Genomic DNA, 72089 nt, shown 5'->3' on the forward strand with positions numbered 1-72089 from the left:
TTGTGTATCCAAGTCTGTCCTTTGCTTGAAGACCATGTCAATGCTATCTCGAAGCATGTCTGTGGTACTCCAATTTTCAACAAGAACATTTGAAGCCCAATGCTAAATGTTTCTTGCTCAATTATCCAAACACCGTTGCATGGGTAATGTCGTGGAATTCCTCTACCCTTACCTAAAGGGTTTTCTACTTTATACCATGTCATGGGTATCATTCTCTACTTGTCCTTGGGAAGGATATACCCCTGAATTATGTGTTTAAACACATTTTCCTTCCCATTGTTTTGTTTAAACTGATAATCACACTTTCCTTTCCGTTGTCTTATTTAACCTTACTGGTGATCTATATGATCTAAGCAGTAATATTCTCCTGCTTATGTAAACACCTTGGTGTACAATTCTGTTAGAAAGACCCTGATATTTTTGTTGATGACATTCCGGTAACCACCGATGGACGAGAACTTTGCCTACTGGTCTACCTCGTTCAACGAGCAGGAAAATGGTTCTCTTCGTCCCTCGCCCTTGGTACCGATGTGGTTGTCGACATAACTGACAGGCTATTTCTCTGACATGCCTTGCTATCATGATCGTGCAAGATGTCAGCGCTCTTTCTACCTTTGACCCACATGGTGGGCCCATAACCCACCATTCCACAGGATCGAAACCTGAATCTCCTATACACCCCCTGTTCTTAAGGTTGTTCCTCGCACTTGGCCTCGTATGTGATTCATGAGCCACCTTCCGAGAGATCATCAATTCTGGTATCAAACACAAAACTTACCCCCCCCCATTGCTCTGGACCCCCTTTTACACTTTGTTTCGGGCTTCGAATGATTGCCTACCCGCTTGAAACTTCTCATGGTACTTTCTTACTTTGTTCTCGATATTTCGTTAAGTTTCAGCTCGAGAGCTACTTTCTGCCACCTTCCCCGATGTTAGCTACCAGATAGTCAACCGTGCAGAGTTCCATTCTTCCGGTATACCCCCTTATTCTTTAGTAAGTACGATGGAGTTCCCGAAGAAAGGATGCCAACTTCATCACGATGACCTGAAGAAGAGAAATGAAGACATCAGCGTAATGGATTGACCTCTTCGAAGAGCAACCAAGACCGAGAAGATCCGTTAGAATTTCGTAACCAGAACTTTCCCCCTTACTCCACCTCTTAAATCTCGGGACGAGATTTCTTGTAGTGGAGGAGAATTGTGACGCCCGGATAACTAAGCGACAGTAACCCTCTACTAATGATGCCACGTCACCTCGATTACTGTTGCTAATCTCGCGTTAGTTCGAAACCGATTCAAATTCAAATTCAAAATCAAGCAAACAATAAAAGTTTTCAACTGTCAAATCTAAAATGTTCAAATTGTAGCAAATAAATCATAGTTGGTTATGGTGGTGAAACCACATTGTTATGAAATGTTTAAATACTCCAAATTAAATAGAACATCAGCCAAAACCAATAATTACATGCCTTTTATAAAGTATAAAATATAAAACTAATTCTTTTGGGTGCCCAACATATAGTGGCATTAGAATAAGTAGTGATACTATTTTAGGAACTAAGGTCATAATTATAAAAACTAAAATAGAGAGAAACTAAAAATAAAACAGAAAAGAAAAAATTAAGAAAAACAAAAAGCAAAAAAAGAGATAAAAGGAACCCCCCCCACTGGGCTTCGGCCCAGCAAGCCGTCCCAGCCGCGCCAGCTCGTCGCCCGCGTCGCTACAGGTGCGGCGGGGTGGATAAGAATGCCAGCGTCGACGCGTTGGATACTTCCGAGATCTTTTTCCCCTCCCCCACGAGTTGTTCATCTTGTCCCGCCATGGACGCTTCTGCCGTCGTCGCCGCCATGCCGCACGTGTAGCCACAGAGCACCCCGCACCAAGCCACCGCGTCCGCCGGCTCCGCCGTTGACTGGTTCGTCATCCACATCAACCAATTGGAGCTGGGAGCCCCTGCATCAAGCTCTGTGATGTCGTCTTCTTCCTCGGCCCCAACGAACTTCGTCATCGATTCCGACAACGTCGAGCCCTCCCCGAGCCCACCTTGCTCATCTACAGGCTCAATGTGAGCCCCTCTTCCTTTCCCCTTTGCTTCCCTCTCGGATTCATGTCGAATCACCGCGTCCGCGAGCATCGAACTCCGCTGTCCGCCATGGCCGACGGGGGTCGAGCACCCCATGCTCCTCTGCCCGAACCAGTGTTCGCGTGTGCTCCTGGCACTGCCAGGAGGCCGACGAGCCCATCCGCTCGCCTTGCCGCGCCCTCTAGCCCCGGGTCCACCCTTGCCGTCACTCTGACCGTCGCCTCGCTCATCTCCTGCACCTCGCCGCACGCATCCGTGCACGCCCCGACTGCCCCCTGCTCGCCGGCCGCGTCGTGCCGGCGCCCCGCGCCCGCGCTACCCACTCGTCGGCCCCTACCCGCGTCCGCGCCCCCGCATCCGCCGTCGCGCGCCCGCCTCGCCCCGCAGCTGCTGCTGCTCCTCCACCACCACGCTCGCCCGCCTGCAGCGCCACCGCTGTCGTCTCGCAAGCTCTCCGGAACCGCATCCGGGGCTTCGCCCGACTGCAGCTGCTCGCCGCCCCGCACCCCACCGCCTGACCGCGCGGCCGACGCCCTGCCATGCCTCCCCGCTCACGCACCAGCCTGCTCCTCTACCGTGCTGCTCTGCTGCGCCGGGCCGCCCGCTTGCGCCCCACTTCCCCCCCGGCGCTACTGCTCCTCTCCTGCGTCGCCGCTCGCCCTCGCCGGCTCTGTCCGCCGCTGGCCGCGCTGCCGCCGCGCGCTCCTCCGCTGCCCACCGCGCACACCGCCGCGGCCAGCAACCCCTCCTATTCCGCTTCCGCCCTCCGCCGTGGCCTCTATCCAGAGGCCACCGGAAATAAACCGCCGGCCTAATTGGCCATTAAGGCCGTAACCCCCTACTAACCCCCACTAACATACGGGCCCCACGTGTTTAATTAAAATAAGTAACCATGTCAGTTTAGTCACTGTGTATGACATGTGGGACACCCCCATGTTAATTAAATCCTTTTAATTAAAAGCTATTAACTAATGGTCAATGACAGGCGGGCCTAGGCACCCCTTTGACTATGCAACGTGGACCAGTCAACTGCTGACTGTGAAGTTGACTGGCCCTACCATACAACCCCTCTATACACTGCCGGGTGCACTGCACCGGGTGCACTGCACCGGGTGCACCTAGCCTTTTCCTTTTATTTTCCGAAATTAAATAAATTCCAGAATTTTAGAATATCTATCAAAACTTTGAAAAATAATATAAATTAAACCGTACCTCGGATGAAAATACTTTGTACATGAAAGTTGCTCAGAACGACGAGACGAATCCGGATACGCAGCCCGTTCGTCCGCCACACATCCCTAGCATAGCAAACACGCAACTTTCCCCCTCTGGTTCATCTGTCCGAAAACGCGAAACACCGGGAATACTTTCCCGGATGGTTTTCCCCTTCGCCGGTATCACCTCCTACCGCGTTAGGGCACACTTGGCACCGCTACTTGTTATGTCATGCATCGATATGCATCTGTTTGCATTGTATTCATTGTTTCTTCCCCCTCTTCTCTCCGGTAGACTACGAGACCGACGCCGCTGCTGGTGCCCCGACCGACTACGCTGTTGACGACCCCTCCTTCTTGCCAGAGCAACCAGGCAAGCCCCCCCCTTGATCACCAGATATCGCCTATTCTTCTCTATACTCTTGCATTAGAGTAGTGTAGCATGTTACTGCTTTCCGTTAATCCTATTCTGCTGCATAGCCTGTCTTTGCCACTACTGTTGTTACCTTTACCTGCAATCCTACATGCTTAGTATAGGATGCTAGTTTTCCATCAGTGGCCCTACATTCTTGTCCGTCTGCTGTGCTATACTATCGGGCCGTGATCACTCGGGAGGTGATCACGGGTATATACTATATACTTTATACATGATACATGTGGTGACTAAAGTCGGGTCGGGTCGTGGAGCACCCGCGAGTGATTCACGGATTGGGGGCTGAAAGGACCTTTGTCCTGACGGCCCTCTGGGTGGATCTTTGTGGCAGAGCGACAGGGCAGGTTGAGACCGCCTAGGTGAGAGGTGGGCCTGGCCCTGGTCGGTGTCCGTGGTTACATCAATTAACACGCTTAACGAGATCTTGGTATTTGATCTGAGTCTGGCCATGTGGTCTATACACACTAACCAACTACGCGGGAACAGTTATGGGCACTCGACGTCGTGGTATCAGCCGAAGCCTTCGTGACGTCAGCGACTGAGCGGCGCGCGCCGGGTTGGACCGCATAATGTGACTTCCTTTGAAATGGAGGTTGCTAGGTCTGCTCTCCGGCCGCGTACGCAACGTGCAGGTGTGCAATGGGCGATGGGCCCAGACCCCTGCGCGCATAGGATTTAGACCGGCGTGCTGACCTCTCTGTTGTGCCTAGGTAGGGTTGCGACGTGTTGATCTTCCGCGGCCGGGCATGACCTAGAAAAGTGTGTCCGGCCAAATGGGATAGAGCGTGTTGGGTTATGTGGTGCACCCCTGCAGGGAAGTTTATCTATTCGAATAGCCGTGTCCCTCGGTAAAAGGACGACCCGGAGTTGTACCTTGACCTTATGACAACTAGAACTGGATACTTAATAAAACACACCCTTCCAAGTGCCAGATATAACCCGGTGATCGCTCTCTAACAGGGCGACGAGGAGGGGATCGCCGGGTAGGATTATGCTATACGATGCTACTTGGTGAACTTACCATCTACTCTCTCCTACATGCTGCAAGATGGAGGTGGCCAGAAGCGTAGTCTTCGACAGGATTAGCTATCCTCCTCTTATTCTGGCATTCTGCAGTTCAGTCCACCGATATGGCCCTTTACACATATACCCATGCATATGTAGTGTAGCTCCTTGCTTGCAAGTACTTTGGATGAGTACTCACGGTTGCTTTTCTCCCTCTTTTCCCCCTTTCCCTTCTACCTGGTTGTCGCAACCAGATGCCGGAGCCCAGGAGCCAGACGCCACCGTCGACGACGACTCCTACTACACCGGAGGTGCCTACTACTACGTGCAGCCCGCTGACGACGACCAGGAGTAGTTAGGAGGATCCCAGGCAGGAGGCCTGCGCCTCTTTCGATCTGTATCCCAGTTTGTGCTAGCCTTCTTAAGGCAAACTTGTTTAACTTATGTCTGTACTCAGATATTGTTGCTTCCGCTGACTCGTCTATGATCGAGCACATGTATTCGAGCCCTCGAGGTCCCTGGCTTGTATTATGATGCTTGTATGACTTATTTTATTTTTAGAGTTGTGTTGTGATATCTTCCCGTGAGTCCCTGATCTTGATCGTACACGTTTGCGTGTATGATTAGTGTACGATTGAATCGGGGGTGTCACAGCGGCTATCCTGCTAATACTGGCAACCAAAGACATGAGGTTCTTCATACCAACATAATCATTCTCCCAATATTGGAAACATACTTTTGTAATAACATGAATGTCTTAAATCTCTGTGTACCTTCCTATTTGCTCTGTCAGCTCATTAGCTGCTGCAAATATTTCTTAGCTATTAGATCCTCTTTCTTCATGGTAGAACTCCAAGACAGATGATAGCTCTTGCTTGTCTTCATGAAAAAGTGCAGAAGCCTGTATCAATGAAGAGTAGGCCGGTACCAGCAGAAGATAGTAAATAGTGTTTTTGTTAGCCACTGCACTCACACTGTTCGTTCGGAAAGTAAGTCCTCCTAAAGATTGTTCTCCCCAACCCAAGTTCAAGACGACCTACCTAAGAGTACAAAAGATGGACAACCAAAAAGTGAGTAACGAGTAAGAGAGCAGCGGGTGACTAGCCCTACCCTCCGTCTTCCTTAGAAAGATAGGTTGGTACCTCTGCCTATGAAAAGAAGAGAGAGACCACTTTAAGAAAGGTTGTCCACAAAAGAAGTTGCTCAAGCAAAGACTGTTCGTAAGTTCGTTACCAAAAGCAGAGTGAAAGGGGTTAGTAGCTAAGGGATAATAAAGAACTTTCGAAGGAAAGCGAGACAAAGGCGTATACTGTGTTCCGATAGCTGGTAACCAATACGCGGCCCCTATTGACTCTTATAGAAATCCTGTGAAAAGAAGTGTTCTCTTTCTCCAGCGAAAAGAACAGTCTCGCAGGAAGATCAAAATACTTACTATATGTGCGTTTATGTATCAACTCTTATATAGTCTAGTTTTCCCGCCCTATCTAGAGAAGGAATCAATTCCCCTTTTTGAATGTACAAAAATTGGTAGAGCTCAGCATGTCTGGAAGCACGGGAGAACGCTCTTCTGCTTATATTATTACCAGTATTCGATACTGGGTTATTCATAGCATTACTATACCTTCCTTATTCATTGCGGGTTGGGTATTCCTCAGCCCGGCTTTCACTTGGAACAATAGGAGATTTAGTTCCATGCTTTTATTGGTAGCAGAAGGGAGGGCGCGTTGCCAGCCTTCATTTTTCTTGGATATTCAACACTAAATGAAATGCAAATGCATATGAGAGAACTTCAAACTACTTTACTTATTTGCAACAGCAAGCTGAATAATAGAATAATAAGCAAGGAAGGAAAGAAAGAATAGGGTTGTCGCTGATATGCTGTTTGGATTAGATGTCGCAATATCGTTTGTAGTATTTCCGCTCTTTCTATAAGCTAAGAGAGATGTCGCATAATCGGTTGTTCATGATCTTATAATTCATGGACCAAAGTCGCAAATCGCTTGTTCTCATTCAAGCATGAGTTCGTTCAAAGTCGGCAAGGGGAATCAGAGAAAGGGCTATTTAGTCAACAATCATGACCATGGGAACATTTGTTCGCTTTCTAGGTACCCCTGGATCTACTAGTCATCGCCTTTGAGTTGGGAAAAGCATTTACCCTGAGTCGGCTATTCCTGATTCAGAAAGGAAAGGTATGTGGGTAGACATTGAGTTAGATATTGAATGAAGGGGCACGCTAGAGAAAAGCAAGGACAAGTAGCTAGTTGACTAACGCTTTCGAGCACGTACGCTGCGCTCTTTGATAGAGCATTATCTACAACCCTGAAGCGAACTATGAAAAAGAAATCTAGCAGTCTCTTCCAGCAATGAATTGTAGCAGGGCTTGGTCTCGAAAGGTATAGATACCACCAGAAGCTTGGAAAGAAGGAGGAATGTCGACCTACCGCTCCGTGGGCTTTGAACCTTGCTTTTCTGTAAAATTCTCAGACGCTATAGCTGTGTAAAAACAGTACTCAATTTCTCACTAGAAAAAACAACAGTCTTTATTGTTGTGTGCATATTAGTCACTGATTATAGCTTTGAATAGGACAAACTACTTTAGTAACTCTTGACTATTGCTTGAAACAAGCGTTGAAGCAATGGAAAGAAGCGAACGGTTAAGCTAATGCAGCAAGAAAAGGGATGCAGCAAGTGTCCAAAAGTCGGATATGCCCGGTGAAAATTATAAACAAGGCTGAGGAAGGATTTCGTACTGCCACAGTGCTCTTGATAGAAGGAAGCATGAATAACCAAGGCCTACCTAGTTGAAATAGGAACAACTATGGAAGTCCTCGGCCAAACGAATATTTCACGGAAAGCCGACAAGGGATTTTCTTAATAACTGGGCGCTTTGATTCTTTGGAACAACTCGATGAATTTGGTAGATCTTTTTAGGAGGCCTTCCATGACCATAGATCGAACCTATCCCATTTTGACAGTACGATGGTTAGCTGTTCACGGATTAGCTGTACTGGAATGACAACGCATATGAGAATCTGTACACGATATAGAATAACGACACGACACACAATCTTATGACTATAGTATGGCCTTCATCTTTGACAGCAATCATGACAGGCCGCGGTATTAGCGTTAGAGAAAGGAAAGGACTTGAGGTCCGTCCACCTACAACTAATAAAGCTCCGCCTTTGGGGACTACTACAACAGATAGGCATTTGAAGGACCAAACCACCTACTGAGGACTTTGACACCCAGCCCTTAAGAAGCAGAATCTACAACTTTGGGATACGTATTTACAGACTTCAAAAGATAGATACAATGTTGTTACCCACCATGCATGAAAATCTTAGTTCTATGGACTACTAGTACCAGGAACATCATCTACTACTGCGAAACTCTCGGGGGACGCTTTTCTAACTGGTTTAGCCTCTAGAGTGGGGAGGAAGAACACCCTCTAGACTAGGATAACTTACTAATTCAATTGACAAAGCGTCCTATTTGCTAGATTTCTAGTCGTTAGCTCTTAGTGAAGACGAATTGCTATCATCTGCGGGCGGCCCTGATTATTGAATTTATCCGCCTTCGATGCAACCAAATTCACTATTGACTTACGAGTTTATGCATGCTTCATTCCTATATCGGCATGTATTATCCGTAGGCTGGTTGTGAGACATCTTCCTCATAGTGCTACAAATGGCTTCTTCCTTAGTTCTTTATAGCTCTTTCACCTCTTTTAGACTCTTTGCCATGTTTAGTGTGGGGAACTCTACACTATTGTACTCAGATGCTATTCCTTCAAGAAAGCATCGGAAAGCAAAAAGGGACTCGTTCACCGTATCGCGTCCAATACAGCTATGCCACAAGTTGACCTAACCAACTGGTAAACAAAACCCAAGTTAATGGATCGACCTAGGAATTGGATGAATAGAACCATTGAATCGTCACCCAATGGAGCAGAGGGCCTTCCTTTAAGAAAGAAATAACTCCCTACAACAACAGTGTTTCGAAACTCGATTCATTATCATACAATAAATTGCATGAAAAGAACCTTCATTCCTACAGAGAGGTTGAAGCTAAGTTTCAAGACCTAGTACGGGCAAAGCGCAGTTCAAAACCGAAAGGATCAAAGAAAAGGGAATATCACGAAGGTAAGCACATTCTATTTTTCTTAATTGACAAAGCAAAGGGAGTTATCAACCTTTTTTTCCGAAACCTATAACGGCTAGTTCTCAATGCTTGGCTTCCTACCTCCTCTAACAAAATCAAAGGTAATATCCTCCGTTTTCCAAGAACATAAGTTCTACGACAAAGGATGTCAACGGAACAGTTTCGGCAAAGGCAAAGCCCGGGAGAATCCAATAGCGTATGGCGATAATGTCATCCCCACCGAATCCTCATCTTCAAAGCATTTTCTTGCAAGGGCCTATCGCGAAAGAACTCAAGCCAATACTTTTTCATTTTCATGTAGTAGATCCTAGGAAACATACGTACGAGATATTTACAGCCCTTCTTCGGCAAGGGTATCAGGTAAAAGGAGGACGGTTCCTAATCTTTTGATCAGCAAAGGGTTCGATGCATTAGTTTTCGATTATGAACGAGTCAATCAGGTAGATCTACTTGCGGAAAACGTCACCTTCCTTTCCCAGCCAATGGTACGTAAGGCAATGGTTGTTATTGAAGTTCAGGTCAGGGAATACCCTAGGTTTCGGCTTTTTCCACGGTTCCGTAACGGTAGGTTTCGGCTCCTCGCTACATCCCTTCCGCTCCTACTAAGGACGCTGCTGAACCGATAGAATTTGCCGAGGGAGCACTACAATAACTTATGGTATCTGGCCAGTGTGAAGCATTAGCCATCCAGGGAATGAAACTATGCGACTACTGCGCTGTCACACGGCTCCATTTATCGAAGAAAGGGATAAGACTGCTGCCATTAAGGCAATGAAATTGACGAGGAAGAGTCAGGAAATTGGCTGCGCCAAAGCAGAGGAACGGAGGGAAGCAGCCGCCGCTACACGGGTCCTGCACATTATCAAAACCAGGCAATGTAGTCAATGAAGAAAAGTTTCGTTTACCACTGGGGTTCTTCATATGCACAGTCAGCTCAGGTAACGTCCAGAGGTGTTAATACAAAGCAAGAATTGGACTCTAAGTATTGCCATTTCGTGTTCAGAAGTCTGAAGCACATCATTTGCGGGAAGCAGCGAGGAAGAAAAGCGTACCGTATTGACGGTAGTGCAGAATGATCTCCGTCACGATATCGTACGTATCTCCAGAGCACGAACGTATGGTATACAATCGAGGTGCCCGACGTCGGACACAACAAACTTTCGAGCACCCTGTTCATTTAGCCTCTTAATTCGTGGAAAGAAAATAGAGGTCTGCAGCAAACAAGAGCAAGCGACACTAAAGTACAGTAGTGATAAATTGGCGGAACCTTCTGATAAAATGACAGATTGGAAACCAACACCAACACGTCCAGAAAGTCTGAAGGATAAGGCTTCTCTCGTCCAAAGAACGGTACTGAAGGCGAAAGATACTCCAAAATATGTCATTGGATCCAGCTGCAACAATGAAGAGCGCCGTCTTGAAGAAATCACTTGCTGCTTCCTCCACCATGTTCTCCAGTATCTGGTCTTTTCGAAGTAGCTTATTAGCTGATAAGCACTAGCTGAGGCATCTAGCTGATGAGGTAATCTCTGAATATAATACCAACCAAGTTGGTTGTTGTTACTACATGCTGCGAGCATTTGGGAAAAGGACAGAAACAGAAAATGGGTTTCTAGCTGCATAAGCACAATTATACAGAAAGCAGTCTCCTTTATTCGTATCTGGGGAAAGGGTTGGTTCTCCAAATTCTCTTTAAAGAATGTTAAAGCAGTACTGTAATTTTCTGGTGAAATGGAAAGTGGTTGCTACCATATTGTTTGTAGTGATTACATCATAATCCTCATCTTCAAAGCAAGGCTATCCACCAGGGCTTCCAATGCTAGGCTAGCCTCGGCAAAGAACCCAAGGGATTTGCAAATTCTTGAATCGATAGACTTTCGTACAACGGAAAACAAACAGACGTGATAGAGGGTTTTACGCTACTTCACAGTCAGCAGCAAGAGTGGATGGTATAACTCTAGCCAGCAGGTGGGAGGGAACAAAGCTCTTTCCTGATCTTGAGCTAGAATCCCTGACGTTGGTTGATTTAGCTGTGGTGTAGCTTAGGATCTTAAAGCTATGCAGCTGGGTTGATCCCTATCGATGGAATGGAGCTTATCAACTCATGAATAGCATGGATCGCCTTCTACTATATCGGGCTAAGGTGCAACAATGGAAGCATACCATGGATAATCCAGAGATACATCCTACCTATGCCGAGAGCACAAAGATCAAGCTAAGTAAACAGGTCTAGTTAAAGCCCACTGGAGTAAGGAAAATACAATAGGTTGCTTTTTTTCCCACCATACCTGGCAATGATTGGTATCCCTTGATATGTTAACACAAACTAACCAGTTGTCCCTTCCCCTAGAGGGGTTTCCTATATGGATTCGTTCCCCTGAGCATCTTCCATGAATTGACGTATATGAGCGTAGTTATCAGGTACGCCGGGAGCTGGATTCTATCCCCGGGGATAGTGACTAATGGCATAGAGTTTTGATAGAAAACTCGTATCAAAATCATACCAAAAGAAAGTCTCGATTCGAGGAACGGAATACAGGTCCATGATAGAACACAGACCGGTAAGAGAAAGGAAAGTAAGCATGGTCTTCATTGAACCGGAAGAACAATTAGATTTTCCGTCAACAAAGTAACGCTGTGCAAACTCATCTAATCCCTGTTTGGGACTTCTTCTTCATGTCACGAGCCGGAATCGAACCGGTGCTTATCTGATTGCGACTTTGATTTCTCGGTTCAAGAGGAGACCTCCCTACATCTGCGGGCTGGCCGGCCGGCCGGCCAGCTGACACAAAATCCAATTCGAGTTTTCAATACGGAGCCTGAAATAGTTTTTCAATTCAATACGGGGCCTGAAATAGTTTATAAATACAATACAGAGCCTGAAATAGTTTATAAATTCAATACGAAGCCTGAAATAGTTTATAAATACAATACGGAGCCTGAAATAGTTTTTCAATTCAATACGAAGCCGGAAATAGTTTTTCAATACAGAGCTTATACTAGTCTAGTTCAATTAAAGAGCAAATGGCGAAAAATAGTTTGCTTAGAAGGGAAAATTCCAAAAGCGCATATAAAAAGACATCAAAATGCACATACATCGGTACCCACGGAAAAGGCAAAAGCGGCTGGCCGCTCAAATAAGTAAAATGAAATATAAAATACATCTGCATTTGATAAGAAATCTGCATTTGAGAAAAGTAATCCATATTTGCATTAGCAGCGACAAAATAAGGAATCTGAGAATAAGGGTTTGGATTAGGGGGAGGAGGGGAATTTATTTCTTCCTCCAACTCCATGAAATTCGAACTCACACTTTCTACGCTCATAGCCGGACCATTGACCGAATTTGGGTATGACGACGAAGGGTCAAATTCCACAAGCATTCCGTCCATTGAATCCGGAAAAAAAGGATCCATCATGACTCCCCATCTTTTCAGCTCTGCTCCCAAACAAAAGAGAAAGGGAGACTTAGTTTTAGATCGGCGTTGGTTTTTCCAATGAAAAACAAGAACATTCTTTCACGAACTTCCATGACAAAATGCTAGTTGCCTCGTAACGCATACACTGGAGCATTTGTCCCATCGACGAAGACTACTTACTATACGCGTTTTCTGAAGATCAACATTATCCTTTCTTTTCCTCTAGCTACTAAGATGTTTCAGTTCGCCAGGTTGTCTCTCGCCTGCTCATGGATTCAGCAGGCAGTTCAAAAGGTTGACCTATTTGGGAATCTCCGGATCTATGCTTATTTTCAACTCCCCGAAGCATTTCGTCGCTTGCTACGCCCTTCCTCGTCTCTGGGTGCCATCCTTTCTCCTGCATTTTCGTGCACATAAGCATAGCTCCAACCACTTTTCATGCTTAGCAAATGCTGTAATGAGGGTGCTGAATGTATACGGATCTGGCGCAAGATCTCTGTCTGCCTTTTCTTTCAGTTGATCCTCTACCTAATGGTTCAGACCCTGGCAGACACCGGTGCGAGAACAGAGGCAAGTCAACTACACCAGCATTTATGAAGATAGGCAACTCTTTATTTCTCAAGATAGGAATTCAAGATAAATAGATCCGCATTCAAGTTTTAGGCTTGTGTCCTTTCATCTAGAATGGCTGCTGCTTGGTCTTCAGTGAGCAAAGTCATTTCCTCAATAGAGTTCTTTGCCCGACAAAAGTGAATCTTGATCTTTCTTCTTGATAGTTTGTGATCGAGCCAATCTCACAATTTTGATCTTGCTACTACCACTATAGCCCTGAGTGACTATGGCTACCTGAACTAAAGGAGTTCCCACAAGACCTGTGAATGTCAACTTCACTCTAAGGGTAAAGCATGCTCGCTCCTTCGCTCTTACGAACAATCAGTCGTTGCTGGGAGCTCTATCCTCCTCGCACTACTAAAAACAGGGTGAAAGAATCTCCCGCGTTCAGTCTGTGGAGGCCGACCATCATAGTCGTCTCTACACCAAGTTGGTCTTAAAGTCTACCCGGGCTAGCTTCTTCATTCTTCGATCAGGGGCGGGCTTCTTCCCTTATATACGATGACTTAGATAGATAAACTTCTTTGATCCATTCATTGATAAAGTCTTCGGGGGCTGTTTACCTTTTGAATCGACAGTAGAGTAGGTTTGATCTTGCTTTCTCAATCTTTCTCTGATCCTAGCTGTGTAGTTGATCCGGCTTTATTCGGCTAAAAAGAAGTGTGTGTGGCCGTCGTATCTGCTCGCCCCCTTCTTCATTCATCCATTTAGGTAAGAATGGATCCAGGGAACCTGGCTTGGGAACAACCCTGAAAAAACACAGTAAGAGAGTCCAATCTCCGAAATATAGCATTTGATCTCCTAAGTAGTAGTAGTAGAAGGCTTAGTATCTGACTTGATCCAATAGAGTCAGAACACACCGTAGATCCAGATTCCACACCTTGCTGTGGACTGGGGAGAGAGCAGCTCTTCGAAGTTGGGCGTTCTGTGTGATTATGGAGGAACTGTAGTACTCGCCCCAAAATGCAAGCCGGGATAGATACTTAAAGAAAGGGGGAGAGGTGGGCCTTCAAAAAGGAGCGAGGGAGTGATGAGCAACCTTTTTCTATATGTTGCTCGTGAGCCGCCAAGTACCAGTCTCGCAACAGTACTGGCGTTAAAGGATCGGTCATTCACTTGCGGATCGTTCGCGAGTCAAATCGCTCTCTTGCCACGCCTTTGACTCACGAACTCGAGTCGGACTCATTCACTGCTGACTTTTTTGAGGATCGTTCGTTCTTCACTCTCTTGCTATTACCCGCAGGGAGCGCAGCAACCGACGGTGCATATTATCATATAGAAAGAAGCGAAGCGTAGCGATTCGTACTACCAGAAAAGTGTCGCTAACCGCTAGGCAATAGAGTCAGCTTACGGGGTGGGGCGCAAGCAAGCGTAGCGAATCACATAGAGTTGCCCCTACCTGCCAGCGCGCAGATAGATAGGGCGGGCGAGCGCAGGGATGGATGTCTGAGCGGTTGAAAGAGTCGGTCTTGAAAAACGAAGTATTGATAGGAATAGCGGGGGTTCGAATCCCTCTCCATCCGCGAGGTCATAAGTTCTCTCTTGCCTTATCTATAGATAAGAATGAATCTCCTCGACTGATATGATGGATGGAATGGGTAGAAGGTTGAGGTTATTGTGTGTTGATTTAGTTAGGATTTTGTCTCCCTTTCATTATCTTCCGCCCCGGGTGGATGACCTGTGGGAGCTAAGTCGAAGATCTCGGCGTCGTCGTGAGTGGTTGATAAACAATGATTGTAGTTTGATTTAGGGAGTCCCAACCCTGTGAAGCTTAACAGACAAAGAAAACGACAGAGACTTCCGGGTATAGGGTGACGACCTTAATGAATCAAGTATTCAGGTGGCAGAGTTTTTAGCTACATAAGCACTCAAATTCCTGAATACTTATTGCCCAAAAAATATGATCAACCCTAGGTACATTTATTAGGTTTTGATCTGAAGCTATCCTGGTCTGCAGGACCCAACACAAATATTCATCCTTTCCAATCTGCAAAAGGTGTTGCCGAAAGCTTACCCTCTTCCACACGGATGCTACAACCACTATCACTTTTGCAGGAGGGGAATTACAGAGTTCGCCTCTCGACATCTTGTTTGGTAAGCGGAATTTTGACCCAGGCGCCCTAGTGTTGCCTAACCGTTCGGCCGGAGATGTCGGATGCGAAATCTTTAGCTACTTGTATCAATTTGCCGCAGTGTGCTTAGATACAATGGGCTGGCAGCTGAGGCTTGGCAGGATGGGGGAGTTAATTAAGGTCGAGGGAGCAGGAAAGAGTTTGTTATTCGCTATTGGCTTAGTATGGCCTATACATAATAGGGCCATGACGGTTTTGGCAAGGCCTTGAACTTCATATGTCCCTTTTTTACTCAATCCAGAATACCGATAAAGTCAGATTGAATCATTTTGTCGACCTTTCCTTTGGATTTATTATCATAGGTAGTGTTCGAGATCGCCTCTGTGCGGTGAACGCTCGAATGTAGCTAACATCAGTTTTGTCCTCGCGTGGTTGAAGGAGATGCTGCTGCTGGATGGAATGCTTCCGGGGCGCCATGATCCTTCTATTAGGAATAGAATAATCGAGGGCACTGACTGACTGCATCAATCATCGCTCAGTGAGCTATTAATTGCCGCCAATAGCGCTTCGCTTGCATGCAAGGCGGCTAATAAAAGCGCCAGGTAGACGCGCGGAGCTGCATTTTGAGTACTGGTGGTACTGGACAAGCTCTAGGGGAATAATCTCTTTCTTATTTCTTTCCCATGACGACTAGGAACGGGCAAATCAAGAATTTCACTTTGAATTCCGGACCTCAACATCCTGCTGCTCATGGTGTTTCACGATCAGTATTGGAAATGAACGGAGAAGTGGTGGAATGTGCGGAACCACATACTGGATCACTCCAGTGCGGCACGAAGCCGCTGACGCTGAGTAGGCTCCTATGCCGCTAGCACGGTGGAGGTTCCGTAGCGCGTCATGAGCACCGGGCAAAGGGACGGTTGAGCAACTCAAGCGAACCGCCCTACCTGACTTTGGATAAAGATAGAAGGGAGAAGGTTGTGAAGGTGGCCTCGTTATCCACACATGTGGTCAGAGGACCGACCTGGGTTTTCACGAGCGTAGGCGGGTCCTGGAGTGCCCGTCAAGGGCGCTAGCGCATACCCCGGGGTGATCATCACCACCTGCACCTCACATCTCGGCACAGTGGAACGTGTAACCCGCCTGCTATCCAAGTCAACCACTGAATTTCCTGTAATTCATAGCGCCTAACAGAACGTAGCAGCAAGGGACAACCCACCCATACAGACAGCCTACGGGGAGGATGGCACTACTGGCAAAGACCGTCTGGCGAAAATGCCGCAGGCGCGAAGCGTGGTGGGCCTGTGCCAGGGAGCATAGGGAGGAAAGGGAGCCCGGACGGTCGAAGAGCCAGGGGAAGCCGGGTCATTTGACGGAAATGGAAGGTCCGAGTGGCTCATTCATTCTTGAAAAAAGAGGGGGGGGGGAGCGAGCCAATGTATCAATGAATAGATACAGTCAACGGTATTAAGACATCGCTGCCTACACGCGAATTAGCTTCCGAGGTCGAGTAGTCTCAATTTCACTACAGGATTTGCGAATGAATGCTGGGCTGGGCCACCTCAAATGGCGTGAGCCGCATGCGGGGAGACCCGCACGTACGGTTTTCAGGGGGATCCGGCCGGCCGGCGCCCACCCGACTAGAGCGACTGAGAAATTAATCGAGTACAAAACTTATCTTCAAGCTTTACCTTATTTTGATCGTTTAGAGGGCGATCGCGGAGTCACTGAATTAAGTCCTCCCTCCCTTTCTTTCGGAGGCGCTGACCCGCTGCGAGGCAGATATGACTAAGTGACATATTGAATATGGCGACGACTATAGCATGTCGTAGAAGGAGATAAGAGGTGGAGCCAACGACCCACTAAGACTCATGTATCTACAACTACATTCCCGAGCGGCAGTCAAACAGAGGCGTGAATGCAAGATGCCAGCGGAATGATCGACCGGACAGAGGCTAGGGCAGCTTTCTTCCCACCACGTCCTTCCTTGTGTGTCGGAGATACAAAGCGAGTGCACCGGAAAAGAAGGGGAACTGAATCGATCTATTCCATGGCGAAGCATCCGAAGCATAACTGCACACTCACACGATCTTTGCCGAGAGATAGGAGCAATCGGTGGAACCAGTGAACTACACTTGCTTCTTGATAGATGTGTGGGACAGAGGGCTCGTGGTACCTGCTGCCCGCCCTTCCTCCGCTTTGATAACCGTGTGAACGGAGAGTGGGCAGAGCAAAAGGGAAGGAGGTCCTCATACGGAGTTGCACACTTGAGCAGTGCGGTAGACTGGAGAATGGGTCGAGTAAACTCCCTTACGGCCGATTAAATCACAGACGAGGACAATAGTCAAGTCAAGGATGACTTATTTGTTGGCGAAACGATGGGGGAGAGAAAGCACGCCAGTGATTCTCTGAGCCGGTCTTCATTTCCAACGCCTCGGGAAATAGGTCGAGATAGATGACATCACCTTTTTATCCTCTTCCTTACCGGGAAGGCGCACTTCTCTTCTTCTTCTGGCCTTCACCTCCTGCCCGGCCCGGATATAGAACCCAGCCCCCTTTCTGATCCATTCATTTCTGCAAGCAGGCGGGATCCAGAGCTAAGCCCCCCTCCTATTCGAAGCCGGGTGTGGCCTCGCCCTTTTGCTCTTCCTTCGGTTTGGCTCCACGAAGGCGCCGCCTAGACTAGGAGCCCCACTCATATTCAAAAGGCGCCAAGCTTTCAAGACGATGATAATAATTAGTCAACTTTTTCCAATATCATGGAATAGCATGGCCCGGGGCTAAGGTAACTCTAGTGGGAGAGCCGTGTTATGGGTGACCTTATTGCACGGTTCAGAGAGCACTTGTGTATGTGATGCAAGTGAACGTGTACGAAAAAGCTATCGTAAAGTTTCATTGTTTGTTCCATCATTGACCCTATCTATGTTTCTACGATGGCCCAAGAACACGCTCATTCTTCAGCCGTAGAGAGACTTTTGAATTGTGAGGTACCATTACGAGCTCAATATATAAGAGTGTTATTCTGTGAAATAACTCGAATTTCAAGTCATTCACTTGCTTCAACTACTCATGCTATGGATGTGGGAGCATCAACTTCGTTCCTTTGGGCTTTTGAGGAGCGGGAGAAATTGTTGGAATTCTATGAAAGAGTCCCGGGAGCCAGGATGCATGCCAGTTTCATACGACCTGGTGGAGTGGCACAAGATCTGCCTCTTGGCTTATGTCGAGATATTGATTCCTCCACACAACAATTTGCTTCTCGTATCAACGAATTAGAAGAGATGTCAACCGGCAACCGTATCTGGGAACAACGATTAGTGGATATTGGTACTTTCACTGCACAGCAAGCAAAGGATTGGGGATTCAGTGGTGTAATGTTAAGAGGTCGTGCGACATGAAGACATTGATAGCAATATGGGGCAAGTTCCCATCAGGCAACAACGGTTCTGCCTGACCCTACAAAAGCATGCATATGTTGTCACTGAAGATGTTGTGTGAAGCCTTGGAGACGACGTACCCGGGGCTAGGGTGAGCTGAGGGGGGACAGCGTAAGTGAGCGAATGTGTGTAAGCCCAGTCAAAGATTCCTATTCTAGGCGGGGCGGGCCATCAACCTTCGAATGGTGTTGGTCCTACGGACCGTGAACGGATTCGCCTCTGGCCTTTGGGCACGTCGGAACCGCATGAGTTCACCGGGGTGGAGCACGGTCCGCCAAAATCGGCATAGGTTAGGTGGTATTGATGGAACATGGTAAGCCCATCTTTCTCCATATGAAAGTTCTGCGGGCACATAGAGATGTGGGTAGAGGAAGTCTCAAAAAGCAAAGGCCGAGCTGTAGGTCACGTGACCTGCACTGAAAAGGTGGCTGACTGGGCTTTCTCCTGGATCAAAGCGGATCAGCTCGCCAAATTCGTCGATCGAATCGGGAGCCCCGGAACGTCGAATGAAAGTGGTCCTTCTACAACCCTATTTATATGATTTTTAGGGCCCCTTTCCCCCTATCCCTCCCTTATGTTTAGGAGCGGGATCTGCCCAAGAACGACCTGTGGTGGTACGGAAGGCACGGACTCCGCAAGCGTCCCGCACCCTCTAAGAAAGAAACTCCTCAACCATCACAAGATAAAGAAGTATGACGCTTTGTGTCTGACTCTATTGGTCATAGTTCCTTGCTGTTGCGGCCGGTGCTCGTTTGCGTGCGTGTGAACCACCAGATCATAAGGAAAGATGCCTCTCGGGGCATCTGAGAATGATTCGAGCCGTATGAAGGGAAACTCCCACGTACAGTTTGTTTTGGGGGGGAAGGAGCCCGACAGGGTCCCCTCACTGACTTCGCCCGGGCCTAAGTGAAAGTGCAAAAGTGAAGTGGTGGGCCTACCCATCCCAACCTGGGGTATGCTGGGATTCGCGAAGAGCAGCACCTTACGATGTTCATGACCAATCGGATCTTGACGTACCAGTAGGTACCAGAGGAGATCGCTATGATCGTTACTTTATCCGTATTGAAGAGATGCGACAAAGTGTTTGGATCATTGTGCAATGTCCTAATCAAATGCATAGTGGCATGATCAAAGACGATGATCGTAAACTATGTCCTCCATCACGATCTCGAATGAAACTATCCATGGAATCGTGCGCCGTGTGAAACGTAGATCATCGCCGTTCTTAACCGAGACACAGGTTAAGCTCCGTCTCGGAACTGCCGTGGGGTTAGGAGTAAAGCATCCCGAGGTTGGCGCATCTCGTTGGGTGTGGAGAAGCATTGGGAACCCCAATATCTTTCTTCGGAGCAGTTTCTTTTCCCGTCCCCTTGCCCTGGCATAGCGCTTCGCTTCTGGTTCTTCGGAGGAATCAACTGACTTCTCCCTTCTTCATTGATCCGGGGGAAAGGGAACCGTCTACCAGTTGGGAAGCTAGACATCAAGGTTGTGGCTTGATGAGGATAACTAAGCTGACACGCCGGAGTTGGCTGCTGGCACAACAGGGTGGTGCCTTACCGCACCGCTGGCGCATGCGCGGTAGCGTTCGTGGTGGTGCTTCAGGATTCCAATGTACTGCGTCCAGGAGCAGAACGAGCTTGCCGGCGGACCACTGCCGTCCCATTCTTTAGTGAGCTGGAGCGCTGCCATCTTATCCACGGAAAACGCGTCAAGCTATCGCTTCGGGTCGAAGCACTAAAAGAAAAGGACCGGGAAACGCGGCGGCATAGGAACCACGGGAACCCAGGAGGGAGAAAGACGATGTACGGGATACGGGATCCTCGCAATAGGCTGGACCAAAATCCAGCCGAGAGAGGGCAGCCTTTAGAAGCAACAGGTTGGGAAACCAAGAGAAGGCTTCGCCTTTTCTTATCTTCTTCCCGGCACAAAAAGAGGGATTAGCATTATTGACCCCATGAGAAAGCACTAACACCTTCCTCATCGGGGCTCCGCGCACTGGGAAAAGGCTTCCGCGACAGGAAACCGACTACTAGTTAGGAAGTGAACATAAGGTATCAAGAGGTCCCTCACAGTCAGGTGCAATGCAATTGCCCCCTATTAGTCAAGTACCCCTCTTCCTATTTAGTTTAGGGGTTAAGGCAAGAAATGGCTTGATGAACCCTTCCGTTCACCACGCATCGGCCCCATTCACTTGCAACTCGTAGAGGCTGTAAGTAAATAGTGCCCCACTAAATTCAAAGTGAGGGTGGGGTTGAAAGACGATAGTGCCTACCTCCGCGCCGAGAGTGCCCGCCCTTTCTGTCAAGTAGGCTACTTTTTCCGGAACGCAGTCCGGAATACGCGTTCCTGTGTATATAGATATCTTCGATGCTGTCATTTCGACATGTACGCTTCAACCCCTCTTTCGCCTCCCAAAAAGCAAAGTTGGCTTGACGAGCGCAGATGAGGAAGCGGGAGCAATTAAACCAAGAATCTCTTTCTTTTCTTTCCAAATACTTTATGTAGTTAAGGGGCAAAGAGAAGCGCTTTCGCTACTGAGAAAGCGAATGGTCAGCGCGAGGGTTCGACGACTTAGCCGAGTGTTAGCGACGCGTCATTCTCATAGCGAGGCGCTTCGAGTTAGCGAAGCGTTGTAGTAGCGTCGGAGACTATGTGCTATAATGCTGAACTAAGGACGTTCCGCCTTATCTATAGAAGCAGTCGACTGAGTTTTTAAGTAAATCATCACCCGTGGTTCACTTGAGCATGAATAGAGTTCGGTCTCCTTATGAATTCAAGTTGGTAAAGAAGTGGACTTCGGAGCTTTCGCTACAACCCCTCCAAGCCGGGCAACTATCTCATTTGACACCAGCACTTAAATAAAGAAAGGTAGGAAGGGCTCCCTCCCTCTAATGAAATGGGCTTCTTTAAATTATGCAATACGTTCACCGGTCTCGGATCTTTAGAAAAAGGAACCAATCCTATTTCGGCACTCTTTAGAGGCTATCGCTCGTTTACCGCAGATCTCTATCCCACAGCTGGCTAATAAAATCGCCTTGGCAATGTGTCAAGTCCTTTCAGTCCAACTCTTCAGCGAAAGTGAAAAATCTACAATCTTCCATCCGCGGAGGTAGCCATGGACTGCATAGTATATGTTGGTAGCTAGCGTACAGGCTTGATGTGAGGGGGGGGGGTTGTTACCTATTCTATTCCCTTGCTTGGATAAAAACACCCATCTTTCCGTACGAAAGACACACAACTAGAGCAACTTGATATTACGTATGTAGACCTGGCCTCCCTCAATAATAGCTGGCTCACCCGATTGACGATTTTCAAAGATCTACGCCAAGCGCCTCGAAGCGGGGATCCACTTTTTACTACTTTAGAAAGTGAGAAGCCTTTGGCTTGATTTCTTCTGTGGCTTCTTTATGTTTACCCACGCCGTGGCTATTCAATAAAAGGATTGGTAGTTAGTTGCCTCACCCTATTGGTTGTTGGTTTTCTTTCTCCTCTGCGTTCGTGAAAAGCTAGTATGCTCGCGGAAATCGTATAAAGGAAAGTACTCGCTAACAAGATGGACTTCTTCCTCTGGCTCTGCCAGGCTATGCTGCTCGCCTAAATCGGTATCAATAACTTCTATCGTACTTCGACCTCTCATTGGAATGTTAAGTTGGCTACGACGAACTAATAAGTTTCTCTTCTTGTCACCTTCTTTAAGCCTTTCCTTCTGCTTCCATCGAGAAATATATATAGATAAGCTTGGAGAAGCGATTAAGGTGTTTCCACTCTTAGGTTGTTCAATATGCGAAGACCGTGTCAATCACTACACCAGTGATACGAAATGCAAGCATTCTTCTCCAGCTGACGTACCGACGCCTCACTACTACTTAATTAGTGAAAGATACGTTGGGATGTTTTCAATTCTCCATCAAGAGGCGGGCAACTATCTCTTTTAACACTATACTTCGGATTGCCTTCCTACTGGTTTTCTTCTCGGTCTCCCCAACTAGGGGAAACCTCAAAGCAAACAACAGAGCAACACCTATCTTTTTTATTTAAGCACTGAACATCCGGATCCCCTTCCGACTTGCTTTTCCGGGCACTGGTCTTTCTAACAACTAGAACTCGTCTCCCTTTTCCTGATTCGCATCTTCTTCGGCTTTTGCTACGGTCTGTTCCTTCCTTCAGTCGGTCCTTCCTTCAAGATTTTTGCCTGCGGATCTCTCTCTTCAAAACATATATATCTTTCGGCGCCAGTCTTTCCTGCCTTACCTTAACCCCGCTTTCACGTGGCGAATCGGTATGAGGTTTCAGTGATCACTTTACGGTATTCTTTAATCTTTCTTGGTCACCGGACAGAGTGAGAACTGCTCAGCTTGCTTTCTTTCCCTAGCACACACTTAGTAGATAGTAGGAACAGGTCCGCTAAGAGCTCATCAAACTTGACTTGTAGAGTGAGACCTGTGCTCGATATGGTTCATTTCAGTGCTCTTTCTCTTGGCATCGTTCACCACATGCCTGTGATCGATCTCTCTCAAGCTAGGTTTGGTATCGGTATCGGTGAAGTCCGTCATTGAATTGAAGTGGTAGAGCGGTAAGTGGGCGTACGGTCTATGCATTTCCTATCAGTGGCATTAGTTCCTTTTCATTCTCTAGATAGATGGGCAGAACAAGCTTCTCTTTATATTCTATTCTAGAAAGGATCAATTAGATTCTCATCTCCTATTTGTTTGAGCCATTCATTATAGTGGTGGTGCCGGGAAGGCAGCTTAGCACTCTAGTCCTTTTGAGTAAGGAATTGTAGCATGGGCAGGCAATCTCTTCGATTGATTCCCCTACAGGAATTACTTGAATTAATTAGCCGGCCCACGGAGTGAAATATCGAACTTAACCTATAAATAACTAGTATCTCAAAAACCAAATAAAAGGCTTTCTTTTAAGCTTGTTAATGGAATTTCACAGGAGTCAAGCGCTAGCAAAGAAGAATTGGAAATCTGTCGCTTCCCTTCTGGACTCAAGTCGGTAGAAGAGTGAACTTCATATTAATAGGTAAATCCTACATCAAGCGTAAAGGAAGTACACTTTTTTTGATTCGGCGCTTAATAACTCATACTTGACGTTGGTTTCGGTTCGATCAACTATCCTTTTTGAAGCGGATAGTTCACAGTGCTCATTCTCAAAAAAAGCAGAAAATCCATGATGTTTCCACTCCATTTTCATTACGAAGATGTATTACGTCAGGATCTGTTGCTCAAACTGAATCATGCCAATGTTATGGAAGTTCCTGGATTGTTTGAAATAAGATTAGTACCAAAAGCTGCCTCTGATTTCAGAATCCAATTTGGAAAATTGGCTATGTAGATTTTGTGCGGTCAGAGATTCATACAGACACAAAGGGGCCCCTATTTTCAAGCAGGAAAGTCGTTTCGATCCAATCCATTCTTGGGGTCCGAAAAAGACACTGGATATGTCAGTGACTTTGCACGACAAAGCGTTCTCCGAGGGCATGGAATGTACCATTTTTTGGTCAGAATCTTTACAGTAATGTCTATGTTGGATTCTCCGGTCGAAATACGGGAAAACTCCATCAAAGTCTTTATGGAAACGGAGTTTTGCGAATTCTCCCCGGAACTGGAAGATCATTTCGAGATCTTCGAGCATATTCGAGGGTTCAATGTGACTATTGTCACTTCGGCCAATACAAAAGATGAGACTTTACTACTGTGGAGCGGCTTTTTGCTAAAAGATGAGGGGGAAACTAAGTAAGATGTCGGAGAAGCGACGAAATATACGAGATCACAAACGTAGATTGCTCGCGGCTAAATATGAATTGAGACGAAAGCTTTCGAATTTTGTAACCCGATCTTCCGTCTGATATGCGGGACAAACATCGTTATAAGTTGTCCAAGTTGCCAAGAAAGAGTTCAATGGCACAAGTAAGAAACCGAGGTATTTTCACGGGTCGCCCTCGTTCAGTAGTTGAGTTCTTTCGCATTTCTCGTATCGTTTTTCGTGGATTAGCATCTCGAGGTTCTTTGATGGGCATAAAGAAATCATCTTGGTAGCAACCACCAAACCAATAGAACAAAGGTTAGCTCTGCAGCTAGTCCACAAGCAAGGGTTGTAGGTCCATTACCATCCGGATCCCAACCAAAACTAACGGAGTCATCCCAACTCTCGGATCGGAGATGCTAACGGGACAGGAATCGAAGTGGGGGACCTCTCTACCACACCTGTCTCCCCAGACATAGACTACGTAAAGGGTAGTACTCTTGGAAAGAGAGAAGATCACCGCGTGAACAAAATCCAAAGTAACGAATGTCACTCCCGAGGGATCGACCACTATCATACATGAAATTTTGCATAGAATGATTGTTCATGTTCACGCCGGAGTGCTGAGGTTGTTCCCACCATTGAAGTCAGAGTCTGGGTGTGTTTTTCTTACTAATACGGAGAGGGTTCCGAATGATAAAGACCAATCAAAAACTTCTTCATTTCATTGGTAGAACCCACGCCAACTCTTTTCTCTAAATAATAGAGAGATCTTTTGATAGTCTCACTTCTATCAATGCAATGAAAGAACTATCCCTTCCTATTTTTTTGTCCTAATGAGACAAAAAAGAGCCTCCTTCTTTACCACTTTAGGGGATGGGGTGAAGGGGGGTTTACATACAACCGAGGCAAAGTGGTTTATGATTGAATCTCAGAGGCATTCTTATCATTTGGTAGATCCAAGTCCATGGCCTATTTCGGGTTCACTCGGAGCTTTGGCAACCACCATAGGAGGTGTGATGTACATGCACTCATTTCAAGGGGGTGCAACACTTCTCAGTTTGGGCCTAATATTTCTCCTTTATACCATGTTCGTATGGTGGCGGGATGTTCTATGTGAATCCACGTTGGAAGGGCATCATACAAAAGCTGTACAATTAGGACCTCGATATGGTTCTATTCTCTTCATAGTCTCGGAGGTTATGTTCCTTTTTGCTTTTTTGGGCTTCTTCTCATTCTTCTTTGGCACCTACGGTAGAGATCGGAGGTATTTGCCCCCAAAATGGATTGGGGTTTTAGATCCTTGGGAAATCTCTCTTCTTAATACCCCTATTCTCCCTTCATCCGGAGTTGTCGTAACTTGGGCTCATCATGCTATACACGCAGGGAAGGAAAAACGAGCAGTTTACGCTTTAGTAGCAACCGTTTCACTGGCTCTAGTATCCACTGGCTTTCAAGGAATGGAATATTACCAAGCACCCTCCACTATTTCGGATAGTATTTATGGTTCTACCTTTTTCTTAGCAACTGGCTTTCATGGTTTGTATGTGATTATAGGTACTCTTTTCTTGATCGTATGTGGTATTCGCCAATATCTTGGTCATCTGACCAAGAAGCATCACGTTGGCTTTGAAGCAGCTGCATGGTACTGGCATTTTGTAGATGTGGTTCAGTTATTCCCATTTGTCTCTATCTATTGGTGGGGAGGTATATGAAAGAAGGGAACGAATAAGTGGATTGAGGAATAAAAGCTCGAAGACAAAGAGAACTTCTCCGGGTAATTGGATCGCCCCAGCACTGTGGTTTAATGAGCGGAAAACCACTAAAAGCACAGGCGAAGAGCTGCTTCCGAGAAATCTTTGACCCCCATTTACGCCCTTCGGGGCTGCTAACAACGAGCTAATACACAGGAACGGCACGGCTCCTACACTGCTTAACTCCAATAATAGAACCTGGTCCTACATCCCTTGCATTTGATAATGAAACAATCAGAATTTGTTGAATTGAAATATGTTCAATCTCATTTCTTTTACGTGGTTTTGGAAACTATCAATTATCTCTTTCCTCGGCTTCCTACATGGATATAGCCGTAAACGGTATCTAGTAGGCAACCTGGGAACTACATTAGCTTAGGGGGATCGGGTAGCGAGCGCTCTCCTCGGCAAAGCAGACAAGAAGCAATTCCACCATTGGGAACGGCACGCCCCCTTCCCTAGGGCTAGAGGTATTTACACGCTGCATTGAACCTAACGCTAGAGCGAGTACTATGATGAAAATCACTTTTATGAGCGATACCTTTGTCTTTGGTGCTTGAGTTGTCCTCCCAGCGGTGTGGTCCTCGGTTTCGGAAATGACATATTGAACCGGTATCTTTAGCATATAAAAGATCCTTTGTTTGACGACATCCCTCCTCTAAAGCTGCTTCCTTCCTTTCCGATTTGTAGTGGTTACGAGCAGAAGTGCAATTCAAAGCGCATTCAATAGTTGTATTAAATAGTTTAGATATGGTAACCCACTAGTTCGAGATGCACTGACCTTGGCCATTGCCTGCTAACTACGGTCATTATATGTCAATTCGGATCGCACACCGGAAGCAAAGATCAGGGGATTGCCAACTTGAATGAATGCAATCCGGTTACAGTGTAGGGGAGATTTATTATTGAGTTGATAACGCACTCCGTTTACTAACATTGAGAACTATGCCATGGAATGGAATATTCCCATTTCCGATTGTTGAAAACAAATGCGACTTTCAAAAGGCACATCAAATGTATGGACACAACGATTTGCCCATTGATTCATTGATTCATTAGCTGCGCTACTTTTGTGAGTTCCACTGGCGTGAAACTCCGAAGGGAGAGCCTGGAGGGAGCTTATTCATTCCTTTCGTGGCTTGCCATGGTTATTTCCTTGCCCAGGGCACAGTCTGGTTATCTGTTTTGTGCCTCATCGGGCACCCAGGGGTTTATCTTATGAATGGTGCGATCCGGCATCCTTGAAGCTCGGAACTCCTCTCTGGAATTTTGACCATGAAAATGCCATTTACCCTTAGCAATGAAGAAATCTATTGAACAATCTGTTTCATTGCAATACCTCGCTCTAACAACTCCTATTCCCACGGCATTACTACAAGGATTTCCTGTTTCCCCGATCCACTAGCTACGTTCGCACACTTCCAAATAGTAAATGCTCCCGCGGTTGGAGTTGAGACTTTCTTATCCCTCTTGTTACGACGGATCGAGCATATGATTCTTTTCTTGATTGAAATCATTCACTTTTCCTTGAAATCGTCACAAAGTAATTGGAAGAAGAAGTTCTTGAGAAGCTCATGGATATATTCTATGGTGCCTTCTCCAATAGTTTGAGCCATAGCTTCATTTCATTGTTTCTATAATTTTCTTCACTTTATCATTGCCCTCAAGTACAAGTAATTTCTGACAAACTTTCTTTCCCATGGTTCGGGTGGGCACGGATATGGATGGCAGGACAGGAGTGAAGATCCCTCAGCTAAGGGCTAGACCGGACATTTCACTGTCTGATGACGAGTGGCACACAAATCAACCTGAGAAGGATTTTTCTATGTCAAAAGTGTTTATATAAACGAATTGTTTAACGCCAAGATGCCAATAGCAATGATGGATAAAGTAACTCCCACGAGTAGGGCTCGAAAGCCGGGGACTCTCCTGGCAAAGAATCTGAACGATCTGAGTTCTTTTTTGAGAAAGAAGAATTGCAAGGCATGGATCCAAGCCTGAAGGCGACGTGGAGTGTTATTATTATTGTTACTCCAGAGAACGGGAGGCACTCTCTTCTTTCAAAATGCAGTTATGAAATCTGTAATCTAGATGATTCTGGTTGAAGGGGACGATGCAGCCTAGCGGTTACGAACTTTTTGTTTGATTCAAAGGATTTCCACTTGAGTAAAGCTACGGTGGGAAATAAACTACCCATTAGGCAATGCGCATCCCTATTTCTTGAATTCTCTGGTCTAGGCAACCCGAAAGCGTTGTTTAACAAAGACAAGTCTGTATTTGAAACGCAATCCGGCAGAGAAAATAAACTTAAGTAACCACTAGTTGAAACTGAGCGAGGATGCCTCTCCTAATGGAAGTTACGGGCTCAAACAATACCTAATGGTAGGCAACTTTGCTACCCGAGCATCTCTTTCTTATTAAGAACGACATAAATGTTGATTTTCTACTCTCGGGAGTAGGTAAGGGGGACTATGCCCAATAAAATAGGGACTACGGTAGGCATGAAATGAAACTTCTTATCTTAGGTACGGAATTCCTCCACATTAAGACACCAACCTGCCCTTGACAAGTCAATAATCAATCACTAGATTTAGGATCACAAGCCGATGCGATGCTTCACGTCGAAATGGGTTAGTCTGCATCTGACAGACCCCACCTAGATCTAAAATGGTTTCAACCTTTCCTCGACCTCATGGAATGAACTAACTCATATGCAGTGAGCATATTATCATAGACATCCCTCACGATAGCGAACTTGAAGAAGAAGCTGTTTCGACATCTACTTTATCCCAAGTGCAATAATGCTCCAAGTACGGGTTTTCAAATTCATTCCTCGCTGACCGCACGTCATCTTCAGTTCACGATTGAGGCTCAGATGGAGACTGATGAGATACAGGCTCTGGCTAAGGTTGGCATCCAGGCTCTGGACAAGCGATAAGAGATACTTTCTGAAGGATCCAGCTAAGAAAATGAAATGGGTTAATGGGAACAAGCAGCTAAAACGCAAAGGTAAGGATGAGCTCGAAAAGTGCAAACTTGAATGATAGCTAGTGGTGGATTGAGACTTTTGAGCTTCTCCATCGATCACTGTTGCGGAAGCTGAGTCCTTTCTTTTTAAGCAAGTTCAAATCCAGCAAAAAACGAGTATCAATCTGTCCCAAGTGCGGACAGGAGAAGCCAGGTCGGATTACGACATTGAATTGAATTGAGTGGCCCCTTCCCTTCACATCACAGCATCAACCCTGATCACCTCACTTTACGTCAATATTGGTGAGCATGCCACAGGATGTACGATTTGATTGGTTACTCAAGTGTCTAAGTGTAAGTTTCAAGTATTCTTCTTATGATAGACTGAAGGCTTATCAACGCGCGAAGGTTCTCTGGATTGGTTGTGGTGAGCGCTGGGCGAAGGATTGTCAGTGTAAAGCTACTGTTCAACTCCATGTTGTTCAGGAAATGGTGGAATTATCGCGGAGTACTGCTGCAGGCTATTCTATGTTACAGGACCATGATGACTCTACTTCGGATCTAAGGGTCCTCTCCGCTGAAGCTAATCAGAAATCTCCTGCACTCCGTTCCATTCAGTTAGCTTGCTCAGTAGTCCATAATTTTGATGTTACCCTCTTTTCTTGGTCGACTCGGGCAGCACTTTGTGATCAAGACCCGTGGTTAGTCCAGTAGAAACTTGATCTCCGGAAAGGAGGTCCGCTTATTTACTTATCTGAAAAAGCAAAAGGTAGGTAGGTTGTTTCAGAGAAGAGTACGTGGGTTTTCACATAGCCGGATATGAAAAGAGACCCTAATGAGCAGCTTTTTTTTATTCGTAAACCCATCTTTATGTGCTTATGGAATCAGGCAGTGGCAGGTCTTGGCGATTGAATTCATCCCGTTTTACTTTGTTGAGTGCGATCTGGTATTGACTTGCCCTTATTTTCCATCGACCAGGTAGTTAGTTAGGTCTGGCGGACAAGAAGTCCTATATACTGAAATAAGAGGGACTCCTTCCAGGCATCGCCGTTAAGGTGTTCTTTTGATAGATTTCTATACCTTCCCCTCCCTTTCCTTTGTATCTGGGCCTACGCGAACAACTGCTTGCTTATCGAAGAAGTCTGCTCACATGATTGGAATATGGCTCCCCTATGCATGCTATTCTGGGACTGAGGAATGCCTTTCTATGGTGGACCCTGAGGTCGGACTCTTGCTGCTTGATTCAAAACCGGATTCAATAGCAGCAACATATTGATGATGGTGCCTGAACTACCCATTCTATTACCTTTTGGGAAGCCCCAAAGCCACATCAAGCCCTATGCTATGGGTCAAGGTACTCTCGAGACCGTCTGGATTGAAGACTATCAAGCACCGTTGGTGGTACCAGCATTCCCTGTCGATAGGGCATTCCAATCTCTGGGTAGCTGCCCGCCCTACTTCATTCCTATCTCCTTCGGCATCAGCCCCATGTACCGCCTTAAACTAACCACTTGAATTGATCAGGATTTGTTAGGTTGAGTGCATTTTCTTCCAAATCCAGTCAATTTCAAGAAAAGTATTGAAAAATCCCGGGGTTAGGCACCTTTTTTCAGTGAAATCTTGTTTTTCCCGCATAGTTATGGGAGAATCCTTGCTTCCTCAATGCTCTTGCCTTCGCGGTCCTATTAAAAGAGACACAAGAGGTTTTAGCACCGACATCTTTGGATCAAAAGATCATTCCATCCTAGAACCAACACGACGACTTCTCCTTGCCCGATTTGAAATGGTGATGAATATGAGATTAGGAATATATATGGACAGATGAATTATGCATCATGGAATCCGGAGCATTAAATAGGTAGTGTAGACAGTTGTCTAAGTGTGATCTTCTTATATCCCCATGAACTGTTCAGCTTGATAGACCCAAGGGGAAATAGAATCTCGAAAGGACCTTTCTTGTCCGTAGCCCCGTTGGAATCGAGGGCTTGATATCTCATTGCCATGACTAATTGATGAGGCCGACTGCCTAAGTAGTACTCACGAGGTCCTTGATTTCCTGTTAGTATGTATCTTTCTCTTTAATAGTATGGTATCTAGGTTCACCTATTTTTTCCGTTGTTGCTCTTCAGAAAATGCGTATAGTAAGTAGTCTTCGTCGATGGGACAAACGCTCCAGTGTATGCGTTACGAGGCAACTAGCATTTTTTCATGGGAGTTCGTGAAAGAATGTTCTTGTTTTTCGTTGGAAAAACCAACGCCGACGTCAAGATCAGTCTCCTTTCCTTTCTCTTTTCGGGAGCAGAGCTGAAAAAGATGGGAAATTCCAATGATTCTTCATTCATTATCATGTCGATTCCTCACAATCGCTCTTTGTGATGCTGCGGAACCATGACAATTAGGATCTCAAGACGCAGCAACACCTATGATGCAAGGAATCATTGACTTACATCACGATATCTTTTTCTTCCTCATTCTTATTTTGGTTTTCGTATCACGGATGTTGGTTCGCTCTTTATGGCATTTCAACGAGCAAACTAATCCAATCCCACAAAGGATTGTTCATGGAACTACTATCGAAATTATTCGGACCATATTTCCAAGTGTCATTCTTTTGTTCATTGCTATAGCATCGTTTGCTCTGTTATACTCAATGGACGGGGTATTAGTAGATCCAGCCATTACTATCAAAGCTATTGGACATCAATGGTATCGGAGTGCGCCTCTTAACGAGGGTGATTTAAGTGCAACAAAATGTACCGGTGGTTCGCGAAGCATCTGGCTTACTGGTCATCTCCCATTCCCGTCGTCGAGAGACTAGAAGAACTATAGCATGCCAGAAACGGGGAGTTGACGTGGTTAGACCTATACCCCGAAATGCTCCCAGCATAGGAGCCTATGGTTCCATTCTTGTTATTGCTGGAGGTACACATACCTCTTCTCGGTGTGGTGGAGCGATATACGAAAAATAGATGCTAAGCCTGCAATGTCCGATAACGGGGCTTCAGTAGCGAATCTATCGGCACCACAGCAGTGGCATACAACTTTGGACCTAAGGGCTGGTCCCGTTACCTTTCGGAATTGGGGATCCCCGTTGGCAACAACCATGGTAGTAGTTGCGGAACTACTGGGCCAAGAGAGGATAACATGTTGTTCCTGCTCTTCCTTCTTCGCTTCGGGGACGGAGGTCCTACAGTAGGTAAGAGCATGCACAAGCACTTGACCGAAGGGGACCAACGCTTCTACTCCTCCACCGAGGAGCCGTTCTTGCGAGAAGCAAGGGATGTCGTGAACGGTGGGAGGTCAAAGAAAGAGAATTGACCTCTGAATACAGTGATCCTATGATCTAGATAGACTCCGTCCTTTTTTTAGATAAGGGTGACTCAAGAAATTGGGGGTGGGACCTGTTGGCATAATGCAGGCTGGAACGTGGGAATTCGAGGTCTCATGAACGAGTTTTTTTCGTGGACAAACATACTTTTCGGTCTTTTTTTATGGATCCTTTTAGATCTACGGGCCGGCCGTTCACATGAGCATAGGGAATCTATAGTCGAGCCTTCGACTTGGCCCCTGGCAGGATAGGTGAGGAATCACTCTTGAGTTCTGATCTATTGGGGCCTACAACTTCGCCAAAGCCGCCTAGCATCCCTTTCCGTGGTGAACTGGCCGTCCCATACCTTCATTTTGTCTCATGTGTGTTGAACATTGTCTTCCTCGGTTCCAGCTTCACTGATGTAGGTAGGGCTGGGCAAGAAAGGGTCCCCTCTTGCCTATTAGTAAGCGGGCCTTCGATTCCACCGGGGTCTTACGGTCTCATAGAGGGGGGAGAACTACCTAACTAAAAAAGAATAGTGCTCTTTATAAATAAGATTAGGCGTGGAGAGCTTTTTGCGGGGAAACTTGCAAGTCAAGTTTGGGGGGAGGAGGGCGTCGACCCAACCTTTTGAGTATTCGGACTATAACAGTTCCGATGAACAGTCACTCACTTTTGACAGTTATACGATTCCAGAAGATGATCCAGAATTGGGTCAATCACGTTTATTAGAAGTTGACAATAGAGTGGTTGTACCAGCCAAAACTCATCTACGTATGATTGTAACACCCGCTGATGTACCTCATAGTTGGGTTGTACCTTCCTCAGGTGTCAAATGTGATGATGTACCTGGTCGTTCAAATCTTACCTCCATCTCGGTACAACGAGAAGGAGTTTACTATGGTCAGTGCAGTGAGATTCGTGGAACTAATCATGCCTTTACGCCTATCGTCGTAGAAGCAGTGACTTTGAAAGATTATGCGGATTGGGTATCCAATCAATTAATCCTCCAAACCAACTAAACAGGGGAAGCTGAAGCGGAAATGCAATTCTCGGGTGAGGGAAGGGGGAAGCTCCAGGAAGGCTTCGCTCGCTCGCTCAAAAAGCTCTAACACTCGTTTACGAGTGGAGTGCATAAGCCCTTATTGAAGTAGGGTGAGGCCTTACTACATGAGCTCGTAAGTCAAGCACGGAATGAGCCTTGTCTACGAAGCTTCGCTTCATCATCTTGCTTGCTTCTGGCGAAGCTTAACGCACTATAACATAGGCATGCATGATGGTATGGTAGGAAGACTCCTTTTAAGGCCGACCACTACATAGGAGCGATAGGAAGCCAAGCCGTCAAAAGGAAAGGCGAGCAGCCCTTATTGCAATAGGAAACGGCCTACTTATAGCCCTATTTATACCCTTTCTCGGGGCTTCAACGGGCCTTACAAGCTCAATAAATTGCAATTCTTCACCTTTTCCTCAGACAGTGGGAATGCATTTTCTTACTTGATTGACATTGACAGATATGTGTACCACACCGAACAAGCAATATGTCATATGCTTGATGTACCAGCCAAGCCAGCTCATTTTTTCTCAGTTCCCTTATCCTTAGCGCAAAAGTAAAAAGAAAATGAAAGAGAGTTTGTATTTGCAAATGAAAATGAATATGGATCTAAATAAATTAGATAATCAATAAATAATAATTGGAATAATAGAAAAAATATCCTTCGCCCCTTATCTCTTCATCATCGTCGGTTCCGTCACTTGTGGTATTCGTTTAGAATCTTGTTGACCCTACTCGCTTACTCCTATTTTCCTTATTTCTTTTTCTACATAATTAATTAGAACTTTCTTGAAAGAATGGGGTTCTCTCTGGGGGGAGCACCCTCTCCTCCTTTTTGAGAAATATGGGCTTGTTTTTTTCAATAAGTTCTATTGCTTTGACACATTTAGTATATAACATAATATATATAAGAAAAGTACTAAAGGCGAAGGGCATTCTGTTGTACACCTAATTTGGTATAGTTACGAAGGTAACCGGTAGGTGACTGTTGAATCGATAGTAATTACGAAAGGGGGAAATAGCTCAGTTGGTTAGAGTGTTGGTCTGTCACGCCAGAAGTCGCGGGTTCGAACCCCGTTTTCCCCGCCCGATCTTTCTTTCTTCCCGAGGTCATACCTCTGCCACTTTACCCTGAGTTTCACTAAGGCATATAACCCCATTCGGGTAAGAGGAGCAAGCAGTGGGGAACATCTATTTATATGCGTGTTAGCATCAACAGCATCTTTTTGAAAGTAAATTACATCGATCCTTGGTGCTAGGTACTCAGGTAAGTAAATCCTGAGGATAGAACTAGAGCAAGTAAGCTCATCGCACTATCAAGTCAGTCAGGAACTAGTCTGCCAAGCTTAAGAAGAAGTGAAAAGTAAGCAAGTTGTCATCTAGTGAGGGCTAAAAGACACGGAGAACATCCCCCTCTATTTGCCAATAGCTTCCGCCTTCCTCTCTTTCATTTCATGTCGGTTCAGCCGAGCCAATAGATTCCATAGGCGGGTTAGTTATAGCTGTAGTAGCCTTTGATTAGGTCCTTTCAATAGACTTTCCGTAGCTATAAGTCGATAGACTTTCCGTAGCTCAGTACTGCTGATCGTTGACGCCCGCAACTGTACTTACAGTTGTACTTGTGAAAAGAGATAGAGCCGTCTCGCTATGACTCAAAGATGGTCAAAAAGCTAATAGATGGGCCACAAAAGGTAGAGGAGAGGGGTAAGAAGAGTAGACTTACTACTGGATACAAGATAGGGTATACAGCTAAAAGGGTGAGATAGAGGAATGAAATGAGCCAGTGAAACGGTCCACGACCACAAGTATTGAGCTATAACCATAAAACTTGGGGAGTGCCTCAAGAAAATCCATTGAAATAGAAGACCCAGGTTGTAATGGAACAGACAAAGGTTGAAGAAGACCAGCAGGAAGGGTGTGCTCACTCTTGTTGAGTTGACACACATTACAGTGAAGAACAAACTTGGAGGGAGAAAAATAAACCAGAAGGGACCCATTGTTTCTGTGCAAGTCGAACAATGATGGAAAAGCATCTAGTATGTAGCCGACATATGCCAACAACCCAAATGCACATATGCTAGTTAAGTTGAAACTCCTAAATTAAAGCGCAAGCAACAAAACTACTTTTTTGAAGGCACAGAGCGTTCAAGAAGAGCATAGCTCAATTAACACAACTAGGGGCAATATGGTTCATTTTCCTAGAACACCACAACAAATGTCCCTACCAGCTGTTGCTAGTGAAGCTGAAACCATGGCTACCCCTCAACAAGCCTCTAGCTCTTATCCTAGGCCTGAACCGCCTGAACCTCCAATTACCGTACCATTAGTACTGAATACGACCACCACTCACACCTATTCCAGACCTTTAAACCCCTGACCACCTAGACCTCTAGTAGCAAAGCAACTAAAAGACCCAATCACAAAAATAACCCTCTCTATCCCCCTCAAAACCTTGGCACGAACACTTGTTTCCAGCCACCTATGGCCTTCCTCACAGCTCAAAACATGATAATATTATACCTAATCCTGCACCTCCACCACCACAACCAAGACCCAATTCAATACCTCCAATTTTCCCAACCAATACTTTTGCCCTATGCTGGAAATTCCATGAAACCAGAAGTGCCAATATATACTTACCTTAACCAACCGCTTCCAACTCAACAGCATGACCCGTACCAATACCTGCAAGAACAAAGGCCGAAAAATCAATATCAATATGGGCAGCAGATACATCAACCTCCCAGATTTTATTTTCCAATATTTGAAGGGGCCAGGTCTTGGATACAAAAGTGTGAACATTACTTTTCGGTGTACCAAGTTACGGATTGGTACAAGGTAGAACTTTCGGCTATGCACCTTAGGGGGAGAGCTGAAAGCTGGTACAACAGTTTCTTAGTGAATAGGGGACAAGTATCTTGGCAAGAGTGAATTCAAGAGATTGTAGAGAGGTTTGAGGTAAGAAATGTGGTTGGTGTAGTTGATGAGTTTAATCACTTGAGGCAAAGAGGAAGCCTAGAAGAGTACAAGTCACACACAATTGGCAGAATTGAGGGCTGCCATGTTGAGGTGCAATCCCTATTACGATGACAACCTTTTTCGACAAAGTTTTCTTGGGGGTAAGGGTATTGTAAATAGAGATAGATGTTTCGTCCGGCTCTGAGAAACAATTCGGCAACCCCGCTCTTCCCTTTGCCTCTTCCACATCTATTTTTGAAACTTGATTCGGTTGAGTTTGAAGCAAGGATCTAATCAGATAACGCTTTGTTCTCCAATGAATGGAGGTGGAATAATTTATTGAGATAGAGAAAGCTACATCTCGACTTTATTTAAACGAAAGAAAAAGGTTAGTCCTACTCCTAGACTTCCAATTCCAAGTAGTAGTAACGGAAAGGAACAGGTTTAGGAGAACTTTTTTATGTCTTTCTTATAGCGATCGCTGAAAGTCAGTCAATGCCCTGGCTTCAATGAATGAAGACCGATGGGCTACGAAGTGGAGATGATGTCGTCGTGTCATTGCTCGTGATGTCTTCACCAGGATTTGACTTACCAATGTGAAAGGTACCGTGCTAGTGGTTCTATCATTTAGATAGAGAGTGATCTTTCCTTCTTGTCGAAGAAAGATATGACGTTGGGAAGGGAAAGGGAGTAGAAACATTTTCGTAGCCTTGGGGCGAAGGGCTGAGAGTTCCGTGATCCAGTTCTTTGAGCATACATAGGTTGAGGATGGAACTCCTATAGCAATCGATGTGGAAAAAGGCAACAGCCGAGAATACAAAGCAGAAAAAGCGAGTGAGATCTTGACTTTCTATTATCATACAACATAGAAGTATTTAATCAAATCAGAAAGAGCCCTGGGATTTGACCAAAATGGCATAATTGAAAGCTCTCGTCTCAGTCGCTCGCCTAAGAAAAGGTACCGGGTTGCTCCGTGATGAAGAATAAGCAACCCAGCCCAATCCTTGCTTTCATAAAAACAAGGTGAATTTACTCGAATATTCGTTCAATGACTCAATATTTAGTGAGAAATAAAACGAGAATAAAGAGAGAGTCCTCACCTCAATATCGACAACAATGACCTGGCAAGTGAAGTAAAGTAAAAGCAAAGTAGAGCCCGGTTGATGTCAAACGTTTTCAAATCTTACCCACCATATCCATTCATGCACGTTACTAGATGAAAAGTAAAAAATAAAGCAATGATGGTTTTTATCAGAGCCACTTTACAACCGGTTTAGCAACTTCTTCATGCCCCTACGAACAAAATATTTGGAGTTTGACAACTGGTTGACGCCGGTTGATACTCGAATCAATATATCGCCGGTAGATACTTGCTTTTCTAATGAGGTAGACACTTTTCCATGTTAAGGTTTCCACTTCAAACCATCCAGATTTACACTTCAATTTCTCGTTGTTGGCACGGTTTACACTTGACTTCATTCAAACTGACACTTATGTATCTATCTAGGCGGGCGGGCACTTAACCAAACTCAGGTTGACACAAACTATACAAAAGTCTTAATTAGGGTGTTTTTTCCGATCAACCCGAAACTCCGAACAGAACCGACCCTGACTAGACCTTTTCCCAAGCAACTCCGAATACTTGAAAATCTGAATGAAATTTGATAAGAGAAATCAGAGCATGTTTCTAAATTTGTGATAACTACTTATTTATGAGTGAGAAATGCTTCATGCGAGCACCCTTGGCGGCCTGCTTTTGAGACAGGGAGGCCATGCTCGTATCTATGCTTTTCATCATTGGTCTGGTCTACTCGTACCCCACCCCACAAGGTACATCTTGGACTACCGTGCTTCTTACTTGACGCTATAGATTCAGTTCAGTCAGCCCCAGAGACTTATCCTTCAGAAAAAGGTAATCCACCCATATTGGACTTTTCTTCACCTGGCCTCGCGGATTCAATACCGAATTCTCTTCGCATACCGGCCTGCTAATTCCGGGATTAGCTGTTCTCAATGACTGGTGGATGCCTCTTTTCTACCTTAGAAATCCTTTTTTAATGTACCTTCTCCCTCTCTACACCTTCTTTCCGCCTCGCCGCCCAGAAAGACCTATAGAAGAAGGAAGAATTCAATCCGTATACTCCAAGCACCGTAACTATCGCACTTTCCAAGCAACCCTCCAATGAAGAAAGTGCAATTGAAACAATCAAGAACGGAAAAATAATTAGACTCCCTCGTCAATTGTTTGGATTGGAATTAGGCTCCTCTACTCTAGTCGTCCTCTTCTATTTTCGGCAGTAGCTCAGCCCGTTCCGGGCCTTCCTTTACTGAATCTATTAGTAGTTGCACTTTTCGACATATGCCTTTATTTAGGAATTGGTTGTAGGCATCCCCTTCTCTTCAAGGAATTTCTGCGCCCGGTTCCTCATCAAGTGTTGGAAAAAACGGAATATGATGCTTTCTACTTCAGCAGTAGGGTTGGCCTGAAGCCAGCCCATAGAATAGATACGGGCGTGTTCTACACAGGAGTTCTTGTAGAACATGTTCCAATCAAACCTCTTTCCCTTCGTCTCCGGTTTTCAATACGAACAAGTGTCATCCTCTTCTCCCATCGTTTGGATGGAATACCCACGTGGAGCCGATCTTCACTTTTCAGAGACAGGGGCAAGCCGATAATTTGTAGCCTCCCTGGTTGTTTTCTGGAAATTTCAGTAGAAGTGAAGCCCTGTAGGAGCTCCCTAAGGACTCTAGCTAAGACCTTTTTGAGACCCTGGGTGACTCGCGTGGACTTATCCCCTCTCGGTAAGCCGAAGACCATATCGTCTGCGTAGCATGCGTAATAGAAGACTACGGCCCCATCCTCTCGGACCATTACCCTTTCAAGCTTGGCATCCAATATATGGACATAGCAGTGAATGAGGACAGGTTCAATCGGGCTTCCCAGCAGTATTCCTCGCTTCTTGCACGTGTAACTCTTACCTTTTCTATCTACGTGTGGTTTTCATGAAAACCTATTTTATCAACCTATGAACTCCTTTCAATGACAGAGTCTTTGGAGCAAATTGGTTCAGGATTCTAAGGTTAGAAAAGAGTTACCACTCAAGGGAGGAATAGGATATGTGGAAGGCTATCCTGGTGGCTCAAGACTGACTGGTATACCTGGACCAGTCTATATTGAGCCATATTCATCAATTCGTCAGGCAATTTGGCCTCACGCAATGTATCCCTGTTCCACCAGACGCTTAATCAACCCTGGAACACAAGAGAACCCTTCTTATCGAAGAGAATTGCGTATTAAACAGATGAGAGAAATAGCCCTAAATATGTGCATCGAGTAAGTCATTACCTTCTATTCGATCTCCAGTATCGCTCATCAAGTACTTGATCAGATTCCTCTTTTTTCTTGCAATTGCAAAGTGGTGGAAAAAATTTGTATTTCGGTCACCATGTCGTAGCCAATTGGCTCTGCCCCGCTGGAGCCATGCTACTTCTTCTTGTTCAAACAGGTTCTCGAGCAGCAGTCAAATTGACTTCCCCTGCTTGAGCGTAATGCCCGCCCCTGGTGTGGTGGAAAAAGCCTCATTTTCTATTCCTTTTAAAGTCGCTGATGCGAGCTACCAAACAAACAAGATTAGTACAAAAAGCCACAACTAGCACTAGCTTTCGTGATTGCTTATTTCTACCATTCTCACTTTGGTAATTGCTCCTTCTCCAAAATATCACTATGGACAAGATGAGCTAATAGAAAAAGTTAGGGCAACTGATGATAGCGACTCGCCAGACTCGAACTGGCATAGGCGGATCGGACCAAACGAAATTAGCCTTTCTTCCATCAACAGGAATCGCTTTGATTTCGCAGTTCAAGAGGATGGTGGGGGCAACCTCTTTACATCTGCGGGCCGGTAGGCCAGCCAACTAACTCTTCAAATGAAGAACTGATTACTCCACATCTATGAACCTATCATTCCCCGCCCTTGCCCATTATTTCTTTTTGTATCACGCTAGGACTTTGCCTCTTTTTTTGAGGAAAATTATGGAAGTAGAATCTCCTCTCTTTTAAAGGCGTCTTCCAAATCCAATTTAAGATCAATGAGGTCTTTCAGAGAGCCGTTGCTCTTTCCATTAAATTCTAGGATCTCTTCGATCCTATGCGCAAAAGCAAGGTGTGAGCCCGCGACCCCTCGATCGCTCTCAGAGTCAATCGGCCCAAACCGGGTTATGAGCTCAACGAAAAAAAAAGTATTTTTAGAAATTGCCTGCAAAACCGCCTTGCGAGCGTTAGCGTCAGCGTCAGCGCCATCTCCCGATGGATATTTTTTGCGCATCTCCAATAGCGCCTTGGCCCTATTTTCTTCTTCGTCTATTGGGGAAGAAGAAGAGGTGGAGTAGCAGGCGGATCTCATCCCTCCTGCGGACTTCCCTGTACTCAAAGTGACTCTGAGAGATTGCGCTTCTCTACTAATCGCATTCTGTTCAAGAATCACTGTTTTCATGATCGAATGACGAAATAGATATACGAACTGTATAGGATCATTCGCTGGGATGGGATAAGTGATTCTTTTATAGGATTCCCATGGGATCGTAGAATCAACTAAGGATGGAATAGATATTTGTGATCGATCAGCTTCCAGTATGACCGAAGACTTTCTATCTGCATTCAGAATAACCACACAATCAGGTTGTTGGTTCAACCCAAAATTGATCTTCTTCTTTCTTGAACGGAACTTTTTTTATTTGCAAAAGAATTGGTCAAAAACGCCCCGATCTTCCATTGAGAATCATCGAAACAATGAGAATTCACATTTCTTAAATAGCTCGCCATTTCTTCCGTTATCTCATAAATAAATAAATAAATGATTGGTCTTTAAAAAGAAGGAACGGCCTTTTTGACGACTGGGAGATCCTATAAAATGAAGAGCGTTTCGTAAACAAATCAGTGTCTTGTCTGAATCGAGAATAGCAATTCCATTTCTTGAACCACGGATATAGACTTTGAAATGGTGATCAGCTACCCGACGGCCGAGATGTGCATTCGTACAAAGTAATTTAGTACAGACTATCGAAAGCATTGTCATTTTGTGATTTGAGTTCCGGAGATACAGGTGGTAAGTTATGGGTAATGCGGGGGAACTTTAAGACGAGATAGAATACCTAATATGGGAGTGGTTTAAGTGAGAGAATAGCTCCCTTACCAAACCAACTGAGCTATTTGCCATGTTTTTGACAAATGACCTAACTTTGATGTGATGTGCCTGGCTAGCCCGGATCATTCTTAGAGCAGACGAGGTTACCGGAATTACGGCCTTCCGCACAAGAACTGGCACTATTGTAACTCGCTATGGGCCTCCTGCCTTCTCGAAAGAAACTGGCTTTTGAAGAAATTACTCTATTTTACGCATTTAGTTGAAGCGGATTCAAAGAGCTCAATCGAGCAAAAAAGGAGTATCAATATGTCCCTCAGCCAGTCATCCATTTCTCTGGTAAACATGCCCATAACATGCCCGTGCGTTGCAACGGGTGAAAACAGCCCTCACACGCCCTTACCCACTGAGCATGACTAAAGACCTCACCCTCATGCCCATAACATAATAAACATGACTAATACCTCATCCTCAAGTCCACATCTTCCATTTCAATATAACACCAGACACATGTTTCTGCTTGTCATCTTTGTCGTCCTCGTCGTCGGTGGTCATAGTACCAGTTTTCACTAACCAAGGTTGGCCAGGTCCAACAGCTAGATTGTTGAGCCGCCTTCGTGTCCGGCGAAGATCAAGACCGTTGAACAAAGTTTTTTTAATCAGCTAGCTAATATAATAGGGAAAAGCACTGCAATAATATATGTCAGTGTCACCATGTAAACTGAGTAGTTTGTGTCAGATAGACCATGAAATCTTAGTTGGACTCCTCATGCATTTTGACGGGTGTCACTGGGCGAGTGAGACTGGTCGTACGTGAAGACTTGACAGAGAAAAAAGATTCCTTCCATATCCTAGTTTAATAAATTGAATTAAAACAATGCATCAGGTGGGCGTATTTCAAAAACTCCCCAAGTTTTATTAATAAGTATAGATTAAAAAATCATGTTTTAAAATGTTTGCCTTCTCAAATTTAAAGTTCAAAATATATTTGAGTTTTTAAATTTTTGCAAATTTGAAAAATAATCACAACAGTACCTCCTAGTTTTAAAAAATGTTTGTGTTTTAAAAAATACTCAGGTTAAAAAAAGAGAAATATTTTTCTTTTGAAAAAAAATTGAGTTTAAATTTTTTTAACAACTTTGCAAATTTTCGTGTTCTAAAATATATTCACTTTAAAAAGAAATCCTCTTAATATCTGGCGCGACTATTCGCTTAATTTAAAATTTCGCGCGGCTAAATGAACACCAAGTCTTGTTTGGTCTAGTGGTAGCCTTCTGAACGCTACGATAAAACTCCCGCACGACAAACCACCTCGGACATACGAAAATTATCTGGGTCCCACCGTAAACCAAAAAAACTGGAGAAACAATCCTCCCTTTAATATTAGGTAAAGATATATAGTAGAATGTCCTTGTGTTGCCATGGCCCTCTTATTTTTTTCTGATTGCATATATAAACATAATGCATTTTAAATTTCGCATATATAGAAAAAATAGCCTGCAATAATTGAAATGCACTTCACTTGTAATGTACTTCGATAATAATCAAGTGCTCGTAAGTTGCTAAGGAGAAGCTTCTGATGTTTTGCTTCTGTTTTGGATGAGAGCCCGCACCTATAGAACTTTTATTGCTAGTGGTATATTTCACTGGACGATTTAATACTGGACATAAATGCATATATGAATTCACGTCTTATCATGGTATTTTTCTCTGAATCTCGTTATTGTTTCATATTCATCATTCTATTCAGATTTTGATTGCTTACCACATATGTCACATCAGTTCATGAGCTTTGCGAATTGCGGAAGACTTGATGGTGAGTGGTAGCAATGTCATATGGCATTCATTAAGATTTGTAGATACAACGGTTGCCATTATCCAAATACTAGTGGGCAGAGACGCGGCAGGCACGCCCGTGTGATGTCTATCACTTTTTTTAAAGGAAAACACTTCCCCTCGGTCGTTTGATCAGCACTGGGTATCAGCCGGACCCGCTACCATCGGATCGGGTGCAATCGCATGTTGGGGAACGTAGTAATTTCAAAAAAATTCCTACGCACACACAAGATCATGGTGATGCATAGCAACAAGAGGGGAGAGTGTTGTCCACGTACCCTCGTAGACCGAAAGCGGAAGCGTTTAGCACAACGCGGTTGATGTAGTCGTACGTCTTCATGATCCGACTGATCAAGTACCGAACGCACGGCACCTCCGAGTTCAGCACACGTTCAGCCCGATGACGTCCCTCGAACTTCGATCCAGCCGAGTGTTGAGGGAGAGTTTCGTCAGCACGACGGCATGGTGACGATGATGATGTTCTACTGACGCAGGGCTTCGCCTAAGCACCGCTACAGTATTATCGAGGTGGACTATGGTGGAAGGGGGCACCGCACACGGCTAAAAGATCAAATCAATTGTTGTGTCTTTGGGGTACCCCCTGCCCCCGTATATAAAGGAGCAAGGGGGAGGTGCGGCCGGCCAGGAGGAGGCGCGCCAGGAGGAGTCCTACTCCCACCGGGAGTAGGACTCCCTCCCTTCCTTGTTGGATTAGGAGAAGGGGGGAAGGAGGAAGAGGAGAAGAAGGAAAGGGGGGCGCCGCCCCCCCTCCTTGTCCAATTCGGACTAGAGGGGGAGGGGGCGCGCGGCCTGCCCTGGCCGCCCCTCCTCTTCTCCACTAAGGCCCACTATGGCCCATTAAACCCCCGGGGGGTTCCGGTAACCCCTCCGGTACTCCGGTACACTTCCGATATCCAAATATAGGCTTCCAATATATCAATATTCATGTCTCGACCATTTCGAGACTCATCGTCATGTCCGTGATCACATCCGGGACTCCAAACAACCTTCGGTACATCAAAACATATAAACTCATAATATAACCGTCATCGAAACTTTAAGCGTGCGGACCCTACGGGTTCGAGAACAATGTAGACATGACCGAGACATGTCTCCGGTCAATAACCAATAGCGGAACCTGGATGCTCATATTGGCTCCCACATATTCTACGAAGATCTTTATCGGTCAGACCGCATAACAACATACGTTGTTCCCTTTGTCATCGGTATATTACTTGCTCGAGATTCGATCGTCGGTATCTCAATACCTAGTTCAATCTCGTTGCCGGCAAGTCTCTTTACTCGTTCCGTAATACATCATCCCACAACTAACTCATTAGTTGCAATGCTTGCAAGGCTTAAGTGATGTGCATTACCTCTCCGACAATCGGAGTGACAAATCCTAATCTTGAAATACGCCAACCCAACAAGTACCTTCGGAGACACTTGTAGAGCACCTTTATAATCACCCAGTTATGTTGTGACGTTTGGTAGCACACAAAGTGTTCCTCCGGTAAACGGGAGTTTCATAATCTCATAGTCATAGGAACATGTATAAGTCATGAAGAAAGCAATAGCAACATACTAAACGATCGAGTGCTAAGCTAACGGAATGGGTCAAGTCAATCACATCATTCTTCTAATGATGTGATCCCGTTAATCAAATGACAACTCATGTCAATGGCTAGGAAACATAACCATCTTTGATCAACGAGCTAGTCAAGTAGAGGCATAGTAGTGACACTCTGTTTGTCTATGTATTCACACAAGTATTATGTTTCCGGTTAATACAATTCTAGCATGAATAATAAACATTTATCATGATATAAGGAAATAAATAATAACTTTATTATTGCCTCTAGGGCATATTTCCTTCAGTCTCCCACTTGCACTAGAGTCAATAATCTAGATTACACAGTAATGATTCTAACACCCATGGAGCCTTGGTGCTGATCATGTTTTGCTGTGGAAGAGGCTTAGTCAACAGGTCTGCAACATTCAGATCCGTATGTATCTTGCAAATTTCTATGTCTCCCACCTGGACTAGGTCCCGGATGGAATTGAAGCGTCTCTTGATGTGCTTGGTTCTCTTGTGAAATCTGGATTCCTTCACCAAGGCAATTGCACCAGTATTGTCACACAAAAAATTCATTGGACCCGATGCACTAGGTATGACACCTAGATCGGATATGAACTCCTTCATCCAGACTCCTTCATTTGCTGCTTCCGAAGCAGCTATATACTCCGCTTCACACGTAGATCCCGCCACGACGCTTTGTTTAGAACTGCACCAACTGACAGCTCCACCGTTCAATGTAAACACGTATCCGGTTTGCGATTTAGAATCGTCCGGATCAGTGTCAAAGCTTGCATCGACGTAACCATTTACGACTAGCTCTTTGTCACCTCTATAAACGAGAAACATATCCTTAGTCGTTTTCAGGTATTTCAGGATGTTCTTGACCGCTGTCCAGTGATCCACTTCTGGATTACTTTGGTACCTCCCTGCTAGACTTATAGCAAGGCACACATCAGGTCTGGTACATAGCATTGCATACATGATAAAGCCTATGGCTGAAGCATAGGGAACATCTTTCATCTTCTCTCTATCTTCTGCAGTGGTCGGGCGTTGAGTCTTACTCAACTTCACACCTTGTAACACAGGCAAGAACCCTTTCTTTGCTTGATCCATTTTGAACTTCTTCAAAACTTTGTCAAGGTATGTGCTTTGTGAAAGTCCAATTAAGCGTCTTGATCTATCTCTATAGATCTTGATGCCCAATATATAAGCAGCTTCACCGAGGTCTTTCATTGAAAAACTCTTATTCAAGTATCCCTTTATGTTATCCAGAAATTCTATATCATTTCCAATAAACAATATGTCATCCACATATAATATCAGAAATGCTACAGAGCTCCCACTCACTTTCTTGTAAATACAGGCTTCTCCAAAAGTCTGTACAAAACCAAATGCTTTGATCACACTATCAAAGCGTTTATTCCAACTCCGAAAGGCTTGCACCAGTCCATAAATGGATCGCTGGAGCTTGCACACTTTGTTAGCTCCCTTTGGATCGACAAAACCTTCTGGTTGCATCATATACAACTCTTCTTCCAAAAATCCATTCAGGAATGCAGTTTTTACATCCATCTGCCAAATTTCATAATCATAAAATGCGGCAATTGCTAACATAATTTGGACAGACTTAAGCATCGCTACGGGTGAGAAGGTCTCATCGTAGTCAATCCCTTGAACTTGTCGAAAACCTTTCGCAACAAGTCGAGCTTTATAGACAGTAACATTATCGTCAGCGTCAGTCTTCTTCTTAAAGATCCATTTATTCTCAATGGCTTGCCGATCATCGGGCAAGTCAACCAAAGTCCATACTTTGTTCTCATACATGGAACAACCAGGCAATCTCATACATAACTAGTGAAGACAGCGAACTCATTTCCACCGTATCTACCACTCTAATGTTAACAAGAACACCTTTATAAAAAAAAAACAAGAACACCGCACTCCACGAACTACATATGCATGATCCGCCCTGAAAGTGAAACGGACTGAACCTTTCCATAAACCTCCAGAACCAAGCTCCTTAATTATAAGGGCCCATGCCGATGCTGGAGCCGCCGTATGGAGCGCCGCCGGCGGCATCCCGGGATTTGGAGTAGCTGATGTAGTAGAACTCGCTGAGGATGGCCGTGAAGAAGGTGAAGGCTGCACCGGCAGCGAAGACGCCCTTGCGCAGCGTCTCGCAAGAGAGCGGGTCACCGTTGAAGATCCCCCTGTACCGGGTGTGGTATGCATTACGGACTGATCCCGCCAGCAAACACGCCGCTGCGACGAGGAAGGTCAACCTGCAAATGGGAAGCAATCGTCTTGTTGATGAAAATTTCTTAGGGAATTGCAATTGGAATGACTTGGTTGATACAAGTTGGGCGCAGATCCTGACTGCTAAGTCACCTGACTTAGAGTTAGAGAATCTCAACGAAACCTCTAGGTACTGAAAAACATTTGGTCATGTCGGTGTCAGACAACAGCAATAAGGTGAAAGCGCACCAAGTTCAAGTTTCAATATATGCATTGAGGGACACAAGAAGCAGCAATCAGAAACAGTCCAACAAGTGAAACCGGTTCCAAACCGGTGAGGATGGTCAGACAATGGCATGTCTAAATTAGTTCAAGGCTGGGCTAGCTCAGGACACCAAGGAAGCGAAGCCATTTATTGGCGTTGACTTGAGAACTGTTTAGAAAATCCCAATAATGCATGATTTCAAGGAATACCAGATAAACAATTCAGTCACACAGTGCTAAAAAAACTGAAGTAGTTCGACAGTTCATTGAAAAACTTAACTGAAGCATGTGCTCTCACCTCTGGTCAAAAGAGATGAGCATATAAACATGTTGACATTAATTTACTGTAACGGTACAGCTGTTGCTAGTGGTTAGCACAGCTACACAGGTACTGAGTATGAAATAAGAGGATACTACAGAAGATCTCATTAACATTAGAGGAAAGAAAAATGAGGAGCTTTTCTACTACCTGCAGGGAAGCGGGTGATGGAGGTGATACTGGAGACGGGCTCCCAGCGGTGGGATCATTTCAAGGAGGAGATGGAGATTATGGAGGAAACATAGAAGAAGAGGAGGAGCTCAAGGCTGCCGAGAAAAAGGAACAACAGTACCAGTTCAATAAGAGCTACTCCTACTATAGTATAACACAGCACCAGTTTTGTGCCAAAATTTCGTTCAGTCAAGAGATTCTATATACCCAACTTATAACAGATCTAAGGTACCTGCACAATTCTGCATCTCCATAACAGAACTGTCAACAACTACTGAATTTAGCACAAACAGAGAACCCTCAACTGTTCAGCCTTGGCAAATACAGTACTACCGAGCAAGGTAAATTTTGATCTTGTCATCCTTCCAGGCTAACCAAATTAGGCCGCAGCAGGCACCTAGTTCAGACTTCAGAAGGCACTCGACTCTAGTTAGTATAGTAGTAAACTAATTCTTAGCTTGAAATTAATAGCCAACCCAACACGAAACAAGCCAGCAGTAGAATCGACACGCACACAGAGATATGAACCCCAAACTCAACCTCACTTTAGATCTGAAGTGAAGGCTTGAGCGGCATCAGTAAATTCAGGCCACATGGCTAGATCTAACTAATTTCAAATTGCTGTAAAAGCGGAAGACTGAACTGACGGCCACAAATATCAGAAGACAAGGGAGTGGAAAGGAAACTTCAATATTTGTTGGCTGATTATGAGCTACGTCATGCGAGCAACGAGGCACATAACTTAAACATACTGTAACAAATAGCTTACCATGAGAAGAGGAAGAGCATGAGGGCGCAGGCGCGCGAGCCCCCCGGCTTGAGCCCGCGCCCGCAGCAGAAGCACCGGCTGGCGAGCATGACGACGGCCTGCGCGGCGACGAGGAGGAGCAGCGCGCCGACGCCGTAGCCGGTGGCGACGTCGGAGTCGTAGAAGCAGTAGTCGTACTCCTTGGCCAGATCCGGCGTCACCGTGGCCTGCGCAGGCCCCATTTCGCGTGAGTTAGATCAGCAGGGCGGTCACGACTCACGAGATCAGGCGGGCTTCTGGGCGTGCGGGTGCAGGGCTTGCCTTGCTGCGGCGCTGCTCGGCGGCGACGGCGAGGCCGAAGGCGATGAGGTTGAGGAGCAGGGCGGACACCTGCACGACGATGGACGCCATTGCCATTGCCCTCTGTCTCTCCGAGGTGGTTGCTTGCTCTGCTGGGGAAAGTGAGGCGTGGAGCAGGTTAAAAGGTCGCGGTTTCGTGTCGGTGACGCCGGCGTCGGCGTAGTGCGAGCTGGCTAATACAGACGCAGATCTGGGGTTGGTGCTTCCCAAGAAAAAGAAAAATGATCCGGTTAGTTGGCTGGGGAGGTGAGTGAAGTGGACTGCCTAACGGCGGGGGGAGCGTGGAGCGGCCCCGAATGACCGCGACCAACCATTTTTCTTTTTTTCGTTTTTAAATGCACGACCAACCTCCTTGGCTCAAGTGGGACAGAATGAGTCATACAGTACTCCCTCCGTTCCTAAATATAAGTCTTTCTAGAGATTCCATTACGAACTACATACGAATGTATATAAACATATTTTAGAGTGTAGATTCACTCATTTTACTCCATATGTAATCCGTAGTTGAATCTCTAAAAAGACTTAGGTGGTGTTTGGTTCTCTAGTCCTAGGACTTTTTGAAAAAGACTCTCAAGGAGGTGCTTCTAAGAACTTTTAGCAAAAAGACCCAAAAAGTCCCACCCTGTTTGGTTTGCTAGGGACTTTTTCTAGTTCTAACACAAAAAAGTCCCTGGAACCAAACACCCCCTTATATTTAGGAACGAATGTAGTATATGTTAAGATTAATTACAATATATGTAATTAGGGGAAGATCTCCCCTTGCCCAAACAGTCGAGCGATTCCTCCCGCAACCGACGCCTCTCCCATCTCTCCCTGGAACCGACGCATCTCCTCTGATCGTCGTGTCTCTTCGGAGCATATAGATTGTACTTTCCAATGATCGATCAATAGAAGTTTTCCATTCACTTCAGAACACGTTATCACGCACGCTAGAACCACCAGAGAGAGCGAACAACGGAGAAAAGGAAGAGATCGAGACTCGTCGTTCTCTAACGGGACAATCCGGTCGAAGAGGAATTATGCCTTGTGGACAGTGGTACCACAAACTCCATACTGAGGGAGATGAAATATTTTTAAACTTTGAAAAAGATGAATGGAGATATTTTAACTATCGCTGGACGCGATGCGGTGATTGTTGGCACTCGACGTACCATATTTACTCTCCTAAGTGGTACACAAGTGACAATTGAAAATGCTTTATTGTATCCCGACTCTTCATGTACCCTAATCAGTTATCGAGATATCCGTAAAAATGGTTTTCACGTTGAAACCCATAAAGACAACAAAGAGGAGTATCTACTCTTTACAAAGATCACGGATATGGCAAAAAGGTACATGAGAAAATTCCTGTTGGGGATCATAGCAGAATTTTAAAATTTCCTACACATCACCAAGATCCATCTATGGAGTATACTAGCAAAGAAAGGAGTGCATCTACATACCCTTGTAGATCGCGAGCGGAAGCGTTCCAATGAACGGGGTTGATGGAGTCGTACTCGCCGTGATCCAAATCACCGATGACCGAGTGCCGAACGGACGGCACCTCCGCATTCAACACACGTACGGAGCAGCGACGTCTCCTCCTTCTTGATCCAGCAAGGGGGAAGGAGAGGTTGATGGAGATCCAGCAGCACGACGGCGTGGTGGTGGATGTAGCGGGATCTCGGCAGGGCTTCGCCAAGCTTCTGCGAGAGGGAGAGGTGTTGCAGGGGAGGAGGGAGGCGCCAAGGGCTGTGGTGTTGCTGCCCTCCCTCCCCCCCTTTATATAGGCCCCCTAGGAGGGGGGGCGCCGGCCAAGAACCCATCTATGGGGGGGGCGGCCAAGGGGGGGAAACTCCCCCCCCCCCCCAAGTCAAGTGGGGCGCCCCCCACCCTAGGGTTTCCAACCCTAGGCGCAGGGGGGAGGCCCATGGGGGGCGCCCCAGCCCATTAAGGGCTGGTTCCCTTCCCACTTCAGCCCATGAGGCCCTCCGGGATAGGTGGCCCCACCCGGTGGACCCCCGGGACCCTTTCCGGTGGTCCCGGTACAATACCGATAACCCCCGAAACTTTCCCGGTAGCCAAAACTGGACTTCCTATATATAATTCTTCACCTCCGGACCATTACGGAACTCCTCGTGACGTCCGGGATCTCATCCCGGACTCCGAACAACTTTCGGGTTTCCGCATACTCATATCTCTACAACCCTAGCGTCACCGAACCTTAAGTGTGTAGACCCTTCGGGTTCGGGAGACATGCAGACATGACCGAGACGCCTCTCCGGTCAATAACCAACAGCGGGATCTGGATACCCATGTTGGCTCCCACATGTTCCACGATGATCTCATCGGATGAACCACGATGTCGAGGATTCAATCAATCCCGTATGCAATTCCCTTTGTCAATCGGTATGTTACTTGCCCGAGATTCGATCGTCGGTATCCCAATACCTTGTTCAATCTCGCTACCGGCAAGTCTCTTTACTCGTACCGTAATGCATGATCCCGTGGCTAACTCCTTAGTCACATTGAGCTCATTATGATGATGCATTACCGAGTGGGCCCAGAGATACCTCTCCGTCATACGGAGTGATAAATCCCAGTCTCGATCCGTGCCAACCCAACAGACACTTTCGGAGATACCCGTAGTGTACCTTTATAGTCACCCAGTTACGTTGTGACGTTTGGTGCACCCAAAGCACTCCTACGGTATCCGGGAGTTGCACGATCTCATGGTCTAAGGAAATGATACTTGACATTGGAAAAGCTCTAGCAAACGAACTACACGATCTTTTGTGCTATGCTTAGGATTGGGTCTTGTCCATCACATCATTCTCCTAATGATGTGATCCCGTTATCAATGACATCCAATGTCCATAGTCAGGAAACCCATGACTATCTGTTGATCAACAAGCTAGTCAACTACAGGCTCACTAGGGACACGTTGTGGTCTATACATTCACACATGTATTACGATTTCCGGATAATATAATTATAGCATGAACAATAGACAATTATCATGAACAAAGAAATATAATAATAACCATTTATTATTGCCTCTAGGGCATATTTCCAACAGTCTCCCACTTGCACTAGAGTCAATAATCTAGTTACATTGTGATGAATCGAACACCCATAGCGTCCTGGTGTTGATCATGTTTTGCTCTAGGGAGAGGTTTAGTCAATGGATCTGCTACATTCAGGTCCGTATGTACTTTACAAATATCTATGTCTGCATTTTGAACACTTTCACGAATGGAGTTGAAGCGACGCTTGATATGCCTGGTCTTCCTGTGAAACCTGGGCTCCTTGGCAAGGGCAATAGCTCCAGTGTTGTCACAGAAGAGAGTCATCGGGCCCGACGCATTGGGAATCACCCCTAGGTCGGTAATGAACTCCTTTATCCAGACTGCTTCCTGTGCTGCCTCTGAGGCCGCCATGTACTCCGCTTCACATGTAGATCCCGCCATGACGCTTTGCTTGCAACTGCACCAGCTTACTGCTCCTCCAGTCAAAATATACACGTATCCGATTTGTGACTTCGAGTCATCCAGATCTATGTCGAAGCTAGCGTCAACGTAACCCTTTACGACGAGCTCTTCGTCACCTCCATAAACGAGAAACATATCCTTAGTCCTCTTCAAGTACTTCAGGATATTCTTGACCGCTGTCCAGTGTTCCATGCCGGGATTACTTTGGTACCTTCCTACCAAACTTACGGCAAGGTTTACATCAGGTCTGGTACACAGCATGGCATACATAATAGACCCTATGGCCGAGGCATAGGGGATGACACTCATCTTTTCTCTATCTTCTGCCGTGGTCGGGCATTGAGCCGTGCTCAATTGCACACCTTGCAATACAGGCAAGAACCCCTTCTTGGACTGATCCATATTGAACTTCTTCAATATCTTGTCAAGGTACGTACTCTGTGAAAGACCAATGAGGCGTCTTGATCTATCTCTATAGATCTTGATGCCTAATATATAAGCAGCTTCTCCAAGGTCCTTCATTGAAAAACACTTATTCAAATAGGCCTTTATACTTTCCAAGAATTCTATATCATTTCCCATCAATAGTATGTCATCCACATATAATATGAGAAATGCTACAGAGCTCCCACTCACTTTCTTGTAAACACAGGCTTCTCCATAAGTCTGTGTAAACCCAAACGCTTTGATCATCTCATCAAAGCGAATGTTCCAACTCCGAGATGCTTGCACCAGCCCATAGATTGAGCGCTGGAGCTTGCATACTTTGTTAGCATTCTTAGGATCGACAAAACCTTCCGGCTGCATCATATACAATTCTTCCTTAAGGAATGCCGTTTTGACGTCCATCTGCCATATCTCATAATCATAGTATGCGGCAATTGCTAACATGATTCGGACGGACTTCAGCTTCGCTACGGGTGAGAAAGTCTCATCGTAGTCAACCCCTTGAACTTGTCGATAACCCTTAGCGACAAGTCGAGCCTTATAGATGGTCACATTACCATCCGCGTCTATCTTCTTCTTAAAGATCCATTTATTTTCTATGGCTCGCCGATCATCGGGCAAGTCAGTCAAAGTCCATACTTCGTTTTCATACATGGATCCTATCTCGGATTTCATGGCTTCTAGCCATTTGTCGGAATCCGGGCCCGCCATCGCTTCTTCATAGTTCGAAGGTTCAGCGTTGTCTAACAACATGATTTCCAGGACAGGATTGCCGTACCACTCTGGTGCGGAACGTGTCCTTGTGGACCTTCGAAGTTCAGCAGCAACTTGATCCGAAGCTTCATGATCATCATCATTAACTTCCTCCCCAGTCGGTGTAGGCACCACGGGAACATCTTCCCGCGCTGCGCTACTTTCCGGTTCGGAAGGGGCGACTATCACCTCATCAAGTTCCACTTTCCTCCCACTCAATTCTTTCGAGAGAAACTCTTTCTCCAGAAAGGACCCGTTCTTGGCAACAAAGATCTTGCCTTCGGATCTGAGGTAGAAGGTATACCCAATAGTTTCCTTAGGGTATCCTATGAAGACGCATTTTTCCGACTTGGGTTCGAGCTTTTCAGGTTGAAGTTTCTTGACATAAGCATCGCATCCCCAAACTTTTAGAAACGACAGCTTAGGTTTCTTCCCAAACCATAATTCATACGGTGTCGTCTCAACGGATTTCGACGGAGCCCTATTTAAAGTGAATGCGGCAGTCTCTAAAGCATAGCCCCAAAATGAGAGCGGTAGATCGGTAAGAGACATCATAGATCGCACCATATCCAATAGAGTGCGATTACGACGTTCGGACACACCGTTTCGCTGAGGTGTTCCAGGCGGCGTGAGTTGTGAAACGATTCCACATTTCCTTAAGTGTGTACCAAATTCGTGACTTAAATATTCTCCTCCACGATCTGATCGTAGGAACTTTATTTTCCTGTCACGTTGATTCTCAACCTCACTCTGAAATTCCTTGAACTTTTCAAAGGTTTCAGACTTGTGTTTCATTAGGTAGACATACCCATATCTACTTAAATCATCAGTGAGAGTTAGAACATAACGATATCCTCCGCGAGCCTCAACACTCATTGGACCGCACACATCGGAATGTATGATTTCCAATAAGTTGGTTGCTCGCTCCATTGTTCCGGAGAACGGAGTCTTGGTCATCTTACCCATGAGGCATGGTTCGCACGTGTCAAATGATTCGTAATCAAGAGACTCCAAAAGTCCATCTGCATGGAGCTTCTTCATGCGCTTGACACCAATGTGACCAAGGCGGCAGTGCCACAAGTATGTGGGACTATCGTTATCAACTTTACATCTTTTGGTATTCACACTATGAATATGTGTAACATCACGTTCGAGATTCATCAAGAATAAACCATTGACCAGCGGGGCATGACCATAAAACATATCTCTCATATAAATAGAACAACCATTATTCTCGGATTTAAATGAGTAGCCATCTCGAATTAAACGAGATCCAGATACAATGTTCATGCTCAAAGCTGGCACTAAATAACAATTATTGAGGTTTAAAACTAATCCCGTAGGTAAATGCAGAGGCAGCGTGCCGACGGCGATCACATCGACCTTGGAACCATTCCCGACGCGCATCGTCACCTCGTCCTTCGCCAGTCTCCGCTTATTCCGCAGCTCCTGTTTTGAGTTACAAATATGAGCAACCGCACCGGTATCAAATACCCAGGAGCTACTACAAGTACTGGTAAGGTACACATCAATTACATGTATATCACATATACCTTTGGTGTTGCCGGCCTTCTTGTCCGCTAAGTATTTGGGGCAGTTCCGCTTCCAGTGACCACTTCCCTTGCAATAAAAGCACTCAGTCTCAGGCTTGGGTCCATTCTTTGACTTCTTCCCGGCAACTGGCTTACCGGGCGCAGCAACTCCCTTGCCGTCCTTCTTGAAGTTCTTCTTACCCTTGCCCTTCTTGAACTTAGTGGTTTTATTCACCATCAACACTTGATGTTCCTTTCTGATCTCCACCTCCGCTGATTTCAGCATTGAATATACCTCGGGAATGGTCTTTTCCATCCCCTGCATATTGAAGTTCATCACAAAGCTCTTGTAGCTTGGTGGAAGCGACTGAAGGATTCTGTCAATGACCGCGTCATCCGGGAGATTAACTCCCAGCTGAGACAAGCGGTTGTGTAACCCAGACATTCTGAGTATGTGCTCACTGACAGAACTATTTTCCTCCATCTTACAGCTGAAGAACTTGTCGGAGACTTCATATCTCTCGACCCGGGCATAAGCTTGGAAAACCATTTTCAGCTCTTCGAACATCTCATATGCTCCATGTTTCTCAAAACGCTTTTGGAGACCCGGTTCTAAGCTGTAAAGCATGCCGCACTGAACGAGGGAGTAATCATCAGCACATGATTGCCAAGCGTTCATAACGTCTTGGTTCTCTGGGATGGGTGCTTCACCTAGCGGTACTTCTAGGACATAATCTTTCTTGGCAGCTATGAGGATGATCCTCAGGTTCCGGACCCAGTCCGTATAGTTGCTGCCATCATCTTTCAGCTTGGTTTTCTCTAGGAACGCGTTGAAGTTGAGGACAACGTGGGCCATTTGATCTACAAGACATATTGTAAAGATTTTAGACTAAGTTCATGATAATTAAGTTCATCTAATCAAATTACTCAATGAACTCCCACTCAGATAAACATCCCTCTAGTCATCTAAGTGAAACATGGTCCGAGTTAACTAGGCCGTGTCCGATCATCACGTGAGACGGACTAGTCAAGATCGGTGAACATCTCCATGTTGATCGTATCTTCTATACGACTCATGCTCGACCTTTCGGTCTTCCGTGTTCCGAGGCCATGTCTGTACATGCTAGGCTCGTCAAGTCAACCTAAGTGTATTGCGTGTGTTCCGAGGCCATGTCTGTACATGCTAGGCTCATCAACACCCGTTGTATGCGAACGTTAGAATCTATCACACCCGATCATCACGTGGTGCTTCGAAACAACGAACCTTCGCAACGGTGCACAGTTAGGGGGAACACTTTCTTGAAATTATTATAAGGGATCATCTTACTTACTACCGTCGTTCTAAGCAAATAAGATGCAAAACATGATAAACATCACATGCAATCAAATAGTGACATGATATGGCCAATATCATTTTGCTCCTTTGATCTCCATCTTCGGGGCGCCATCATCATCTTCGTCACCGGCATGACACCATGATCTCCATCATCGTGTCTTCATGAAGTTGTCACGCCAACGATTACTTCTACTTCTATGGCTAACGCGTTTAGCAACAAAGTAAAGTAATTTACATGGCGTTATTCAATGACACGCAGGTCATACAAAAAATAAAGACAACTCCTATGGCTCCTGCCGGTTGTCATACTCATCGACATGCAAGTCGTGATTCCTATTACAAGAATATGATCAATCTCATACATCACATATATCATTCATCACATCTTCTGGCCATATCACATCACATAGCACATGCTGCAAAAACAAGTTAGACGTCCTCTAATTGTTGTTGCAAGTTTTTACGTGGCTTGTATAGGTTTCTAGCAAGAACGTTTCTTACCTACGTAAAACCACAACGTGATATGCCAATTTCTATTTACCCTTCATAAGGACCCTTTTCATCGAATCCGTTCCGACTAAAGTAGGAGAGACAGACACCCGCTAGCCACCTTATGCAACTAGTGCATGTCAGTCGGTGGAACCTGTCTCACGTAAGCGTACGTGTAAGGTCGGTCCGGGCCGCTTCATCCCACAATACCGCCGAAACAAGATAAGACTAGTAGCGGCAAGAATAATTGGCAACATCTACGCCCACAACTGCTTTGTGTTCTACTCGTGCATAGTAACTACGCATAGGCCTGGCTCATGATGCCACTGTTGGGGATCGTAGCAGAATTTTAAAATTTCCTACGCATCACCAAGATCCATCTATGGAGTATACTAGCAACGAGGGGAAAGGAGTGCATCTACATACCCTTGTAGATCGCGAGCGGAAGCGTTCCAATGAACGGGGTTGATGGAGTCGTACTCGCCGTGATCCAAATCACCGATGACCGAGTGCCGAACGGACGACACCTCCGCGTTCAACACACGTACGGAGCAGCGACGTCTCCTCCTTCTTGATCCAGCAAGGGGGAAGGAGAGGTTGATGGAGATCCAGCAGCACGACGGCGTGGTGGTGGATGTAGCGGGATCTCGGCAGGGCTTCGCCAAGCTTCTGCGAGAGGGAGAGGTGTTGCAGGGGAGGAGGGAGGCGCCAAGGGCTGTGGTGTTGCTGCCCTCCCTCCCCCCCTTTATATAGGCCCCCTAGGAGGGGGGGCGCCGGCCAAGAACCCATCTATGGGGGGGCGGCGGCCAAGGGGGGGGGAACTCCCCCCCCCCAAGTCAAGTGGGGCGCCCCCCACCTTAGGGTTTCCAACCCTAGGCGCAGGGGGAGGCCCATGGGGGGCGCCCCAGCCCATTAAGGGCTGGTTCCCTCCCACTTCAGCCCATGGGGCCCTCCGGGATAGGTGGCCCCACCCGGTGGACCCCCGGGACCCTTCCGGTGGTCCCGGTACAATACCGATAACCCCCGAAACTTTCCCGGTGGGCAAAACTGGACTTCCTATATATAATTCTTCACCTCCGGACCATTCCGGAACTCCTCGTGACGTCCGGGATCTCATCCGGGACTCCAAACAACTTTCGGGTTTCCGCATACTCATATCTCTACAACCCTAGCGTCACCGAACCTTAAGTGTGTAGACCCTACGGGTTCGGGAGACATGCAGACATGACCGAGACGCCTCTCCGGTCAATAACCAACAGCGGGATCTGGATACCCATGTTGGCTCCCACATGTTCCACGATGATCTCATCGGATGAACCACGATGTCGAGGATTCAATCAATCCCGTATGCAATTCCCTTTGTCAATCGGTATGTTACTTGCCCGAGATTCGATCGTCGGTATCCCAATACCTTGTTCAATCTCGTTACCGGCAAGTCTCTTTACTCGTACCGTAATGCATGATCCCGTGGCTAACTCCTTAGTCACATTGAGCTCATTATGATGATGCATTACCGAGTGGGCCCAGAGATACCTCTCCGTCATACGGAGTGACAAATCCCAGTCTCGATCCGTGCCAACCCAACAGACACTTTCGGAGATACCCGTAGTGTACCTTTATAGTCACCCAGTTACGTTGTGACGTTTGGTGCACCCAAAGCACTCCTACGGTATCCGGGAGTTGCACGATCTCATGGTCTAAGGAAATGATACTTGACATTGGAAAAGCTCTAGCAAACGAACTACACGATCTTTTGTGCTATGCTTAGGATTGGGTCTTGTCCATCACATCATTCTCCTAATGATGTGATCCCGTTATCAATGACATCCAATGTCCATAGTCAGGAAACCCATGACTATCTGTTGATCAACAAGCTAGTCAACTACAGGCTCACTAGGGACACGTTGTGGTCTATACATTCACACATGTATTACGATTTCCGGATAATACAATTATAGCATGAACAATAGACAATTATCATGAACAAAGAAATATAATAATAACCATTTATTATTGCCTCTAGGGCATATTTCCAACAGTCTCCCACTTGCACTAGAGTCAATAATCTAGTTACATTGTGATGAATCGAACACCCATAGCGTCCTGGTGTTGATCATGTTTTGCTCTAGGGAGAGGTTTAGTCAATGGATCTGCTACATTCAGGTCCGTATGTACTTTACAAATATCTATGTCTACATTTTGAACACTTTCACGAATGGAGTTGAAGCGACGCTTGATATGCCTGGTCTTCCTGTGAAACCTGGGCTCCTTGGCAAGGGCAATAGCTCCAGTGTTGTCACAGAAGAGAGTCATCGGGCCCGACGCATTGGGAATCACCCCTAGGTCGGTAATGAACTCCTTTATCCAGACTGCCACATATATCACAGTACCCCATTGAAAGCCACACAATTCTCTTCACATGCTTTCAATGATTATTGCATGGCTTTGGGGATTGAAGTTCATCACTCTGTTCCATATGTCCATACACAAAATGGTTAGGCTGAATCATTGATTAAGAGGATCAAACTCATTGCAAGACCTTTGTTGATGAATTGCAACTTGCCAACCTCTTGTTGGGGTCACGTTGTTTTACACGCTGCTGACTTGGTACAATTAAGATCAACTGCATATCACAGTACTTCTCCTCTGCAATTGGTACATGGAAATCCTCCTAGTATTTCCCATCTGCGTAAGTTCGGATGTGTTGCATACATCCCGATCTCACCACCACAACGGACATCTATGGGCCCACACAGGAAACTGGGGATCTATGTGGGGTACAAATCGCCATCGATTATAAAGTACCTGGAACCCCTTACTGGGGATCTGTTCACAGCCCGTCACGCTGATTGCATATTTAACGAGGAGCATTTTTCGGCATTAGGGGCAGATTTCAAGTACCAGAAAGAATGCCCGGAACTTGATTGGAATTCTCAAGCCATTTCATCCTCTGATCCACGTACCCAATAGATCGAACTCCAAGTTCAAAAAATAATTAATTTGCAACATCTTGCAAATAATCTGCCAGATTCATTTACTGATCTAAAAGGTGTTACAAAATCCTTAAATCTGGTCAGAAATGCGCCCGAAAGAGTGGAGGTACCAATAAAAACCACTCAACTCCCTACTCCTAAAAGGAGGGGGAGTAGTACGACCTCTGACATGGAGCATGCTTCTAGCAAGAAGCAAAGGAAATCGAGGAGAAAACCTTGGAGTCAGTAAATGCAAGTCAACCCAACGTTGAGAAACACCTGATGGGTAGTATACACCCAGTGGAAGGGCAACCTCCACAACCCAGCTTCAGTTTGCACACACTGGCTGGGACATCGGAACACCCAGACTCGCGCGTATTGGGAAATCACGAAGAGTCACTAGGGGTGCAGGAAATTTCCATCAACTATGTTGATTCGGGAGAATCATTTGACCGTAAGACTATAACTGTCGACATATATTTTGCTGAAAAGATTGTAGATACCCTTCTCATTGATCATGATCCAAGTACTGTCGTTGAGTGCCAAAAGAAATGGAAGGATGCAGTCCAAGCAGAAATTGCATCGCTTAACAAAAGATAGGTATTCACTGAAGCAATACCGACACCTCCCAGTGTTTTCCCTGTGGGATTCAAATGGGTTTTTCTCCGGAAACGGAATGAGAACAATGAGGTGGTGAGATATAAAGTGAGGATCGTAGCACAAGGTTTCACGCAGAAACCCAGCATTGATTTCACTGAAACATATTCTCCAGTGATTATTAAAACCACTTTCTGATATCTTATATCTTTAGCAGTGCAAAATCGTCTATCTATGCAGTTGATGGACGTCGTGACCGCATATCTTTACGAGTCACTAGATTCGTACATATATATATATATATATATATATATATATATATATATATATATATATATATATATATATATATATATATATATATATATATATATATATATGAAAGTCCCTGAAGGAATCTCTGTCCCAAATAAAAGTGCAAAACGCAACATGTATTGTGTAAAGTTGAATAAGTCATTATATGGCTTAAGGCAGTCGGGGCGGATGTGGTACAACCGACTCAGTGAGTTCCTTCTTCAAAAGGTTACTTCAATAGTAGTGATTGCTCATGTGTCTTCATCAAGAAGTCCTCTACAGGATTTTGCATCATTTCTGTGTACGTTGATGATCTCAACATCATTGGCAACACACAGACATTGATGAAGCACGCAATCACCTATAGATGGAATTTGAGATGAAGGATTTGGGTAAAACAAAATTTTGTTTAGGTATTCAATTTGAGCACCTTCCCTCGGAAATCAAGGTACACCAAGATGCCTATATCCAAAAAATATTGGAGAAATTCAATATGGACAAATCCTACCCATCTAAAACTCCTATGGTGGTTCATTCTCTAGACGTATAGAAAGATCCATTCAAGCCAAGGGATGATGGAGAAGAGGTGTTGGGACCAGAAGTTCCATACATCAGTGTTGTTGGAGCGCTTATGTATCTTGCAAATTGCACAAGACTCGATATTGCATTTGCAGTAAGTCTACTTGCTAGACACAGAGCAGCTCTCACCAAACGGCATTGGTCTAGAGTGAAGAATATCTTTCGATATCTCCAAGGCACAAAGGATCTTGGCCTATTTTTCTAGTTCCAGAGAAATCAGGACTCTGATATGATTGGATATGCAAATGTTGGCTATTTATCTTACCCTCATAATGCCAGATCACAGATCGTCTTTGTGTTCCTACATGGTGGTACTGTTATATCATGGAAGTCTTCGAAACAGACTCTGGTGGCAACATCTACCAATCATTCTGAAATAATTTCATTATTTGTAGCAACATGTAAATGTGTATGGCTTCGTAGAATGATAAACCACATACAACAGCCATGTGGAATTGGTTTGATAGAATCACGCCTACCATTATCTATGAAGATAATGCGGCCTATGTTGCACAGATGCAGACATGATACATCAAGAGTAATATCACTAAGCATATTTCTCCTAAGTGGTCCCCCCCATGATCTTCAGAAAAGCGTGGAAATGAACATCTTGCAAATTAAATCATGCGAAAATCTTGCTCATATATTTACCAAGTATCTACCAAATTCTATATTCCAGAAATATGTTCATGGAATTGGTATGAGACGACTTCAGGACTTGCAAGCATCAGGGGGAGTCTCTTCTTGAGATATCCTTGTTCAAGACATCACATTATGTTATTCCTCTCTGTGAGTTTATGTTACAGGTTTTCATCAAAGATTTTTAAGAAGAACTTTTGGAGGAGAATCCTTTTGAGATGATAGAGCTACCCAGACAATCATGAGATGATTCTACATGGTCAAGCATAGATTAGGGGGAGTGTTAAGATTAATTACCATATGTAATTAGGGGAAAAATCTCCCCCTTGCCCAAACTGTCGAGCGATTCCTCCCGCAACCGACGCCTCTCCCATCTCTCCCTGGAACCGATGCATCTCCTCTGATCGTCACGTCTCTTCGGAGCATATAAATTGTACTTTCCAATTATTGATCAATAGAAATTTTCCATGTACTTTAGAACAATATAGATTTAAAAAGGGAAAGGTTTGCTGCCGGCCAGCGTTTGGGTCGGACGCCTGCGCGCTGCTCGATTCACCTGGATCCAGCGCCCCTTTTTTGCGCCACGTCCATGTTACTCACCGCTTGACTCCCATCCTTATCTCTTCACACCCCCCCCCCGTCTTCTGTTTTCTCTATCTCTTTCGTTGCGACCGCCATGAAAGAGTCCGAGCTCGCGCCCCTTCCCCTTCTCTATGCATGTCTCTTCAAACCTCCCCCGGCTGTCATGGGTTGCCACAAAGCCAGCACACACCGCCACGCACTGCTACATGGAAAATCAAGGTAGCCGGTGTTGCAAACCACGGTGGTGGTGCACAAGATGCTGCTACCATGTCTCGTCGAGTTGGAACCGGCAGAACGCGGTGCTACAACCGGCACGTGCCCGTGCTGCAACCAACACACAACAGTACCAGAATGAGACATCATGCTGCTACGAACCAGAGCGCGGCGGCGACGCCCATTGGTGGTCGACTACTACAACCATGGTTGTCAATGGCTACATCCAGCGACGACAAATGCTACATCCGTCCACGTCGATGTTCTCACCTGCACGGGGACGGCGCCGCGAGAGGTGCTAGATCCGGCGAGGGGTTATTTTTGCTGGAACCGGGAAGGCGGATTGCTGGAAATGGCAAAGTTATTTGCTAGAACTGGCAAGACGGATTGCTGGAACTGTTTTTCTGGATGCTACCATGACGATTCTCTGATGCTACATCCATGATTGCCATGTGCTGGAACCATGGTCACCGGATGCTACATCCATGGTGTAAGTGCATCTAGTGCCACCCCTAGTTGGTTTTGGAGTATTGACGACAAACTTGGTTGAGGGACTAATGTGTTTGTGAGAATTGCAGGATAACACAGGTAATTCGGTTTACCTACCAAAGATGACCCCTAAAAATGTGTGAAGACATTGAAGACAATGGTGGTCTGTGAAGATATTCGCAACGAAGATTATGACTTGAGAAGACATTCACGTGAAGACTATGGAGTGCGAAGACATAGTTGTTTCGTAGTTTCCTTTTCTTCTTTGTTGAGTCATAGGAACCACCGTACTGTTAAGTGGGGTCCAAGTGAACAAAATCAGAGTGACTGATGTGATGCTCAACCAAATCCTATGTCTTCGAGCGAAGACAATGAGAGCAAATCTTATCCAGAGCTGGATGAGTCAGCTTTACTTGTAGCCCAAGTCAAGCTGCCGCATGTGTTTGAAATCTGACCGTTGGACATGTGTCAGTTCCTTAGTGACCCAGGGTCATTTCGGACATATCAGGTCGGGTTACCTCCTGGCTATAAATAGCCCACCCCCTACACCATAAATTGGTGGCTGCTCAGAGTTAGTGCGCGGCTGTTGTCGTTTGAGAGCAACCCACCTCCTAAGCTTTTGAGAGAGAGATCCTTGCGAGGACAAAGCCCAAAACACCCTAGAGCCAAAGTGTGTTAGGCATCACTGAAGTCTTTCTGTCCGCGTGATCTGAAGACTTGTTACACTTGAGGACTGTGAATCCTCCAGCCGGTTAGGCAACCCTAAACCCTAACCCTAAACCCTAAACCCTAATTCGGTTTACCTACCAAAGATGACCCCTAAAAATGTGTGAAGACATTGAAGACAATGGTGGTCTGTGAAGATATTCACAACGAAGATTATGACTTGAGAAGACATTCACGTGAAGACTATGGAGTGCGAAGACATAGTTGTTTCGTAGTTTCCTTTTCTTCTTTGTTGAGTCATAGGAACCACCGTACTGTTAAGTGGGGTCCAGGTGAACAAAATTAGAGTGACTGATGTGATGCTCAACCAAATCCTATGTCTTCGAGCAAAGACAATGAGAGCAAATCTTATCCAGAGCTGGATGAGTCAGCTTTACTTGTAGCCCAAGTCAAGCTGCCGCATGTGTTTGAAATCTGACCGTTGGACACGTGTCAGTTCCTTAGTGACCCAGGGTCATTTCGGGCATATCAGGTCGGGTTGCCTCCTGGCTATAAATAGCCCACCCCCTACACAATAAATTGGTGGCTGCTCAGAGTTAGTGCACGGCTTTTGTCGTTTGAGAGCAACCCACCTCCTAAGCTTTTGAGAGAGAGATCCTTGCGAGGACAAAGCCCAAAACACCTAGAGCCAAAGTGTGTTAGGCATCACTGAAGCCTTTCTGTTCGTGTGATCTGAAGACTTGTTACACTTGAGGACTGTGAATCCTCCAGCCGGTTAGGCATCGCGTTCTGAGCATCCAAGAGTCATTGTGGATTGCCGGTGAACGAAGTCTGTGAAGGTTTGAAAGTCTACCTTGAAGACTTACTAGAGTGATCGGGCGAGGACTAAGTGTCCTTAGCTCAAGGGGAATAAGGTGAAGACGCGGTCTTCTTAGTTGAATCTCAGCCTCACTAACCAGACATACAGTTGTCACATCAACTGGAACTGGTCCAACAAATCCTTGTCCTCACCAAGCAACTGGTTCTATCCTTTACCTCTCTTTACATACAGTTTGTCTTCATGAAGTCATTGCCTGCCTGTCTGATCTGATTGTCTTCACTGAGTGAAAATTGTTGTTGTTTGGCTTCATACTATCTTTCATCCTCATCCATACTACTTAGCTGCTAATAGTCTTCGTGCTTTCACTTTATTGCTTACTTGACTATGGCCTATCTAGTGTAGTCTACCTTCCGCTGCATATCAATAGGTTTATTTCTACTGTTTGTCTTCAAAGCCCCCGTGTTTTGAAGACTTTCATAAAAATCGCCTATTCACCCCCCCTCTAGTCGATAACTAGCACCTTCACATGGTCACCACGAGTTGGAACCGTGGTCAGCGAATGCTACATCCATGCTCACAACGATTTGGACCCGTATCACCGGATGCTGCATCGACACCCACCAAATGCTGGAACCAGCAGAGACGAGTGCTTGCAACCGACGATATTCCAGCCGTTGGCACGCTGCAATGGGGTTCAAGACGGCATCGCGGTGGGGCAACCATGACTACATGAGGCGCTGCTATCGTGGACGACGAGCTTGGGGGCGCGGTGATTTTTTGCTGGATTCAGCAAGCACGACATGAAGGGGGTGGAGAAAGACATCAAACGTTTGTGCGCCGCTTCAATCCACTTCGATCGTGACAGTTGCAAAAGAGTGCACCAACGGGCAAGGGCTGGCCGACCGACGCCTAGTAGTCGCCATAAAAAATTATTTTGTGCACATAATTTGGCAGTTCGCATATATGTTGTCTGCATTAGGGAAGCAATTTTTCCACGGCGTTTGGTTGGCTGGACTGGGTTGATGCACTACACAACAGTACAAATAACACAAGAAGCAATAAAAATTACATTTATATCCCTAGACCACATAGCGACGACTACAAGCACTAGAGCAAGCTGAAGACACGCCGCTATCATCGCCCCTGCCTCACCGGAGCTAGGTAATCTTGATGTAGTAGACGCCAGGAAATCGTCGTGCTGAAGCTCCAAAGGACCAGCACACCATAACAACAACCGTCACCGATAAAAAGAAGCGTAGATCAGAAGGATCCAACCTATAGAGACACAAACATAAACGAATGATAACCGAATCCAAGCAGATCCACCGAAGACAAAGACCAACCAAATCCCTCGAGTTCTGCCAGACACACTTCCACACGCCCTCCGACAACGCTAGACGCACCACCCGGACGGGAACTAGGTGGGGAGAACCTCATTCCATCTTCAGGGAGCCACCGCCGTCTCATATTTCTGAGCAGGACACAAACCCTAAACAAACCCAAAGAAACGCCTGAAAACGAAGCAAAAGCCCTCCCACCGGTAAGGGACGGGATCCACCGCGCCTTCATGACCTTAAGGCCATAGGAGAGGCAGATCGCCGGTGCAGCCGGCGGGAAACCCTAACGTGGGATTCACTCATGGAAGGAGCAGCAGGAAAAGGTTGCGTGGCCTTCCCCGCAACCAACAAAGCTTTAGCAGCCAAAATGAATGCCAACAACATCGACATAATGGAGGAGCGGTCAAACCGAGGATATAACGTAGGGATTTATTGATTTAAAATGAATTTTGTTTAATGTGGCAAACTAAAACCGAGTTCTTCGATGTTACAACACTTTTCAAGTTGATCTTGAATGCGTTTCTATATTTTGTCACAAAAGACCAAGGGTTCTTGCTGCATATGTCTGGCATTGGTTTCACACTTTTGGTGCATGTAGTATTTGTACGTTGTTACAATAGTTAAAGCAGTACGTTGCCTAATACAGTAATATCAATTTTCTGTTGCATTGAGATGTTTTATAATGGTTCTTATTGCACCAAGTTTTTATTGGCAAAAGGTGGAGAAAACATGTGCGAAACGTCGGTCTCCTAAATCTGCAGGAAGAGAGAAAAGGATCATCCAAGATATAATGACTGCGCCTGTTAAGTACTGATAGACAGTGGACTTGCAGCACTTCGGCTCATCATTTCCTGCCGCAGCCAATATATGAAGCCAAGCACAACATACATTTTTTTTAACAAAGTACAACATACATAGCGACTGGCAGCAGAGCCAGGTCAGCTCAGCTGTGTCCTGCCTCTCACAAGTATCCATCCTCAGCATCCGTTATTCGGATGATGCCACACGTGCCTCTTCCAAACTTCCCGGTCAATGGGGAATACTAATATTTACTAGCATCACAGACGGCTCTCACGAAACATGAATCTCCTGGACTTGCAATCTCCCTCGCTGCTGAAGCTCATAGAGCATGAGCAGTGCGGCGGAATCCATCGCGCTCTTCTTATCCGCAAAACAATCCCCTGTGAGGCTGATCACATCACTATTCGGTATGTGCAGTTTTATGGTTGACGCGAAGGTGAACCCTTGACCTTGAGGCGTAGGCACACTGGTATCACGGAAAGTGGGTAGATTTAGCTGGTTAGTTTACACAAGCTACCTGGAAGGACACTCATCAGTAATCACAGGCAGAGATCGGTTTGAGGCAAAAGTACCTTTGTTCTACCTTCGCACAATCGAAATTAGGAGCTGGCCATTGCAACTTTTTGCAGAACTCATACAGTCCTGCACGGGGTCCTCCTTTGCTCATTCTCACCGGCCAGTCCACTGGGTAAGTGAGACATTATACACAGTTCCACTGAGTTGACAGTGGATATTATAGATATGAAACAAGAACTCGTGCTTGGGATGACAAACAAAACATACCTGGTTTATCAAGACTGGCGGCTATCTTTGATCCAGCTGATCTCTTTCCCCTGGTTGGTGTTGAAAGTTGTATATCCATTGCATCAAAAATGTTACGATGATCCTGGAACTGTTGCGTGTTGCTTGCATTCTTTGGTACTATAAGTCCTTCCACCTGCAGAAGAAAATCGAACATTGATGGGTTGAACTGCTGGACCTTGAAAACAAAATGATGTCAAAATAGTGAAAGCACAAAACAGAAAACGGGTACCTCAAGGTCCTTGAGTAACATGGAAGCTGCATGTGCTTTAGCATCCTTTTTGCTCTTGCCACAACCTTGCCTGACAAGGAGCGTCTCCTTGAGTTGCACATCCAGAGTAGCCTCTATTTTGTCTCCATCTGTACGCTTAATTCCATCTGTACACTTAATTCCTAGAAAGTACCCACTTTTGTTGCACCATTCGAGAAGCTCTCTGAAGGGAGGTAACTCCAGCTTCTCAGGTGTAACAATAGGGGAAAGAAGAGGTTTGAAAATACCCCAAACTACCTCCAAATCAAGTTTTCTATCTATAAGAATTGCACCCGCAATACTTTCTACAACATCACCCAGAACCTGCAGGGCAAAAGAATGAAAACTATGATATTAATATAGAAGATAGGTGGTCAACTACACTAGTACACGACGATTCTGGAAAATGCAACAAAAGGTGAATAAAAAAATTAACAATAGTAATACCCATAAATAAAAAATGTGACTAATAATCTATTTAGCCATCTTGAGTAAATTATACACATCAAAGGCAAAGGAAGAGAAACATACCTTAGGCCCTCTTAATGCCGCATCTGATAAAAGGTTGACTTTGTCCATGGAAGGGTTCTCTAAACTATCCACATATTCAGTAATATTTTCTGGTAATTTCCCAGAAGAATGCTGGAGAAACTGATATAACTTATGCTTCACTGCGAGTTGTGCAAAATTTTCATTGTTTACTGATGCAGACCGTAAATCTGTCAGCTCCCCCTCATCGGTGTCTTTATGACTATAGAAAAGATGTCGTGTTAAGAGAATATCCAAGACAGCATCACCAAGGAACTCCAGACGCTGGAACAAATAGACGCATTCAGTGTTTTCCAGTAGAAATATTGAATAATAAAGATTTGAAAACACCCAGCATGAATAGCCAGCTAAATTAAATTTAATGCTAACATCAACCATTACCTCGTAGGAATATCCTTCTGCTGATTCCTGCAGTGATGGGTGGGTAAGAGCTTCTAGCAGAAGACCTTTCATCAAAAATACATAGCCTAGTTTTGCTTCAACCTTTTCAATTACATCATTTTTTGGAAGATAAGTCTGCACAGATGCACTCAAGAACTGACCAATCAATTCTTCCTCAACTTCAACATTAATTCCCAACCATTTGAGAACAGCCATTGCTGCTCTTAAGCCACCTTCTACATAATACGCACCGATTATAGCTTCGACGCAATCAGAAATTGTTTTGGAACACATCCATCTGTGTCCCTTATCACACAGCTGGCCTACTTTCACATTAATATCCTCAGTGACAACCTCAGAATTTACTCGGCAATTACAAGGAACAGGATGAATGGAGAGCTGTCCTGGTGCAAGCCATCGACGAGGATCAAATGCAGCATCACGTATATAACCCTATGAATCACATGCCACCAGTTACAGGATTAGTCTGTGATAATGTTAACAGTCAACTTAACAAATGCAACATTTGTATAGATTGCCCAGAATGAGATACAGTTTACCTGTATTTTGTGTTCAATTCCAAACCCATAAAGTGCAGCATTAGATATTATATCAACCCTACTGGATGTTAACTGGCCCTCATCCATGTTAGGAAATTTTAGGAAAAGGTGACAACTAACGACATACTTCAACACAGAATCTCCCAATAATTCCAGACGCTCCATTGAGAAGTCTTCAGAGCATCGAAGAGTTGTGATAGCTTCTAGAATCTGAAGTGCATGTGCAAATTGATTATGTCCATTCCATGGAACACAATAAATGTAATGTATAGAAGTGATAAAAAATACTAATGCCGATTTCTTACCAGAAAGCTTGATACATTAGAATCGTCATATGAAATTTCACTCTTTAGTTGACTGGCTAGCATTAATGTCTCTATACGATGCATCAAAGATGGGAACAAATAAAATGTTCTTAAAATGTCATCAGAAAAATTAAGGGGAATCAGCAACTCTGGGGGCATGTGAACACGGTTGTTTGCCTTAGTTATATCTGATGTGTCACCCTTTTTCTTCTCACCGTTACCTAGAAAAGGCAGCGAGCAGACATGAGGCTCATATATAAATAATCAAGCAAAGCATGAACAATGAGGACAAGATATATGGCGAATGCACCCGTCTAATTAAATGAGCTCATTGTCAATCATGTTTGATGTATGAAAAACGAAGATGATTTATGTAATAATTCTTCAAGAAATTACAAAGTGACTAAAACTGAAACTGGCTAGAGGGAAAGACAAGGACCTTCATCTCTGAGCTTCGAGGAAAGGATGTTGTGAGGCCTATGACTTGGTTTCAGCACTAGTAATGGCTGTGAGGGATGACGAAGAACTATGTCATACCTGCATATGAAATAAATTAATAATTTAACATATTTATGCTTGAGCAAGCACATGAATGTGCAGTAACAAACATACTTCTTTTCAAAGTATTCTGCAAAGGTATGGAATTCTGTTCCTTTCTCATCTGCTGCACCATCAAATGTGCTATTGGCAGATAAATCAGCAACATGAAGAGCAGTATATATCTTTCCTGTGTGAACTGCCAGCACTACCACATTTCTAAGGAAATGAGCCTCACATGATGTGTTGGCCAAATGAATTAGATCTTCATCATTTTGGTCGAAATCAAGAATTCCCAGTATGTTCATTTTTTCTTCAGAATAAATCTTCCTCAAAAGTTTAACAGCTGTAGCGGCTTCATCAATCACTCTCCAGTTGATGCATGAAATGTCATGGGACTCCACAGTAGGATCCATAGGTAAAATCAAATACATATTTGGATTATTCCAGATAAACGTGTCATCTTTACTGAGAATAAACTCCCGTGGAACGCCGGATGATTTTGATCCAGTGAACAACTTTCCGAACAAACCATTGAACAGAAGTGCTTGAAATAGCTTTGCTTGCTCCAGCTAAGCGAGGAAAGCAGAATGAATCTTTCATATTAATCAAAAGCAAAAAAAAGAGCAGGGACAACAACGGTAGCAAGAAGAAAACACAAAGTTGAGCAGACACCTGTTGAACATCCAACTCAAAAAGGCCACAAGGAGATACTGAAGCTTTCACCATCTTGTCATGTAGAAACAGATCAATGTCCAAATTAGCAGCTTCATGTGCTATAGTTTTATCAATTAACAGAACAAAATTAGAGTATTTCTGACCAACTTGGTCACAAAGAAATTTCATCCTGTAGCCTTGAAGCTTAACAGCAGTTCTCTCTGATGCCCAGGTACCAGACAACCCACATACTCTAGTTGTACCATGTAGCTCTTTTCGTTTGGTTGTACCTTCGTGAAGGCAATAAAAGTTTGTCATCAGAAATACAAGTTCCTTTTTATCACAATTAACTCAGGAATCAATATTTTGTAAAAATATACAACATTTTAGAGCTTAGTAATCACTCACCTACACCAGCCAAAGATGTGAGAACGTCAGTTTTGTTCACAGATTCCAGTGGTGGCTCTTCAACAGATAGACAAAGAGAGTCAGTAAGTACTCCTAGCTGATGCAGCTGCTTACATGCATCAAGACAAACAAGCTGTTTTGCTTTCTTCTTGTTTCTTGCTTTTGGACCCACCAAAGGTGGCAACATGTCACTAGATGGTAGCATTAACGTACACACAAAACCATCACCATGGTTGGTGAACTCAAACAAAGGTTTTGTGGTGTCGTACCTGTGACATGTGCAGAAATGTAAGAACGTGAAATTAGAGCCCTCCACACAAAATGACAACTGGTATCGCAGATTTGCAGGTGTAAAATGTGTAGCCAAGAATAACCAGACTAAAAAATGTGATCACCATACTTGTCCCCCAGAAGCTTGTCACAGTATTGGACGATAACACTAATGCTAGAACCAGCAGTTACTTTTGCTCCGGTTGTGCCAACAAGGTATTCATTTTTTTCTTCAACAGGGAAGAAACCAGGGAGTAGATCCTCGGAATCTCTGTTCAAAGCAGTCTCAATCATTGACTTCTCGCTTCTCAAAATGGCAGATATCAAATTATTTTGTTTAACATTTTCCCTGCAAAAAACATCGCAATTATAGCTTCTTTGTTTTCCCTTTTCACCATTCCTTTTTGCAACCATTTAACACCACAAGCATAAAAAAATTTAGAATGAACAGCCAAGTGAAAATTTTACCTT

The 72089-nt window shown here is 45.2% G+C and overlaps 2 protein-coding genes, 1 non-coding gene and 2 pseudogenes across 4 annotated transcripts in view; 1 reads left to right on the top strand and 4 right to left on the bottom strand.

The window, feature by feature from the left end:
• Positions 1 to 16695: 16695 nt before the first annotated feature.
• On the bottom strand, positions 16696 to 18018 carry LOC120976928 (uncharacterized; annotated as a pseudogene).
• Positions 18019 to 34285: 16267 nt separating this feature from the next.
• On the top strand, positions 34286 to 34359 carry TRNAD-GUC (transfer RNA aspartic acid (anticodon GUC)). The gene has a single exon. It is a non-coding gene; the product is annotated as a tRNA-Asp (tRNA).
• A 5765-nt stretch (positions 34360 to 40124) lies between these two features.
• LOC141021042 (small ribosomal subunit protein uS2m-like) lies at positions 40125 to 41477 on the bottom strand (annotated as a pseudogene).
• Positions 41478 to 46528: 5051 nt separating this feature from the next.
• On the bottom strand, positions 46529 to 49147 carry LOC109749214 (protein MODIFYING WALL LIGNIN-1). Its single transcript, XM_020308194.3, has 3 exons — positions 48846 to 49147; positions 48546 to 48751; positions 46529 to 47069 (listed from the first exon to the last, which is right to left on the bottom strand). Exons 1-3 carry the CDS (start codon positions 48939 to 48941, stop codon positions 46808 to 46810), a joined length of 564 nt encoding a protein of 187 aa, XP_020163783.1. The 5' UTR covers positions 48942 to 49147; the 3' UTR covers positions 46529 to 46807.
• A 17820-nt stretch (positions 49148 to 66967) lies between these two features.
• LOC109767952 (endoribonuclease Dicer homolog 3a) overlaps positions 66968 to 72089 on the bottom strand; it is a 9654-nt gene continuing 4532 nt past the window's right edge. For both annotated transcript variants that reach the window (XM_020326686.4, XM_045235099.2), the window contains exons 13-26: positions 72087 to 72089; positions 71749 to 71967; positions 71349 to 71617; positions 70959 to 71230; positions 70359 to 70855; positions 70186 to 70283; positions 69747 to 69967; positions 69442 to 69651; positions 68882 to 69334; positions 68483 to 68764; positions 67934 to 68275; positions 67684 to 67837; positions 67473 to 67584; positions 66968 to 67366 (exon numbers count right to left, since the gene is read on the bottom strand). The exon at positions 72087 to 72089 is cut by the window's right edge and continues 158 nt beyond it. In XM_020326686.4, coding sequence (XP_020182275.1) covers positions 67171 to 67366; positions 67473 to 67584; positions 67684 to 67837; positions 67934 to 68275; positions 68483 to 68764; positions 68882 to 69334; positions 69442 to 69651; positions 69747 to 69967; positions 70186 to 70283; positions 70359 to 70855; positions 70959 to 71230; positions 71349 to 71617; positions 71749 to 71967; positions 72087 to 72089 — 3328 coding nt within the window. In that variant the 3' untranslated portion in view covers positions 66968 to 67170. The remainder of the gene's footprint in view (positions 67367 to 67472; positions 67585 to 67683; positions 67838 to 67933; positions 68276 to 68482; positions 68765 to 68881; positions 69335 to 69441; positions 69652 to 69746; positions 69968 to 70185; positions 70284 to 70358; positions 70856 to 70958; positions 71231 to 71348; positions 71618 to 71748; positions 71968 to 72086) is intronic.

This window comes from Aegilops tauschii, chromosome 3 (genome assembly GCF_002575655.3).
Source record: "Aegilops tauschii subsp. strangulata cultivar AL8/78 chromosome 3, Aet v6.0, whole genome shotgun sequence".
NCBI lineage: Eukaryota > Viridiplantae > Streptophyta > Magnoliopsida > Poales > Poaceae > Aegilops > Aegilops tauschii.

Bases quoted from the DNA above. Each gene is read 5' to 3' on its own strand.
- LOC109749214 (XM_020308194.3), bottom strand. From the start codon at position 48,941: ATGGCAATGGCGTCCATCGTCGTGCAGGTGTCCGCCCTGCTCCTCAAC. The intron at 48,752-48,845 runs GCAAGCCCTGCA...GGGCCTGCGCAG, and splicing joins CCGAGCAGCGCCGCAGCAAG to GCCACGGTGACGCCGGATCT. The intron at 47,070-48,545 runs GTAAGCTATTTG...TCCCATTTGCAG, and splicing joins ATGCTCTTCCTCTTCTCATG to GTTGACCTTCCTCGTCGCAG.